At 47.0% G+C, this 72,089-nt stretch overlaps 2 protein-coding genes across 5 annotated transcripts; both read left to right on the plus strand.

Annotated features, from left to right (window-relative positions):
* The first annotated feature begins 17,127 nt into the window (after positions 1–17,127).
* Positions 17,128–53,653, plus strand: LOC123144488 (uncharacterized). Of its 4 annotated transcripts, XM_044563649.1 has the most exons (15): positions 17,131–17,547; positions 31,361–31,470; positions 32,275–32,337; positions 32,424–32,604; positions 32,703–32,807; positions 32,881–33,011; positions 33,140–33,701; positions 34,638–34,703; positions 39,001–39,077; positions 39,680–39,961; positions 41,246–41,558; positions 41,641–41,790; positions 52,254–52,553; positions 52,697–52,787; positions 53,257–53,653. In XM_044563649.1, exons 1-14 carry the CDS (start codon positions 17,263–17,265, stop codon positions 52,766–52,768), a joined length of 2,697 nt encoding a protein of 898 aa, XP_044419584.1. In that variant the 5' UTR covers positions 17,131–17,262; the 3' UTR covers positions 52,769–52,787; positions 53,257–53,653. The 4 variants fall into 4 exon arrangements, with proteins under 4 accessions (XP_044419586.1, XP_044419584.1, XP_044419583.1 ...); XM_044563648.1 differs by having other exon boundaries at positions 17,132–17,547; positions 52,254–52,787; XM_044563651.1 differs by lacking the exons at positions 52,254–52,553; positions 52,697–52,787 and having other exon boundaries at positions 17,128–17,547.
* LOC123144487 (uncharacterized) lies at positions 17,579–23,081 on the plus strand. The gene has a single exon (XM_044563647.1). It carries the CDS (start codon positions 18,165–18,167, stop codon positions 21,498–21,500), a length of 3,336 nt encoding a protein of 1,111 aa, XP_044419582.1. The 5' UTR covers positions 17,579–18,164; the 3' UTR covers positions 21,501–23,081.
* Positions 53,654–72,089: the final 18,436 nt, after the last annotated feature.

Below are 72,089 nucleotides of genomic sequence, written 5' to 3' on the forward strand. Positions count from 1 at the left end.
GTGAACCACGCATCACCACTTGGGCACAAATGAAGGATGTCATGAGAGCACGATTTGTGCCAAACTACCACAACCGCGACCTCTTCAAGAAACTCCAACTACTCAAGCAAGGAACCAAGAGCGTTGAAGAGTACTACAAGGAAATGGAGATTGCCATGATACGAGCCAATGTCAAAGAAGATGATGAGCAAACTATGGCACGTTTCTTGAATGGACTCAATCACCCTATCAAGAAGATTGCCGACTTCCAACCATACTCGAACCTCATCGAGCTAGTGCACCAAGCCACCAAAGCGGAACGGCAAGTACAAAACGACTTCAAGTATGCCAAGTTCTCATCCAAGTCCTACGGCTTCTCCAACACCCAAGCATCAACGACTCCAGCACCTTCTACCTCAACCAAGCCATCTACAAGCAACAGCGACAAGTCAAGTTACAAGAAAGCTTCGACAAGCTCAAGTCGTCCTCCTACTACAAGCAACTTCAAGCCGCGTGCTTCATCATCCTCTACCCCAACCGATGAGACCATAAAGACGAGTTCCTTCAAATGCTTCACATGCGGCGGTCGAGGCCACAAGTCCTTCGAGTGCACAAACAAGCGCACCATGATCCTCAACGACGACGGAACCTATGACTCAATGAGTGAAGGAGAAATAGAAGCCCTTGAGCAAGTGGCCATGCACCGGCAAGTGAACAATGAAGATGAAGACGATCAAATCTTTTGTGATGAAGATTCAAGTCCCGCTCTTGTTGTCTCCAAGGTCTTGACTCTCCAACATCAACAAGACGAAGATCAAAGATGCCATATTTTCCACACCAAGGCCAGAATCAATGGAAGGTCCGTCAAGGTCATCATCGATGGAGGGAGTTGCCATAACTTAGCAAGTGAAGAACTATGCTCCAAACTCCAATTGGTCAAGATGAAGCACCCGCACCCCTACAAGGTTCAATGGCTAAGCGACACCGGCACCATCCAAGTCGAGCATAGGGTACAAGTCTCTTTCAAGATCGGAGCTTACGAAGACACTTTGGAGTGTGATGTCCTCCCGATGACCGTTTGCCACCTCCTTCTTGGACGGCCATGGCAATTTGACCGCGGTGTCATCCACAATGGGCGTACAAACCACTATAGCTTCAAGATGAAAGGGAAGGAGTTTGTGCTACGACCTATGTCTCCAAGCCAAGTGCTCGCCGACAAGCAAAACACCCATTGTGGAGAGAATAGTGAGCGAGCGAACCACCAAAAAGAGCGTGAGCGCCACAAGCCCAAATTGAGTGCCTCCATGATGAGCGACAAGAAAAACTTAGTTCTTTTTGCCACCAAACATGAGATGAGAGAAGTGTGTGAGAACCCATCGAGTGTCCTACACTATGTCCTATTGTGCAAGGACGAGGCACCAAAAACTAACACCTCTCACAATCTACCTTTGGTGTTATCTTCTCTATTGCAGGAATTCCAAGATGTTTTCCCCGATGAGCTACCTCCGGGTCTACCTCCACTACGAGGCATTGAGCACCGAATCGACCTCATCCCCGGAGCGCCACTTCCAAGCAAGGCTCCCTACCGCGTCAACCCCGAAGAAACCAAAGAAATACAAAGGCAAGTAAAGCATCTCATAGACCGTGGACATGTGCGCGAAAGTTTGAGTCCTTGTGCCGTACCGGTCATCCTTGTGCCCAAAAGAGATGGTAGCTTTCGCATGTGTTCCGATTGTAGACCCATCAATGCTATCACCGTTAGATATAGGTACCCCATTCCACGCCTTGATGATATGCTTGATGAACTTAGCGGTGCCACTATCTTTTCCAAAATTGATCTTAAAAGTGGTTACTATCAAATCCACATACAAGAGGGTGATGAATGGAAAACCGCTTTCAAAACAAAGTTTGGTCTATATGAGTGGTTAGTCATGCCTATGGGTTTATCGGAAGCACCGGGTACTTTCATGCATCTTATGCATTATGTGTTTCGCCCTTACATTGGTGAATTTGTTGTTGTCTACTTTGATGATATCCTTGTTTTTAGCAAATCTCTCAAAGAGCATGTCACCCACCTTCGCATCGTGCTACAAACTCTTCGAAAAGAGCAACTTTATGCTAATATGGAAAAATGCCTCTTTGGTGTTGATAAGCTTGTTTTCTTGGGTTTCGTAGTATCTTCTAAGGGTGTTCATGTTGATGACTCTAAGATCAATGCTATTAAAACTTGGCCTCAACCAACCAACTTGCAACAAGTGCGTAGTTTTCTTGGTTTAGCCGGTTTCTACCATAGATTTGTGAAGGATTTTAGCACCATCGCTTCACCTTTGCATGCTTTGAGTAAGAAAAATGCACCGTTTGTTTGGGGATCATCCCAAGACACCGCTTTCAATGAGCTTAAGAATTTGCTTACTCATGCTCCCGTGCTTGCATTACCCAACCTTGAAAACCTTCTGAAAAACATTGCGATGCTAGTGGTAATGGCATAGGAGGTGTGTTAACGCAAGAGAAGCGCCCCATTGCATATTTTAGTGAGAAACTTACCGGAGCGCAACTCAATTACCCCATCTATGACAAAGAGCTATATGATTTAGTGCGAGTTTTGCGTGAATGGGAACATTACCTCCGCCCTCATGAATTCATCATCCACACCGATCATGAAACACTTAAATATCTTAAGGGTCAAACTAAGTTGAACAAGCGTCATGCTAAGTGGAGTGAGTTTATTGAGTCTTTTCCTTATGTCATCAAGTATATTAAAGGTAAGGAAAATGTTGTGGCAGATGCACTTTCCCGTATATGCATGCTTGTTACTCAACTTGAATTAAATGTCATTGGCTTTGAGCACATAAAAGACTTGTATGAGCATGATCCTACTTTTGCTATTCCTTATGCAAAATGTTTGACACATACATCTTGGGAACGCTATTACATCAAAGATGGATATCTTATGAGAGCTAACAAACTTTGCATCCCCGAGTCTTCTCTTCGTTTGTTACTTTTGCAAGAATCTCATGGAGGAGGACTAATGGGACATTTTGGGTGTGACAAGACCCTTGCTACGCTCTCCAAGAACTACTTTTGGCCTAAGATGTTTCGCGACGTCAACCGCTTCACCAACCAATGCTCTACATGTCGCAAAGCTAAGTCTAAAGCTCAATCTCATGGTCTTTACATGCCACTTCCAATTCCATATCAACCATGGGAAGATATTAGCATGGATTTTGTGCTTGGTTTGCCTAGAACTAGAAATGGCAAGGATTCCATTTTTGTTGTTGTGGACCGATTCTCCAAAATGGCACATTTCATTCCTTGCAACAAGATAGACGATGCTTCACATGTTGCCAATCTCTTTTGTAGGGAAATCTTGCAACTTCATGGAGTGCCCAAGACGATTGTCTCGGACCGCGACGTCAAGTTCTTGAGTTACTTTTGGAAGACCTTATGCGCCAAGCTCGGAATCAAGCTACTATTCTCCACGGCATATCATCCACAAACCAATGGCCAAACGGAGGTTAAGAACCGAACACACTCCACTCTACTATGCGTGTTGATAAAGAAGAACATCAAGGCATGGGAGGAGTGCCTACCTATCGCCGAGTACGCCTACAACCGAGAAAGACACAAGACTACCGGCAAGTCCCCCTTCGAGGTCGTCTACGGCTTCAACCCGTTGTCCCCATTGGACATTCTACCCCTACCACTCCAAGAGCGCACAAACATGGACGCAAGTGCCCGAGTCAACCACCTCAAGAAGATGCAAGAAGATACAAGGCACACCATCGAGCGCCAAGTTCAACGACTCGTGACCAAGCTCAACATTAACAAGCAACCCATGATATTCAACATTGGAGATCTTGTGTGGCTACACCTTCGCAAGGACCGCTTCCCCAACGAACGCAAGTCCAAACTTCTACCACGAGCCGATGGACCATTCAAGTTGCTTGCACGCTACAACAACAACGCATACAAGATCGACATTCCACGTGACAAGTACTCCGTGAGTGACATCTTCAACGTCAAAGATCTCTCACCGTACCATGGTGATGAGGATTTCGATCCGAGGTCGGATCTTTCCCAAGGGAGGGGAGATGATGTGGAGCATCCCAAGGTCATCCCCATGGACCTACCTTCGTCTCACCAAGTGCCTAGTGGACCCATGACTCGATCACGTGCAAGAGCTCTCGAAACCGAGGTGACATCTCTCCTCTCACAATTCCACTTCGATGAACATGAGACATGGCTACTACCTCAAACGGAGACACTGTGCATACTCAGGTACCAAGGAGTTAGCCATGGAGACGCCAAGGAGCAAGGAGAATCCAAAGAGGAAGATGGACGTGAAGACGGAGAAGAAGAAGGGCAAAGTCTGCAGAAGCCCGGACAATCCGGACCGCCGTCCCGACGATCCGGACCCAGCCCGGACGATCCGGACCCCGGCCCGGACGATCCAGCTACAACGCCCGAGGACACCCGAAGCTTCAACCTGAAGCCGGATCATTCGGACCCAGGACCGGATCATCCGGCCACACCCGGACGTCCGGACCAGGACCCGGACATCCGGACCTGCCGCAGCTGCTCCGACACAGCCGGACCATCCGGACGCCGACCCGGATCATCCGGACTCCCGAAGCCCGGATCATCCGGACCAACTCCCGGATCATCCAGCCACCGCCTGCGTGCGTGACTTGGGCCGAGGCCCGTGTACCCATTTCGTCCCCTCACTTACCCCTTTGCCCCTTGGGCTATAAATAGACCTCCTCCTCCCCATTTTTAGGGTTAGCAAAGGATTAACTCATGTTTGTGTGAGAGCTTTGCTCATCCACTTGGTTACCTTCTCCTCGGAGACGCGCCTCCTTCAGAGAAGATCCTTCCAAGCGGATTCAAGACCCCCTCTTGGGTGGCCCCATCAAGACCTCCTCACGGAGAAGAATCGGTTACCTTTGTATCGTCCTTTGTTAGATTTGGATCTTGTATCTCACCTTTGTGTTCATCGATCTAGCACATGTGTAATCGAATCTTGTTGGCTTGAGTGATTCTCTTGTGTTTTCCCTCATTTTCCCCTCGTGTTCTTTGTGTCCTTAGTTGGGATCCGCTCCTTTCGTGAAAGATCAGCCGTATAGGGTTCCACCCTACATCAACACCGCTACGATATTATCGAGGTGGAATATGGTGGAGGGGGGCACTGCACACGGCTAGGAGATCAAGAGATCAATTATTGTGTCTATGGGGTGACCCCCTCCTCCGTATATAAAGGGAGGGAGGAGGAGAGGGCCGGCCAAGGGGAGGAGGCGCGCCCAAGGGGGGCAATCCTACTCCAAGTAGGATTCCCCCCTCTTTCCTAGTCCAAGTAGGAGAGGGGAAGGAAGGGGAGGAGAAGAAGAAGGAAAGGGGGGCCGGCCCCCTAGTCCAATTCGGTTTGGGCTAGGGGGGCCGCGCGCCCCTAGCTGGCTGCCTCTCCTCTTCCACCACTTGGGCCCATGAGGCCCAATAACCCCCCGGGAGGTTCCGGTAACCTCCCGGTTTCTCCGGTATTTATCCGATAACCCCCGGAACTCATCCGGTGTCCGAATATAACATTCCAATATATCAATCTTTATGTCTCAACCATTTCGAGACTCCTCGTTATGTCCGTGATCATATCCGGGATTCCGAACTACCTTCGGTACATCAAAAACACAAAACTCATAATACCGATCGGCATCTAACTTTAAGCGTGCGGACCCTACGGGTTCGAGAACTATGTAAACATGACCAAGACTCATCTCCGGTCAATAACCAATAGCGGAACCTGGATGCTCATATTGGCTCCTACATATTCTACGAAGATCTTTATCGGTCAAACCGCATAACAACATACGTTGTTCCCTTTGTCATCGGTATGTTACTTGCCCGAGATTTGATCGTCGGTATCTCAATACCTAGTTCAATCTCGTTACTGGCAAGTCTCTTTACTCGTTCCGTAATACATCATCTCACAACTAACTCATTAGTCACAGTGCTTGCAAGGCTTATAGTGATGTGCATTACCGAGAGGGCCCAGAGATACCTCTCCGACAATCGGAGTGACAAATCCTAATCTCGAAATACGCCAACCCAACAAGTACCTTCAGAGACACCTGTAGAGCACCTTTATAATCACCCAGTTACGTTGTGACGTTTGGTAGCACACAAAGTGTTCCTCTAATAAACGGGAGTTGCATAATCTCATAGTCATAGGAACATGTATAAGTCATGAAGAAAGCAATAGCAACATACTAAACGATAAGTGCTAAGCTAACGGAATGGGTCAAGTCAATCACATCATTCTCCTAATGATGTGACCCCGTTAATCAAATGACAAATCATGTCTATGGTCAGGAAACATAACCATCTTTGATTAACGAGCTAGTCAGGTAGAGGCATACTAGTGACACTCTGTTTGTCTATGTATTCACACATGTATCATGTTTCTGGCTAATACAATTCTAGCATGAATAATAAACATTTGTCATGATATAAGGAAATAAATAATAACTTTATTATTGCCTCTAGGGCATATTTCCTTTAGACTCACCATCAGAGTAGACGGCCGTCTCACCGCCATCCACAGATCCTGCAGAAAATTCCCCTCCATGGATGCATCCCATGAAGGCACGCTTCATGGTGCGCTGAGCCCGGACGGGTCTCGCACGCTAAGCCGTCTCGATGATGTCAGTACAGATGTCCGGCTCAGGGCCCGGCTCGCTGATCCGGCCGATGAAGACGTGGATTCCACCGAAGGGGACCCGGTACCCGTACTCAATTGAGCCAGCATCGGGGCCCCAGCCTGCGTCGTCGATGTAGAGCTTGCCGCGACAGCTCTTGGTCATCCAGCCCACAGTGTATCCCTTGAGCCCTTCGAAGCTGCCCTTCAAGAACTCAAATCCACCGTGCGCTAGCCCCACGGTGGGCGCCAACTGTTGTGGAATTGTCACGGCAGATGTCCTAATGAAAGGACTTAGTAGTGGAGCCATCGCAACTAGTAAGCTTAAAGGGTTTAAACGGGACAAAGGACACGGGGGTTTATACTAGTTCGGCCCCTTGCGGTGAAGGTAAAGGCCTAATCCAGTTTGAGGTGGTATTGCTTATGTTTCGATTACTACGGAGCGAATCTGCTTGACCTAGCTTTCGATCTATGTTACTTGTCCCTGAATCGTCGCCGGGTCGTCCCTTTATATACAGAGGTCGACGCCCAGCGGCTCACAGAATCCCGGCCGCCTCATAAACAGTGTCCGGCTCGGTCTCTAACTATCCCTGCCTTACAAGACAAGTTATGTATATATGGCAGTTTATCTCTACGGGCCTTAAATTGCCTTTGGGCTTTGGGCCCTTATCTAAACCACCATCTTCCAGAGCTGTCTTGGGCTTCATGAATCGCCATGGGTATAACCCGGCCCCTCCTGGGCGGGTCATACCCAATAGTTATATCCCCAACACTAGGAGTATTATCTTTCGATAAATATAGTTTTTGATAGGCATTACATAAGAACTGACAACATAAATATATATCCCTTTAAAACATAAGGTGTAGTCCTGGTCTGGTGGTTAGCCAACATACACGCGAGTTTTGATCAGGAGCTCACTGGTACGACCCAAACTTCCCTATTTCTTCTAGCTTTCAAAATTTTAATTTGTATGGTCCGTCTTGATCGTAAATAAATAAAGTATAAGTGGTTCTAATTAAATGTCCAGCATGATTGTGCTAGTGGCTGTCTATCCGAGTCACTAAGAAGTAGATCCTCGGTTCGCCTCTTCAGATTTTTTTTCATTATATTTAAGGGACTTTATACATAAATAAATAAAATGCGATGGAGTAATCTGCAAAAAAGTCCTCTTCAAAACACTGACAGATGGTCCTATGTCACGCTGGCGAGCCACATGTGCATGCTATGTAGTCCGATACGAGAGAAAGCACCGTATTTGCACGCCTTGTCAAGTTATGTGACCACAAACTCGTATTTTTAAAATTTTAGCACCAAACTGAACATCAAGCACAAGTTCGATGACCCCGATGATATTACTTCCTTAAAAAAACATTTTTATGTCAATACGATATTACTCGAACTACTTATAATATACTTAAGACAGGAACTACTATACGGCTTCGTCCCAAAGTGGTGTATGTCTTTTTAGAGGCATGTGCTGCCGTGGGGAAGACCTAACGATAGAAGGTGAAAAGACATACATTACTTCATAACTAACGTCGAGCATATTCCGAGAAAGCAATTTACGAAGAAGAGACGAGGAAAACACTTGACTGTGGAGTAGGCAGATTCTCACAGAGCAAATGCTATTTGTATATAGTTTTGAAACAAATTTGGCTAACCTATTCAATCGTATCATAACTTAAAAGAACTAATCCAGGGCTTTCTTTTTCCCTAAATTCTGAATCGCGCAGCTGCGCCGGATGGCTGTCTCGAGCGCACGCGCTACCGACAAAAGTCATCCGCCTCCTACTCCTTATCCACTCATCCTCCACCCACACTCCATCCCACCTCCTGCCGCTCCACGCCTCGTCCTCCGTGAGACGCGACGGTCGCCCCGCTCCTCCTCCGGGCCATGCCCCTCCGTCGCGCTCCTCCTCCCGGCTATGAGGCTGCCGCCTGGTTCTCCTCCCTTCTACGCGCGTCACGCCAAGCAAACCCCTGGTCGCCGCTTCCTCTTACCTACTCCCGGCGACGAGCGGAACACCCGGCATGCACCCGACCACCCCCTCCTCCTGCCTCCTCCTGGGGATGCACGCCACGCCCGGCAGCGCTTGCTCCCATCGTCTCCTGCGCCATGGTCACCAGTCCGTTCTACCTCCCTTCGTAGCTCTGCTAGGCGGGCGCCTGATGTTGGCGCTCAAGGAGTCCATGGAGACCACGGATGGGTGCCAGCGCCCGCGGGCGTGGTCCTTCAAGGTGAGGGTCCTGGATGGAGCGCAATGGAAGGAGCGACATTTGTGACGCTAAGCTGCTGGTTGGGGCGAACGAGCCCCTGTGCGTGTCCACTAGGGTGCACCCGGAGCTTTGGGCCTGCTGCATTCTTTGAGTAGATGAGCAGGGCTGGATTGCTTCTGAAGAGGTAAATTTATGCAGTAGTTCGGCCGACTAGTAGTATCTCAATACGGCTGTAAGAGTTGCTCAAAAAAGTCACAGGTGACGAGGGAGGAGAGGTTAGGGAGTGGAGGCAGGCCAAGCAGTTGCTTTTCGCCGGCGCTAGAGTTGCTTAAAAAATCAGATGACACTTACAGGATGTATGTTTCCTATGTGTGCAGATCGGATCCAATTGATAATCATTTATAATTATCCAGCATCTCTTTTGTTTTGTTGATCTCACTCTGCATGTTGCATACACACAAGGTTCTTATTCAATCAGCTTTGTATGTTGAATGGCACGGATCACATATTTGTGTTCCTTAACAAAAGAATCAGTCAGGTGAATCAATTGAAACATGCAACTACGCTGGTGATCAGGTCCAGTTTGATTTTATAACAAACTATCTAGGTTTTTCAGAGAAGATTATTTTCTAGATATTATTGTTTAGAAGGAAAGTTGCTTTAACTTTTAGGGAATTGATAGGGGCTTCTTCCAGTTATTTTCAGTCTACCATCTTTATTTTGTGTCATTCCCGAACTGATTCTTACTGTTAGGGAACTGTTTGACTAGTTGCTCCTGTTTTTATCACAAGTTGCCTACAATGACAATTAGAGTAGCTTCATTTTTTTAGTGATGCGGGAAATGATGATTTATGGGCCTAACTTATTACCAATGCAGATTGATTGGGTAATTTTATTCCCAACAGAGCTTCTGAACTCTGTTGGCTGTAGCTAGAGTGCAGATGGAGCAAAGGAGTCGAGGTCCCGGTGAGCAGTGGAAGAATACTTTTTAGCTGGTTAGCAGGTAGTCACCATTAGTCATTTTCTTTAAAGTAGAGATGTGGCTGGTGAAAGATACATGGTTGCCCTACATAGTTTGCATCCATTTTTTTATGTACAATAAATAAAAGATAACATAGTTGCCCACAATTAACCATACAGTTGCCTAAAACCGCATATCACATTGCCCAATCTCATGAACAGAAACATTACCAAGACCATGATTTGGCCAATATCTAAAGGTTTTAGATACCTTTCAATTAAGTTTGTGTCATAGTGGTGTGTCAATAATTTCTTATCTTCGGGTGGGATCCCTTGGTATGATCGTAAACACTTGGCAAATGATCACAGAGGGTGACGGGGTGGAGTTGGTCATGCGGACATAACTAAAACCATGAAGTTTTTTATGAGATTAAGTTTATCTGTGAACCCCTAAAAAGCAAACATGTGTATGTTCTTTATCCCTTTTTCAGGTGTCATAGTTGCGCACAATCAACTATACAATTGCCTAGAACCATGTATCCAGTTGCCCAATCCTCATGAACAAAAACATTACTAAGACCATAATTTGGCTTATATGTAAAAGTTTTAGATACCTTTCAATTAAGATTGTGTCATAGAGATGCATCAAGAATTTCATCTCCTCGGGGTTGGATCCCTTGGTATGATCATAAATAGTAGGCGAATTGTCATAGAGGGGGAGCGATGTGGAGCTGGTCATGGGGACGTAACTAAAACCACAAAGTGTTTTTAGGGGATTAAGTTTATTTGCGATCCCCTCCAAAAATGAACATGTATATTATTTATCCCTTTTTTAGGTGTCATGGTAGCCTACAATCAACCATAATGTTTCCTAAAACCATGTATCTAGTTGCCCACAATCATAGAGTTGTCTAAAACCATATATCCAGTTGCCCACAATCAACCATATAGTTGTCTAAAACCATGTATCCAATTACCCAATCCTCATGAACAAAAAAATTATCAAGACCATAATTTGACTAATATGTAAAGGTTTTAGATACCTTTCAATTAAGATTGTGTAATAGAGACGTATCAAGAATTTCATCTTCTCAGGGTTGGATCCCTTGGTATGATCGTAAATACTAGGTGAATGATCATAGAGGGGGAGCGGTGTGCAGCTGGTCATGGTGTCATAACTAAAACCACTAAGTGTTTTAGGGGATTAAGTTTATTTGTGCCCCACTCCAAAAATGAACATGTATGTATGTTCTCTATCCTTTTTTAGGTGTCCTAGATATTATTGTTTAGAAGGAAAGTTGCTTTAACTTTTAGGGAATTGATAGGGGCTTCTTCCAGTTATTTTCAGTCTACCATCTTTATTTTGTGTCATTCCCGAACTGATTCTTACTGTTAGGGAACTGTTTGACTAGTTGCTCCTGTTTTTATCACAAGTTGCCTACAATGACAATTAGAGTAGCTTCATTTTTTTAGTGATGCGGGAAATGATGATTTATGGGCCTAACTTATTACCACTGCAGATTGATTGGGTAATTTTATTCCCAACAGAGCTTCTGAACTCTGTTGGCTGTAGCTAGAGTGCAGATGGAGCAAAGGAGTCGAGGTCCCGGTGAGCAGTGGAAGAATACTTTTTAGCTGGTTAGCAGGTAGTCACCATTAGTCATTTTCTTTAAAGTAGAGATGTGGCTGGTGAAAGATACATGGTTGCCCTACATAGTTTGCATCCATTTTTTTATGTACAATAAATAAAAGATAACATAGTTGCCCACAATTAACCATACAGTTGCCTAAAACCGCATATCACATTGCCCAATCTCATGAACAGAAACATTACCAAGACCATGATTTGGCCAATATCTAAAGGTTTTAGATACCTTTCAATTAAGTTTGTGTCATAGTGGTGTGTCAATAATTTCTTATCTTCGGGTGGGATCCCTTGGTATGATCGTAAACACTTGGCAAATGATCACAGAGGGTGACGGGGTGGAGTTGGTCATGCGGACATAACTAAAACCATGAAGTTTTTTATGAGATTAAGTTTATCTGTGAACCCCTAAAAAGCAAACATGTGTATGTTCTTTATCCCTTTTTCAGGTGTCATAGTTGCGCACAATCAACTATACAATTGCCTAGAACCATGTATCCAGTTGCCCAATCCTCATGAACAAAAACATTACTAAGACCATAATTTGGCTTATATGTAAAAGTTTTAGATACCTTTCAATTAAGATTGTGTCATAGAGATGCATCAAGAATTTCATCTCCTCGGGGTTGGATCCCTTGGTATGATCATAAATAGTAGGCGAATTGTCATAGAGGGGGAGCGATGTGGAGCTGGTCATGGGGACGTAACTAAAACCACAAAGTGTTTTTAGGGGATTAAGTTTATTTGCGATCCCCTCCAAAAATGAACATGTATATTATTTATCCCTTTTTTAGGTGTCATGGTAGCCTACAATCAACCATAATGTTTCCTAAAACCATGTATCTAGTTGCCCACAATCATAGAGTTGTCTAAAACCATATATCCAGTTGCCCACAATCAACCATATAGTTGTCTAAAACCATGTATCCAATTACCCAATCCTCATGAACAAAAAAATTATCAAGACCATAATTTGACTAATATGTAAAGGTTTTAGATACCTTTCAATTAAGATTGTGTAATAGAGACGTATCAAGAATTTCATCTTCTCAGGGTTGGATCCCTTGGTATGATCGTAAATACTAGGTGAATGATCATAGAGGGGGAGCGGTGTGCAGCTGGTCATGGTGTCATAACTAAAACCACTAAGTGTTTTAGGGGATTAAGTTTATTTGTGCCCCACTCCAAAAATGAACATGTATGTATGTTCTCTATCCTTTTTTAGGTGTCATAGTTGACTACAATCAACCATTATGTTGCCTAAAACCATGTATCCGATTGCCCACAGTCAACCGCACAATTTCCTGAAATCATGTATCTAGTTGCCCACAATCAACCATACAGTTGTCTAAAACCATGCATCCAGTTGCCCAATTCTCATGAACAGAAATATTACCAAGACCATAATTTGACTAATATGTAAAGGTTTTAGATACCTTTCAAATTTGTGCCATAGAGGTGGGATCCATGGTATGATCATAAATACTTGGTGAATAATCATAGAGACGGAGCAGGGTGGCGTTGGCCATGGGGGATGTAACTAAAACTGTGAAATAAACCATGAAGTGTTTTTAGGGGATTGAATTTACCCGTGAACCCTAATGAACATGTGTATGTTCTTTATCTCTTGTTCAGGTGTCATAGTTGCCCACAATCAACCATATAGTTGCCTAAAACCAAGTATCCAGTTGCCCAAAATCAATAAATAGTTTTTCTAAAACCTTGTATCCAGTTGCCCAATCCTCATGAATAGAAATATTTACCAAGACCATTATTTGGTAAATATCTAAAGGTTTTTAGATAACTTTGATTAAGTTTGTGTCATAGAGGTGGAGTCAAGATTTTCCTCTCCTCGGGGTGGAATCCCTTGGTGCGATCGTAGAGGGGAGCGGGTGGAACTGGTCAGGTTTCCTTGCTGAAATTATGAGGCACATGACTATGTGTGTGCGTGCGCGCGCGCGTGTGTGTTTTCTCCTCTTCTACTACCTAGGTGCCCAAGGAAAACCGTGGAGTTGTTCAGGCTTGGAGTACACACGAGTTGCCTGATGAACTTAGTCTTTTCTAAATGTGGTTGCTTTATCTAGATACCAATTCATGATGGGACTACACACAAGTTGTCTGATGAATGCATTGGAGTTGCGTAAAAACACCCCAAAAGTTGCTGGCTTTTTTAAGTACAACTCCAGTGCATATAAGTCACATAGTTATTTTTCTTTTCTACCCCCAACGGGCTCTATTAGGTGAACTTAGTCTTTTCTATATGTGGTTGTGTTTGTCAATACTCGAAGTTGTTGTTGCCACCTCCTTGTTACAATAGAAATGGTTGGTGCAGTGGGGCGACGTCTCACGTCTCCTCCTTTATGAGGCATCTAGTTTTGGACGTCGTGTTTCCTCGGGAGCGGCGGAGAGGGCTTTGTCAGACATCGGTGGGAGGTTGGTCGTTGGGTTAACATCGCCATTTGTAGTGCGGGCTCTTTGTCCATCTCGGGGGCCTCGCCTAGGAGGTGCGGATTCTGCTCCTCTTGTTGTCTGAGAAGATGGGATCCGGTTTGATGTCATAGGGAGCAATGGAGGCTGAGGGCCCCTGAGAACGCCCCGTCGTCGTTTAGTTTGGAGGATTTTCAGACGTACGAACTTGTTGAAACAAATTAGATGACCATCATTGGATGGTTCAAAGTGTCTAGAGAGGCCGATTCCGACATTTTTTAGGGCGATTTGGTGATCCACATTGGAGTTGTCTTTATGGTAGGCAATTTAGAGGTGAAGCTAGTCAATTGGTTAGGGATGGCAATGGGTAGGGTATGGGCGGTACAACCCTTTTCTGCCCAAACCCATACCCACAAAAACTTCCTATACCCACCCATTTCAAGACCCATGTGCACAAATTGACACACATACCCATACCCATCGGGTATCCCATACCCAAGGGTATCCGATGGGTACAGTATATAGCATTTACATGTTGAGAAATTATAGAAATGAGTCTAAAATTCAAGTGATGATTGGCGATCAGTTTAGCATCGACGTTGCCTCCTGCGATGGGCCTATTAGAGGTGGAAAGGGAGTACAATAAGTGGTTGGTAGAAGGCCGACACAAAGAGAGGCGGCCATGGGAACTAGGGTATATTGCTCCGAGTGTTGGGCAGGAGTCCGTTGCTGATTAGTCAAGATTCCATTATTTCGATGAGTCACATAGGTTGGAGGAGGAGTGGTGATCTATAAGTTGCGGTCCTATGACTATGGCCGGTTTATGTAATAAGGGATTGAGGGTTTGGCCATAGAAGTTATTTTTTTCTGGGTTACCCATGGGCACAATTTCTTACCCATGCTCTACCCATATATTTTGCGGGTATGGATACCCATACCCATGGGTATCAAATCTTGCCAAGTCTTACCCATGCCCACTATTTTAGGGTAGGGTACCCGCGGGTACCCGTACCCATGGGCAAAACTGCCATCCCTACAATTGGTAGTCATGGTGACCAACTTAGAAGGTTCCTCCATTGATAGGTAGTCGTACTAGGGAAAAATGAGTTGCTTTTCTATAGCACTAAAGTTGCCTCTGTAGCACACAAAGTTGCTCGAAAAAAAAAGTTCATCGCAACCTACTCACATGGGATCTAGTTTTGAAAAACTCGTCGTGAGAAATCCAACGGTGAAAACGGATTTGAATTTTGACATTCTAATCAAAAGTTACAACTTTTTAAAAAATTTGATCCCCTAATAAATGCAGGTGGATAGGTAGTGTGAGCGTGATCGCGCATGGGTGGGTGGGTTTCCTTTTTGGGTTGTCCTGGTCTCGTGCGGGGTTGCTCTTTCCTTTTCTGAAAGAGCGCTAACTCCTGCGATCGGGCGCCCGTGCGCCAGCCAGTCACGTCTTTTTTTTTTCGGGCCTATGAAAGTGTACATCCTGCACATGTCTCTAGCCTGATATCGACCAAAAAAGAAGACGACGAACACTGGCAATGAGTAAAAGATCCGAATGAGCAGAAGCACTGACCCTAAACATAGGAGAGAGAAGACAGATAACATATAGAAAAGGGTCGCTGCTAGGCGTAAGTCGGATGATCGACAGGATTCGTAAACCGCTTTCATGACCGTTCGATGGAACTTAGAGCATCCGTCCGATCTGTGACAACTGGAGCATGTGCACCTTCCCTCGCAACCCATCTTCTTTCTCTTCTTTGTCTTGCATCCTCCGTGGTCCACGCACAGCAATCCACACATCGCCTCTCTCTGCAGCGAACAACGATGATACATAACCCACCGTGTCACCTACTCCGGCGACCTCGCGGCACCGTCGTCGCGGGCGAGCGCTTCAATACAACACCAAGTGCTGCATCGCAGCTTCGATAGTCGCCGGTGACCGCATCGCAGCACCGGGAGCCGCCGCCACTGCTCCATGGCAGCACCGAGTGCGGCAGAGCTCAAAATATCGACGACATCTGGAGCCGCCGTCAGCCGCTGCATCGCAGCTCCAAGAGCCGTTGGCGAGGCTCCACTGGAGCACCAGGAGCTGCCGACGAGAGCTCCATTGGGGCACCGAGCTGCTGCACTGCAGCTTCGATCTCGCTGACGAGCGCTGCAACGCGCAATGGGAGCCGCCGCCGGCGAGAGCTTCATTGGAGCACCGAGCGCTGCACTGCAGCTTCGAGAGCGCCGGCCGGCGAGATCCATTGGAGCAGCAAGCGCTGCAGCTTCGAGGGCGCCGGCCGGCGAGATCCATTGGAGCAGCAAGCGCTGCAGCTTCGACACACGCCGGCGGCAACACAACATCGGGAGGCGGCGGCGAGAACTCCATTACAGCACCGCAGCCGGCCACCTCCACGGGGTGGCAGCACCGCTTGTGCTGCACTGAGAGCGCCGGCAAGCGCTGCAACGCAGCACCAGGAGCCGCCGGCGAGCACTCCATTGCAGCACCCCCACCGACGAGCTCCACGGAGTCGCACCGCCGCTTCTGTTGCACTGCATCTCCGCCGCCGTCGCAAGATCTACGGGGGCGCGGCTCCCTCGAGCGATGAGCGGCGCCCGCCTCCGGCCTCCCCCTGTTGTGTTGCAGCAACGGCGACGAGCAGCGCCAGCCTCCGGCCTCCTCCTTCATGCTGCGGCGCCGGCCTCAGGCACTTTCTCTCGCTTGACGACAGAGGAAAAAGGAAAAACTGGAAAAGTGGGGGAGAACGTGCGGAGACGAAGGAAGAGATAAGGCTGGGGCTAGTTGCGAGCGGTGTGTGGGGCCGGACACGTGTCGTGCGCTCCAAGCGGTTTGCGCGGCGTGAAAATCATCCGGCTTAAATAGAGTGTTTTCCATAGAAAAGCGACGTATAAGAACGGTTGCACGAAGTACAAGTATATTGCGTCGTAATCTATTTTTCATCTAATATAGGCGGAACAATTTCCGGATCACAACGCGCATCGACGTTTCGTAGGTGCATGCCCTCGCATGCGTGCCCCTGGGAATTCTCGCTTTCTCCAAAGAAAATTGTGGGAAATTGTTTTTCAAGCAATTATGCCCGATCGGACGGTCGATGTTAGTTGCCGTGTGCTCACGTTTGTGAGAACTGGAACCGGAAGATCCAACAGAGATATACCTGCTGCTGTTCCATAGTATAGTATCTACCTCGTGTCGTGCTGTTCCAGTCAGTCCGGAGACTCGGATCAAATTCTATTACCCGCCGCAGATATACCGCGGCATAGAGTACTAATCTTGCACGCTCCCTTCCTCCGCTCGACGGACCGCCCTCCTCCCCTCTCTCTTCCTCACCCACGCGTTCGCCAATGGCGACGACCCTGGTGAGACGTGTGGAGTCGTGGGTGCGGGACCAGGGGGCGCGGCTGCCACCCTGGGTGCCACCTATCGCCGTGCCGCGGTGGCCCTGGCCCCCGCCGTGGGCGCCCGCGTGGCCGGGCGACCGCCGGCGCCAGAGGGAGCGCATGTTCCGCGAGGAGTTTGAGCGCCGCCGCATCCAGCTTCGCGAGCTCTGCCGCGCCGTTCGCGTCGACACCATCGCCGAGCTGCAGGAGCTGCTCTGCGCCATGGTCCTCGCCGAGTGCGTCTACAAGGTTCCCTAACCTCCCCCCTTCCCTAGTCGCCTTGCGTTTGTGTGATATGGTTCCGGTGGTTAGATAGATCCGGAACGCTGGTACGTACGAATGATGTGGTGCAAGTGGGAAGATGAAACTGTCACACCTGATACATCTGATACAAGTGTATCGGTGGACATGTAATAGGTGAGGAGAGAAATTAGGCCAGAAGCAAGTGGGCTGGAGCCGTGGATGTAATGGGCCGCGTATGGCCTGGAGTGGGGTACTTAACCCATCGTGTATCAGTGGACTGGTTATGCAATGAGAAAACACTAACGACTCTGTTCCCATCTCCTTCGTCTTCCTCCCTCCTGCTCTCCTCACCTAACCCCTTTTCCCTCCGTGCGATCGATCCCCTTTCCCTAGGGTTCATCGGTCGTCACAATTGGTATCTAGAGCCACAAATTTTTCTTCCTTCCTGCCAGATCCGCGCCGCCGCACCACAATCTCTTGGCAAATCGGTAACATCCACTGCATCAGGTGCAGATTCGCTTCGGTGAATCAGCCCAAAATCCTGTGCAGGGTTCGATTTGTTCGGAGCGGGAGCAACGGCGCCATCCAAGCCTTCTGCGCAGACACGGCAACTCATAGCCGCCATGGACACGCAGACGTCCAACCTCACGGCTCTCATGGAGAAGCTCCTCTCGCGATTCGACGAGGAGAAGGCAGAGGCAGACAAACGCGCTGAGGTGCAAACCCAGTTCAATCAGCAGGTATCCCAGGAGCTGCAAAGTCTGTCGAAACAGATCGGGATCACTCAAGCCGAGATCGATGACGTGCGGCAGGTGGCATCTCCCTCGGCCTCGGCCGCGCTGTCCGCCAGGTCCGGCATCGACAACCCCTCCACCACCGTGCTGCACACGCCGCCGCCCAAGGAAGGACCGCATCAACCCGCACCGCCACCATCACCGGGGCTCCGTGCACCCCCATCTCCAGGTGCGGTGCCCATGCCGCACGCGTTCACCGGAGGACCGCAGCCTGCGCGACTGGTCAACGAGGGGCCGCCCCTGCTTCCCAGGCTAGAACCACTGGCCGTTCCACCAGCGCACGCCCACCTGCAACAGCCACGGGAGGATCACGGCATCAGACCACCTAAACACCAGTTTCCTCGCTTCGACGGTGAGGGTCCACGCCTCTGGCTTGATCGTTGTTTAGCTTATTTCGAGCTCTATCGCGTGCCGGAGCACAATTGGGTGGCCACCGCAGCGCTCTATGTCGAGGGTCATGCCGCGCTCTGGCTCCGAGCGTTTCGGCAGCAGCATCCAGTTCTTCATTGGGATATGTTCAGACGTGCTCTGGAGGAGGAGTTTGGACCAGAGGAGTTCGAATCCATGATGCACAATCTCTTGCAGTTGAGGCAGACTGGCAGTGTGGTGGATTACAGGCAACAGTTCGAAGTTTACATGTACAACTTGCTGGCACTAGATGCAACCCTCAGCCCAAAATTTTTTGTTACTCAGTTCTTATTAGGCCTGAAGGATGAGCTCCGAGCAGCAGTACGCATTCAAGCACCCAATAGCATAACGAGGGCCACAGTTTTTGCAAGGATTCAGGAAGAAGAGCTTGAAAATCAGCGTTCCAAGTCACGACCGGCGCATACGGGCAGATCATCACCACTGCTCTATACGGCACCACCGCCAGGAAGACCACCACCAGCACCATCCACAGGGCCTGCGGTGCCTCTGACTCGACCGATGGCAGCAGCCAAACCAGCTACAGATGACTTTGGCAGAGAACGACAGTTACGCGATTACAGACGCCAACATGGTCTTTGTTTTCGCTGTGGGGAGAAGTACTCCAGGGAACACCAATGCAAGCGCTCAGCCCAGTTATTGACAATTGAGGTAGGGGAGTATGGGGAAGTTCTCTCCGATGACGCGGTACGCGCCCTGGAACTACTGGATGAGCCGGCAGCCACAGAATCAGCCTGTTGCTTACTGTCAGCCAACGCGGTGGAAGGCACCGAATCCGCGGAAACGATCAGACTTCGCGCAACCGTTGGCGATCAGACAATGTTGTTGCTGGTTGATTCCGGGAGTACACACAGTTTCGTCAATGCCTCCTTCGCCAAACGCATCACTGCAGCAACCAAGCCCATACCTACAGTAGCTGTCAGAGTGGCTAATGGACAACAGCTACAGTGCACTGAAATGGTTCCTCAGTTACAATGGACGGCACAGGGACACAAGTTCAGTTCCGACATGCGTGTCCTGCAACTTGGGGTCTATGACGCAGTCCTTGGGGTGGATTGGCTTGCCCAACATAGCCCGATGCAGTGTGATTGGAACCTCAAGACAATTCAGTTTGATTGCGAAGGAACACCGGTGCATCTCACTGGTGTCCGATCAGACGAAACACCAGCTCTCACAGCCCTCGATGCAGCTCAATTATGGCAAATGCATGAGGCGAACGAGATCTGGGGTGCTGCCTTGGTGGCCATGCAGGCCCTGTCCACCCACAATACAGAGGATCCTATTGTCCCTGTAATCCAACAAGTGTTGACAGAATTCAGAGATGTCTTTGAGGAGCCTACCACACTTCCCCCACACAGGCAATATGATCACGCCATCAATTTGGAACCCGGAGCAGTCCCCGTCAACTGCCGACCCTACCGCTACTCGCCGCTGCAGAAAGACGAGATAGAACGGCAAGTTTCAGAGATGCTCCGCCAAGGCCTGATCACCCACAGCATGAGCCCGTTTGCAGCTCCGGTGCTGCTGGTAAAGAAGAAAGACGGCACTTGGAGGTTCTGCGTGGATTACCGTCGCCTCAACACTATTACTATAAAGAACAAATTTCCCCTGCCAATCATCGACGAGCTCTTGGACGAACTCGCAGGCGCTGCATTCTTTTCCAAGATTGATTTACGAGCTGGGTATCATCAAATACGAATGAGAGAAGGTGATGAAGAGAAGACTGCTTTCAAAACACATCACGGGCACTTCCAATTCAGAGTCATGCCTTTCGGAGTCACGAACGGACCACCAACATTCCAGTGCTTGATAAACTCCATCTTCTATGGTCCGAATCGTAAGTTTGTCATTTCCTTCCTTGATGACATTCTTGTGTTCAGCTGCTCTCTCCAGGAACATGTAGAGCACCTTCGCACTGTCTTCTCCATTCTCCGTCAACATCAACTATATGCCAAAGAGTCCAAGTGTTCCTTTGCTCAGCCTCGCATCGAATACCTGGGTCATGTGATCTCCAAGGAAGGTGTGGCCACCGATCCCAGCAAGACGAGTGCGATGCGCGAGTGGCCTACTCCAACAAATGCCACTGAGCTGCGCGGATTCCTTGGGCTCGCGGGCTATTACCGCAAATTTGTTCCCCGTTATGGAATCATCGCCAAGCCACTGACACAACTTCTCACCAAGAAAGGATTCATGTGGTCAACTCAAGCACAAGCGGCATTCGACTTGCTCAAGGATGCCATGGTCAACACCCCCGTTCTTGCTCTGCCGGACTTCTCACGCCCCTTCTGCATCGAGACCGACGCGTGCGACACCGGCGTGGGAGCCGTGCTGGTCCAGGATGCCCACCCCGTGGCCTATCTCAGCAAGGCTTTGGGGGTGCGCAATCAGCGCCTCTCCATCTATGAGAAGGAGTTTCTCGCGGTCATCATGGCCGTCGAGAAGTGGCGACATTACCTCCAACGCGCTCCATTTGTCATCATCACCGACCACAAGAGTCTATGTAGCCTCGGCGACCAACAGTTGGACACAGAGCTGCAGCGTAAAGCCATGTCAAAGCTAGTCGGACTCCAGTTCTCCTTCAAGTACCGGCGGGGAGTCGAAAATGGCGCAGCGGATGCGCTCTCGCGCGTCGGCCATCTCCTCGCTCTCGACGCTCTGTCAACGTGCCAACCGCAATGGTTACAGGAAGTGGCCAATTCCTACGAGACAGATGCAGATGCCCAAGATCTTCTCCAATGATTGGCCCTCTGCAGTCCGGATGAGCAGGGGTATGAGCTCCGTCAAGGCGTCATCCGCTTCCACAACAAGCTCTGGATTGGCGCCAATTCGGCCATGCAAACCAAGCTCATCACCGCCTTCCACGCCAGCGCGGTGGGGGGCCACTCGGGCGCGACAGCCACATATCAGCGTGTCAAGAAACATTTCGCCTGGCGTGGCCTCAAGCAAGCCGTGGAGGAGTTCGTGCGGCAGTGCGAGGTGTGCCAACATGCCAAGCACGAACACATCAAGACGCCAGGCTTACTACAGCCACTGCCTGTGCCCACGGAGCCGTGGCACGACCTAACCATGGACTTCATCGAGGGATTGCCGGCGTCCGAGGGCTACGAAGTCATCATGGTCGTCGTCGACCGCTTCACCAAGTACGCACATTTCGTGCCTCTCCGCCATCCCTTCACGGCTGCAACGGTGGCACGTGCCTTTTGGGACAATATCATCAAGCTCCACGGCGTTCCTCACTCCATCGTCTCCGACCGGGACTGCATATTCACCAGCAACATGTGGCGTGCCATTCTTGATGCTGCTGGCACCAAACTGAGCTACTCCACGGCGTACCACCCACAAACTGACGGCCAAAGCGAGCGTGTGAACCAGTGTCTGGAGATGTACCTGCGCTGCGCTGTCCATGATACACCATCCAAGTGGCGCAAGTGGCTCTCGACAGCGGAATTCTGGTACAATACCACCTATCATTCCTCGCTGAATACCTCACCCTTTCAGGCACTGTATGGGAAGGAGCCCAATTTTGGAGGACTGCCGACGCTCGCAGCACAATTGCCAGCAGAAACGAGCTCAGAGCTGGACTGGGCCACGCATACAGACGCTCTCCGGGCACAGCTCGCGCGCGCCCAGAATCGTGTCAAACAGAAGGCAGATAAGCACAGGACGGAGCGCTCGTTCGCGGAAGGTGATCAAGTGCTCCTCAAGCTTCAGCCGTACGCGCAGTCTACGGTGGCTAATCGCCCCTGCCCCAAGCTCGCCTACAAGTTCTTCGGACCGTTCACTGTCCTGCAACGCATTGGCGCCATGGCATACAAGCTCCAACTGCCGGACAACAGCCGGATACACCCAGTTTTCCACGTGTCACAGCTGAAGCCTTTCACACCGGACTACTCGCCGGTCTTCTCCGAGCTGCCTCGCGCGCCAGACCTCACCGCGGCTCCCCTCCAACCCGTGGCCATCCTGGATCGACGGATGGTCAAGAAAGGCAACAACTCGGTGGTTCAGGTGCGCGTTCAGTGGTCATCTCTTTCTCCAGCGTCAGCAACCTGGGAGGACTACAACGTGCTGCGCCTTCGCTATCCTACGGCACCTTGCTGGAAGAACGACGCTGCCGCTCAAGGCGGGGCAACTGTCACACCTGATACATCTGATACAAGTGTAGCGGTGGACATGTAATAGGTGAGGAGAGAAATTAGGCCAGAAGCAAGTGGGCTGGAGCCGTGGATGTAATGGGCCGCGTATGGCCTGGAGTGGGGTACTTAACCCATCGTGTATCAGTGGACTGGTTATGCAATGAGAAAACACTAACGACTCTGTTCCCATCTCCTTCGTCTTCCTCCCTCCTGCTCTCCTCACCTAACCCCTTTTCCCTCCGTGCGATCGATCCCCTTTCCCTAGGGTTCATCGGTCGTCACAGAAACCAATTATTTTTCAACAACGTTAGAAGTTTGAACGTTTTGGTCCAGTTTTCGCAAAAAGAGAGAACCTTTTGGCCCAGTAATTGGCTATGGAACTAGTAGCCTCTTGTGCTCGGGAAAGGTGAATCAGAGTTGGCAAGTGTCTATAACTCTATGTGTATCAACCAAAGTATAAACTTCCCAACTCGGGAAAATCATGTGCGGTTGATGTAACTCACATCTTGTGCTATCCCGCACGAAAAGACATATTTCCAGTAGTTGCTTGATATGGTTAAGTCTGCATCAACTCTTTCTTGGCTTAGTATAACCTATCCGTGTACAATTTCTGAATTTTATTATAATTTCATTTGTACCTGTACATAAGTCGATTATCTGTCTGTTCCTCAGAAATTTTATCCTGTTCCTGTATATACGGTATAAACACGGAGAAAGAAAAGAGAATGCCTAGACTAAGAGGAACTTCTGTGATGTTCCACAGTTTTGTCTGAGTCAGTCTGACATCTTTGCTCCAAGGGGTCATTGTTGTCCTAGTTTAGTCGAGTGTGTTTGTGTGTGTGTGTGCGCGCGCGTGTTTTTGCATTGGTCACAAGTGCTGATATGACAATGAGTATTATATATTAATATATGTAAAACAATGCACAAAAGGATCCACAAAATCCCAGTAAGGAGGCCACACGCCTTATGAAAATTATTGCAACCAAGTCGACATTAGCATTTTCCTCTTCTTTTCTTTGAGGCCCTATGATAATTTATTGAATGCGCCCTTTGGAAATATCAATGTCAGTGACCAGAAGCTTCCTCCATCTGTATTTATTTTTGGGAACTCTGTCAAAAAATACATACGTTCATGTTATGTGGGGAACCACATATGGTTGGAGGGCCCCAGCCCTGGCCGCACCACCCCTGATCCAGCCAAAGTGCTGCAGCCCCAAGCTTATTGGTGTGTGCGTGTGGTCCAAATTTTTTGGCGCACAAGTGCTTAAAGAGATCCCAAGATGGACGGCCCTTTGCTTTAGCATACTTGTGATACCACAAGTGAGCATCTCCAGCAGATGGAACGATGCCAACCAAGCCTGATTTGCATCTGGAGTGCACTGGTGTAAGAGGATTAGAGAGTAGGGAGGAGAGAATTGGTGGAACCGCTTGTTGTTTTGCTGAGCCTCGAGGGCTAGTATATATAGATTACAAGACTTGGAGGGCAAGAAGCCTCTTCTAGAGATAAGGCAGGAAACATATAGGAGAGATTACAATCAATCTTAACAAATCCTGACCTACCGTAACCTATACTCTAACATCCCACTCTCAGTCACAACAGTAGCACAACGGTAGCAGAGCATACGGTGAGACTGGATAAGAAGCCGAAGGTCAGTCAGAATGATCGATGCGTCGCGGATGTTGTGGCTGGAGTGAAAACCGTTGCTCAAGCAAGGCGGTGTAGCCGTTGTCAAGGTAGCTGTTCGAGGGACGTCGTGGTCGATGTCGAGGTCCGGGTTGACGGTGTCGAGGTAGACGCATGTGGAGCCGCGGGCGCAAGGTAGCGCCGTGTAGTTAGGGACGCAGGGAAGCACCAAGAGGAAAATCGGGGACGCGATTGAGGCAGTCGTCAAGGAGTGTCGATGCCGAAGATGATGTTGTCGAAGCCGTCATAGACGAGGCACCACACCATGTTTGCCAAGCCCGGTGACACGTTGAGGACGAAGGCACACATCAGTGTTGCCAGTCCCGGGCATGCGTAGTTGGGGACCAGCACGAACTGTACGCCATGTCAAAGGTGCCGCGCCGGGCAGCGGCAGTGGCTGCTGCGTCGGAGCGCCGGGCGCGGCGGAGGCCGCCAGGAGCGGCGGCTGCCACTGCAGCCAGGGCGGGGCGGTGGTGGCGGTGGATGGCAGCTGCAGCGGCCCGGCGGAGGCTGCCACGGCAGCCATGGCGGCGCGATGGACGGCGCAGCCGGGTGCGACCCGGCGAGCGCGGCGGAGGCCGCTTGGTGCGGTGGCTGCCACGACAGCCACGACGGTGCAGCCGGGTCCGTCCCGTAGGACCCGGCCAAGAACAGGCGGATCTCCTGGACCGCCTGGGTTAGGTCCTGTAGCGCCCCGGACACCTCCTTCGGGGTGAGGACGGCGGAGGCGGGCGCGACGGAGGATCCCGACGCGGGCAAGAGCGGGGCGACGGTCGTGGTGGTCGCCGGAGGCGACGAGGTGACCGGCAGCGGAAGAGACGGGTTGGGCGGCGGTGAAGACATGATCGAACCGAAGCTAGCTGATACCAAATTGTTATGGCGCTGCTAGGAGGGCGCGAGAGGGCCGGCCTGGGGCCTTTTTGCCCACGGCGGCCGGGCAAGAGGGAAGGGATTTCCTTCTTAATTCTTGCTTGATTAGATTGATACATCTCCTCCCCTTATATAGAGAGGTTTACTTGACCCCTAAGCAAGCGACCCTTATCTCTATTAACCCTAAGACTAACGGGCTATACCGCCAGCCCAGGCCCATTAGGCCCATTACGTACTCTAACAGGAGGCCTCTAGAACGGGTGTGGCGCAAAACGACATGAGGTGCCTGATGGGGGCCACATAAGTTGCTTGTAAAACGCGGCGGCAGTGCTCGAAGTAGGCGAGGAAGAACCCAACAGCGTGACGAGTACTATGCGCGGACGGTGGTGATCCTACACCAAGGGATTCGATGCAACGGAGGGAAGGACCACAAAGCAGTGGCGACACTGCGGCCTGAAGGGGCTACGCAACGGTAGCCTGTTGCTCGATCGGTGGAGGGACGCGTGTACTCGGTGACGATCTTCACGATAACCACGGAGGCGCACGGAGACGACTGATCAGGTCGTCGCGTGGCGCAGGTGGTGGCGTCCCGATTGAGGAAGGCCATGACGATGGGCGATGGCGGCGTAGATCGACGTGCAGACGAAGCAGCAGAGAGGTGGCTGGTGTAGTTGCCGCCGAGGTTGGAGTAGAGGGTCGTCATGGCGGCAGGCGACACGATCGATCTTAGATCGGAAAACCAAAAAGAAATGCCGATCAATTTGTACGCGCGAGAGAAAAAACCCCTTATCAATGAATCGGGAAAAAGATTTCTCTAGGTCAGCCAATCAACACGATCGGCGGACGAACCCTAGGTACGAGTTGCGCAGCGCCTGGAGGAGATCATGGAGATCGACCTCCCCGGTGGCGCGCAGCGCAGAAGCTAGGTCTAGGAACTTGTGGCAGATACCATGTAAGAGGATTAGAGAGGAAAGAATTGGTGGAATCACTTGTTGTGTTCCGGACCCTTGAGGGCTAGTATATATAGTGTACAAGACTTGGAGGGCAAGAAACCTCCCCTAGAGATAAAGTAGGAATCGTACAAGAGAGATTACAATCAATCTTAACAAATCCTAACCTACCATAACCTGTACTCTAACAACTGGCCTTCAAAAACTTGCTCACATCGTACCAGCCATGCAGAAAGGTCTTCCTTGCCATCAAATAGTGGAAACTCCAGCTTGGAAGAAGCACCTGGGTCAAGGATGTCAACTGAATGTTGGTTTGGGATGGATGATGATGTGTGGAAGTGGGCAGAACTATATGGTGGAGGCAGGTAGTTGGGTGGCTGTTGTTTTGCTTGGTTCGGAGGGATAGAGATAATTGGTGTGCTTTGCTGGATTGGGTAGGAAGTTGCAGGGTAGGCCAAGGGGTACCGGTGGGTGGAAAGTAGTATGGCGAGTAGGGCTGGTAGGGTGGTTGCATTGGCAACATGGTAGGGGAAGAGGATGCAAGGGTGGGGAAGGAGGTACTTACTAGCGATGGTTGATTGGCAGCGGCGGTGGCTGAAGGTGAGGCGCTGCTGGAGACAGCTGCTGCTACACTGGAGGATGCGATGGGTCGGTGAGGGAGGTAGGTTGAGGACCCATGATGCCGACGCCGGCAGCCAGTGGAACACTGGTCAGTGGACGGGTCTCGTAAGCCGCCATCCTTGTTGACATATCATGGAGTTGTTCCTGGAGGGTTGCAAGTTGCTCTTGATGCAGCGCCCATATTTTGGTGTCAGGAAGCGTGAACTGATACTCGGTGTCAGTTTCGGCACCAGACATGGAATCTGATACCAAATTGGAACAACCCCTGGGTCTGATGGCGGTCCTGTGGCCTGGAGGTGCGTGGGGTCCAACTGTTCTTCGGCGAGCAATGCCGTTGCCGGTGCAGTAGCAGAAGGTAGTGGGGATTAGAGATAGAGAACAGGGATTAGGGAAACTAGACTATTGATTATTCTCTTGCTTTTGACCGACTGATTTCTCTTGCCTGATAAGTCGCGTCGAGCGCGCGACGCGTGTCCTGTCGTCTCTCCCAACCTTATCCCCTCGCCCTGCGAAAAAAAACCCTTATCCCCTCGCGATGCCCATCCAGATTTCTTCCTGAGTCTTCATCTTCCCTCGCCCCTCTCCATCTCACATCTCGCTGCTGCCCCGCCCACCATCTTCTCCCTGCCCACCATCTTCTCCCTGCCCACCATCTTCTCTCATCTCTCGCGGCAAGTGGCTTCCGGCGAACCTCGCGTTGCCTGCTGCCAGGTCGGCGGCAGAGCTGCGTTGCAGCAGGGCGAAGCACGAGGACGCCGCTGCCGCGCCGGCGGCGGAGCTGCGTTGCAGCAGGGATAAGCACGAGGAAGCTGCTGCCGCGCCGACGGTGGAGCTGCGTTGCAGCAGGGCGAAGCACGAGGACGCCGCTGCCGCGCCGGCGGCGGAGCTGCGTTGCAGCAGGGCGAAGCACGAGGACGCCGCTGCCGCGCCGGCGGCGGAGCTGCGTTGCAGCAGGGATAAGCTACGCAGGGCGAAGCACGAGGACGCCGCTACCGCGCCGGCGGCAGAGCTGCGTTGCAGCAGGCCTAAGCACGAGGAAGCTGCTGCCGCGCCGGCGGCGGAGCTGCGTTTGCAGCAGGGCGAAGCACGAGGACGCCGCTGCCGCGCCGGCGGCGGAGCTGCGTTGCAGCAGGGATAAGCTCGAGGAAGCTGCTGCCGCGCCGGCGGCGGAGCTGCGTTGCAGCAGGGCGAAGCACGAGGACGCTGCTGCCTCACCGGCGGCGGAGCTGCATTGCAGCAGGAGAAACGCTGCTGCCACGCTGGTGACGGAGCTGCGTTGCAGCAGAAGAAGCACGGGGCGCTGCTGCCACATACGGCGGTGGAGCTGCGTTCCGGCAGGAGAACCACTGGAACGTTGCTGCCACGCCCACCGGTGGTGCTGTAACGGCCATGGAGGACACCGCTGCCATGTCCGACAGCGGAGCTGCATTGCAGCAGGTCACCAGTTGCAGATGCACTGCCACAATCCAGCAGCGAGGCATTCAGTGCGTCTCGCCGGAGCTCGTCGCCCTACCCAGCACTCCCCGTGTGCGTGGAAGAGGAGAAGAGAGCGTGGGGGAATTTTTTTGTTGTGATGCGGGAGCAGGACGAAGCTGCGGCAGCGTTTGCGTGAGAAAGATGCGAGTATAAATCCAATGGATGCGGGGGCCTAGATCGGACGGCTCGCGAGCCGACTGATTTCCCCCTGAAATCAGCCGGCTTACGCCTAGCAGCGGCCTTTCCATTGATTATATTGCCTCCCTCTAGCTTACAAGAGCAGGTCCTTTACATAGGACACAGACTAGTACTACTTTGACATACCCTGGACTCTAATTGGAATCTGACTCAAACTAGACTACCTTACCATAACCTGGAGACTACCAAAACAGGGGCATCCTTCCGGACATCAAACTGCTCTTGTCTAGCCACAACCTAACCTGCCCCTGCTGCCTTGCGCCTAAGGAATTCCCCACATAACACCCCCACCACCCGCATGCAATGGGCAAAGCATTATTATGATGGCAAGCACCGCGAGCTGGCATTTGACGTCGGAGATTGGCATGGCTTCGCCTTCACCATTGTGCAGCCGCATCGTTACCAGGCTACAAGCATGGCAAGTTGTCTCCTTGCTTCTATGGCGTGGCAAGCATGCAGTGGGCAAGTTGTCCCCACAGAAGTCATTGGATCCGTTGCATATAGACTCGCGCTGCCTGCTGGTACTCGGCTCCATGATACGTTCAGTGTCAGTCTCCTCAAAAAGTTTGATGGTGACCTGCCGGCCACTCCTGCTGTACTGCCCGCCATTGAGAATGTCGTTCGGTGCATGCACCAGCCAAGGTTCTTCAGTCCAGCCTTCGCCGTGGAGTGAAGCATATCTTTGTGCAGTGGGTTGGGGCTTCTGAAGATGATGCAACATGGGAGCCTTTGGATGAGTTCATTGCTCGTTTTCCCTCGTTTCAGCTCAAGGACGAGCTGTTTGTGGAGGGAAGGAGAGATGTTATGTGGGAAACCACATATGGTCGGAGGGTCCCAGCCCTGGCCACACCACCTCCCTGATCCAGCCCAAAGTGGCCAGGATTCCCTTGCTGCTACAAGTTATTTCTTTAGGTTCAGAGTCGTATTAGGTGCAGAGTCCAGATTAGAATTCGTTTCAGAGTCAGATTGTTTTTCCTTTGAGTCGGCTTGTCAGCCAAGCTATCCCTCGTATATATTGGGCTTCTAATAAAGCATCAGAATTCAGAGTAGTACTTTCTATTAGGCCTAGGGTAATTAGAGTTTGTTCCAGTTCCATTGAATCAAACATGCTAGCAGCTCAAAGTTAACGATCCTTGGAAGATTATGTGTATTACACTATTATGTAGCCTAGCTTTTAGCAAATTCCAAGTGAATTTTTTTCCAGTCACATGCCCCATATGAGACCAAGAAAGCTCCAAGCCTGTATCAACTTTGACTAAAGAGCTGCCAAATAACAAGTGCTGTTAATCATCTAAATGACCTGAGCGACAAAGGGCTCATAGTTAAGATTCCACGAAGTGCTTCCTCATTATAAGTTTCACGTTGAGTTATCATGCAACATAATTCATGGAAATGAATACCACATGCTTAAGTGTGCAGTTCATCCATATCCATATGCAAGAGGACATTCTCCCTTTCCAAAAAGGAAATGCCAATTCTCCTCAGAATCTGATAAAAAATTATACACTTGGTCCGTTGGAATTCAGGCGATTACTAAATTTATGTGAAGTTATCTTTACTCTAAATACTTTATTCCAGACACCTTACCATCTAATTCTTGAAACTGATCCAAGCCAATCTAGACAAAGGAAGCAAGAATGCACTTTCCATTTCCAGCAAGTTTAAATATCTGTATACTTTGATGTGTTTTGGAGTTGCCCATTGGAGTATAGAACCCTTCCAAAGGTCTGACTAAACAATAATACTACCTCCGTTCCGAATTACTTGTCGCACATATGGATGTATCTAGATGTATTTTAGTTCTAGATACATCCATTTCAGCGACGAGTAATTTGGGACGGAGGGAGTAGACGAGTCATCGCCAAAGTTTGGACCTGCAATACCTCTAAAAAGATCTAATTGCCTAAGTACATCTATGATCTGTCCACCAATACATACCTTTACTATAGCAGCATGAGGAACATACATTTATAATATTTCTTCATAGAAAATCTACCGCAGGAATATCTTGTTTGTTGTAGAACTTGTGAGGTTAAGCATAAGTACCTGATTTGGCCTTCTTAAATTGGTTATTGCTTGACGAGCTGCTAAGAACTGAAGACTCCACTTCCGGAGGAAAGCTCTTCTAGTTAGTCTCACCCATAAAGTACACAACTTGCTATTCTCTATGGCCTTAATGCCTTATGTAATTCTGTAGAGCATGTGCTCTGGATATTCTCAGTGTCTCTGCAGAAATAGTTAGGTGAGGTGAAAAAAGACCTGCATTGGATGACAGAGCATTAGTCCTGGGCCACCTGGCACATTTGCCCATCATGATTATGTTAATCCCCTTGCCTCTTTTTTTTAAAAAGAAATGGAAGCTTTATTACCCCCGGCCTCTGCATCCTTAGATGCATATAGCCTACCTTATTACATTGTTTATTACAAAGAAAAGAAACTTGATCTCACCAAAAGAGGGCAAAGTCAAAAACATGAACCAACTATGACGATTCATGCCAAAGTCAAAAAATCTTCTCCCATTTGACATCTTCAATTCTTCTACTTGTAAAAGCTGACGAAGGGGTCGATGTTGCCCAGCTCAGCAGTAGCATCAATAACTGTTCCTTTTTTTGGATAAAGTTCAGTTCATTTTCTTATGTTACTCTGTCACCTTTTTGTGCATGGCAGAGGCCTGTTTCTGAGATGATGAGATATATCAATAAGTTCAAATCTGATTTTGGTGGAAACATTATTTCACTTGAGCGTGTTCAGCCATCCTTGGACCATGTACCACATCGGTAAGCTGTAAGCTAAACTTCACACTTTTTTTTGCCAACATTATGGGTGTTCCTTCTCGATAAACCTTTCTAATCAAGCATTAAGCTAAAATACGATGCAACTATGCTTGAGTAAGTCTCTAGTTGTTCAAGTAATCATGTGCTGTTCTTGCTTTGCGTATCCTCTTTTTACGCCATTCACATTTCATGGAGAATGAACCTTCCCTGGAATGATGTGGATTGTGGTACAGTCTTGACAATGCTATAGTAAGGTTCTCAGAATTCCAATTTTAGTGCCAATCCCCCCTTTGCTCTGAATATGGAGTGGACCAGCCATGTGAAATAGGATTAATTCCAACATTGTCAGGCTGGAATTCGTTCTTGATTAACACAGTTTTGGTGCCGATCTTTACGACTTCTCTGCGTTGTTAAAGAGTATTTGCATGGCACCCTATATATTGCTATGGTGACATGGCCTAAGATAAATTCACTTAATGAGAGAACCATATGAGGTAGAATATCACTCATCTTTAATCAGCAAATTATCCAGATACATTGCATATGACCCCCGATATATCTGAAACCAGAAACAAACGCTTTCAAGATTTTTTTTTCTGTCCGGCGCCACTGAGCAGAATCTTTAGGGAAGTTGATGTAGGGTGGAACCCTAATTGGTGATCTTTTCACACTTGGAGGGGGAAAGAGAGCAAATCAAAGAGGAACACATGAAGAATTCTCAAATAGACAAGATCCAATCACACATATGCTAAATCTTCTCATGCTATTGCTGCTTTTTTTTATCTATTTGTTGGTGAAATCATGTAGATATCTTTTAGCGGAGGCTGGTGACACTCTATTTGCTACATTTATCGGCACAAACCAATACAAGTAAGCTTATTTTTTGGGAACTTAAAAGTATGAAAAGTTTGCTGCGTTTACAATTGCATCAAGTTCTCCCATATTTTTGTTTCTAGAGATATTATTGCTGATGTGAATATACTCCAAGGAACCATATTTCACGAGGATACAGCTCAGGATTTAGCTGATGCTATTGACTCTGAGCAGAACAGCGACCAATTTGGTGAAGAAAACATTGGGGTATCCTGTCGAGAAAAACCAAAACAGTTCGGGAAATCAAAACCTGCTGCACACCGAGTATGCGTTAGCTGCAATTTTTGTTCGAAAAAAAATTCTTGTCTTTTCTAGGAACTGATTCAGCGCTATTATGACTTTTAACTCAATAATTCATGTAGGGTTTTTTAGCTCGTGCTAAGGGAATCCCAGCACTGGAGCTATACAAACTTGCACAGAAAAAGAACAGAAAACTTGTTCTTTGTGGTCATTCGCTTGGCGGAGCGGTAGGCAATGCCTAACTTGCATTATCTTACCCCCTTTTTTTTAATTACTCATGTGTCACAAACTGTATTACAGGTAGCTGCTTTGGCTACTCTTGCTATATTAAGAGTACTATCCTTGCCGTCTCCAACTAAAGAGGCTAACAGGCTTCAGGTGAAGTGTATCACGTTTTCTCAGCCACCTGTTGGGAATGCTGCATTAAGAGAGTAAGTTTGGTTAGAATGGGCATAATGTGCTACTTGACAGGGTGGTGTAATATCGTAAATATACTTTACTTTATTTTATTTTAATTATTGTGAACCAATTCTTAATTGCTCCTCTTTTCATGCATTAGTTATGTTCATCGAAGAGGATGGCAATACTACTTCAAATCGTACTGTATTCCAGAGGATGTGGTGCCCCGTATTCTGTCACCTGCGTACTTTCATCACTACAATGCCCAAACACCCGAAGCATCTTTTGCAAATAGAGTGGATGTAAGATCAGAAGAAAATAAGAAAACAAGCACCGAAGGTGCCGTGGATAACAATAGGGAACAACTTGTTCTTGGTGTTGGCCCTGTTCAAAAGTCACTCTGGACACTTTCAAAGCTTGTTCCCGTTGAAGGAGTGCGGAAGAGTTTAAGTGTACTTCAAAAACAAGCAAATATTTTTGAAAAGGCATCCACACAGTTGGATAGTTATTTGCAATCAAAGGTTGATGAATCGGAAGAAGAGCCGTGGTCTCTTGAAATTCAGGAAAGTTCAGAAGGGATTGCTCTTACCCCTTTATCTGACAATCATGGAGGGACCACTGAAGAAAACAATAGGACTGAAAAAATTAATTCATCTAAAGTTGGATGTTCCAAGCGGTGGAGTAGAGTGCCTTCTTTGCCTTCATATATACCATTTGGTGAGGTCAGTATTATCCTTCTGATTTATTACTCCCGTGTCTGGCTCTTATTTGTAGCTACTATTGGCAGCATATCCAGTGTCCCTTTATGTCACATGGTATGGTTACCGCGACACTCTTTTATGCATATCACACCTGTACATGACAAATCTTTTGTTACACAGTAATCTTTACCAGCATGATTTTCTCAAACTGTTCTTAACCTATCAGGCCATTGCTAAACAGCTACAACTTGTTTAGAAGAATATTCCTACTTCTTGTGTATGTTAGCTCTGTCTCTAGTTCTAAACTTTGCCACAATACATATTCTCTGATTATTATTTGCTTTTCTTCCACATTTGAAATATTTGCATTTGTTATTTGTTATTATTTACCTCGCAAAACATGTGTAGTCTTAGACTTGCCCAATGCTTAAAATTGAATGAATGATGATGCCTGTTTTGATCGGAACATTCTTGTTTATTGACTAACCTGGTATATCAATTCATTGTAAGCTTGCATGCATGTGGTTCCATGAGCATTGAATAATTATGGAAGGATCTAGTACTGACATAACCTTATTTTCCTATTTACTGTGAAGTAGTACATAAAAAGTGAACAATAATATTCTTCTTTGCTTTGTTGAGAGGGATCCGCCCCTTTATGTAGTAGACAAGACTTGAGTGACAATCCAGTAAGTCTATACCAACTCTTATATGAGCTCTAATCTGACTAGACTATTTCCTAATAAAGTTGCTTAATCTACTACGACTCTAATTAAGGGATAACACTCCATGTTTGATGGGCTGGCCAACATAACATCTCGTCGTATTTCGTAGCTCTTTGAGCTTCGCAAGTCGGATGGGGACAACGTGCCTTGCGGTTGCTCGTTCCTCCCTTGTCAGGTTATCATGAGCTTCCACTTCTATTAATGACAATGATTATTGTTTTATGTTTTCCAGCTTTACCTGTTGGGAGATTCATCAGTTACTACACTTTCAGATTCAGAATACTCGAAGATGACGTCGGTATGAACTTTTAGTTTCAGTCTCGTCACCTTCTGAAATAAAATGTACAGCTAATAAATATATGTTTTTTTTATCACAAGAAACATGTATAGTTTTTTAAGATAATGGAAGCTTTTATTACCCCTGGCCTCTGTATCATAGATGCATGCAATCACACTTATTAGAGAGTTTATTACATCATCAAGAAAAAATGATCTCGACTATTACCTCCATCCGCTTTTATTGGGCTGGAGAGCCACGATACCAAGTTCAGATTTACTAGGCCGTTGCCTCAATGTTCTTTTGCTTCGTTTAATTTTCTGATAGAATTAACTGGGAGACGTACGCTTCGCTTCGAATAACGAAAAGGCTGGCGCCTTCATTGGCCACACATGGGCTTTGCATGCGCACACGAAGCCTCATGAGCGGGCGAACGCAGCCGTTGGCGAAACTCCTGATTCTGCCGGCCGGGATTAATTAGCGCCAATTAGTGATGGGGTAATTAATAACGCCTAAATCCTTTCAATTTTGCTGGCTGGCTCTTTAAACCTAGACGCAGGGACTAAAAAGAAGAGACCAAAACATCCAGACCAATCACCACCAAAAGATTTAGACCACCAAGCAAGTCTACATCCAAATCAAGACATAAATTCCCTGGTAATCCATTCGAGCTACTTGGCGCCAAGCTCCATCAGCTCCTTGCACTACTCCTTTTGTAAGAATGCCCATGACCGCAACCAACTGGTACACGAGAATAGGACCTTCATACATAGTGAACTTTTGCTTGGAAGATCTATCACATAAGCATTATCGTTTATCTTTCTCTGAATAGAGTAGGGCCCATATACACTTCAACATCACCGACATGGAATGATTTCCGCCTCCTTTTGCACTCAGTGAGTGGTTTATATTTCTGATTTTGTGCTTCCAAAACACTGCAAAATTCTTCATAATTTAGTGTAGTTATCTGCAAAGGACAATGTTGATTTTGTGTTTCCCCTTGATGGTAGCATCACCAAGTCCACCACATGTGTTTGAACTTTAGTGTAAACAATAGGAAAAGGACTCCTTCCTGTGGACCTATGCTTAGAGTTGTTGTAGGAGAACTCCGCGAAAGATAAAGCCAAATCCCATTGGCCCTTTCTCCACAAATGCAACAATCAGATTACCCAAAATTTTCTTCATCACTCTGTTTGCCCATTTGTTTGTGGATTGACAGTGCTAGAAAATTTTAATTCAGTGTTGAATTGCTTCCAGAAAGTGAGGTAAATTGCAGTAAGAAACTTGCTATCATGGTCTGAGACAATGGACCTTGGAACTCCATGAAGTCTGACCACTTCACGAAAGAAAAGATTTGCCACATGATGAGCATCCGTTGTCTTGCGGCATGTAATGAAATGAGCCATTTTAGAGAATCTGTCAACGACCACAAACAGAACATCACTCCCTTGTCTGGTACTTGCCAAACCCAAGGCGAAGTCCATAGAAATATCCTCCCATGGAGCAACAGGAACATGCAAAGGCATGTATAACTTTGTGTTTAGGACTTGGCCTTTGCAGGTTTGACATATGGGGCACCATTGAACAAATTTTCCAGCATCTCTCTTTAGTTCTGTCAAATAATAACGAGCCTCTAGGTTAGCAATAGTCTTGTCACGTCCAACATGGCCACTAAGATCACTTGAATGGAGCTAACTTCTTGGGATGTACAAACGATCATTTTTGAAGAGATAGCCAACTTGCACCAGGTAGTCATCACCTAATGGCTGGCCACTGTTGTGCTGTACCCGAACATGGCCAAAGTTTTCATCGTCCTCATACAACTCCTTTATTTGGTCCATACCTGGAAGTTCAACCCTAATTCGTCCAAGGGGTATGGTATATGTAGTCTAGGGGGTAAATGGGGATACATGGGCTGAAACCCTAGTCTCTGCACTCGGGCAGGTACCGGATGTCTGGCCCTCAAAAGAAGTCAAGAGACATGCACGACAACTCAAAGCATCGTTTCTCGCTTGGTTGCTCCAGATTTATGCACAATGAGATAGTTAAACCTCTCCAAATATGCTGCCCATCTTGCAAGCATGTGATCGGCATGCTTTTGATTTCTAAAATGCTTTAAGGATTGATGGTCAGTGTAAACAATGAACTTTTTAGGCAGTAAATTGACTCCCCAAGGTTTTAAAGCTCTGAAACAACATACAGTTCTTGCTGACAAGTGCTCCATTTCAGCCATGATTGGCTTAACTTTTCACTGAAGAAAGCAATGGGCTTCCTTTCTTGAGATAAAACAGCTCAAATGCCTACTTCACTTGCATCACACTCCAACTGAAAAGTCTAGTTGAAATCAGGTAGCACCAAAACAGGAGCTTGTGAGAGTTTTTGCTTGATCTCTAGCTTCAGCTGCTTCTGTCCATTGAAACTTTCCTTTCTTCAAGCACTCGGTAATTGGTGCCTTGATATTGCTGAAATTCTTCACAAATCGCCTATAAAAGGTTGTAGGGCCATGAAAACTTATTACCTCAGAAATGGTCTTCAGAGTTGGGCCATTCTCAAATTGCCTCAACCTTAGAATTGTGAAGGAGTATTAGTATTAGACCTAGGAATCCTATTAGGCTATGTTTCCTTTCCTTGTACCCCAAGTCTTATGTAATATATATACGCCCCATGGGCTATGCAACAGAGATAAGTTGCATCCATAACATGGTATCATGACCTCGACTCAGGTCGGGCCTAGCCTAAAGGTCAAACGCCCCGATCCGGCGACTCCGCCCTCGATCCAGATCAGACCGGGCCTCCAGGTCAATGGCCCATCCATCCCGATCTGCTTCATTGCCGCCATTGTCCAACGTCCGCCAGCGTGGCCTGCGTGTTCCGCCAAAACATGAGCCATCCCCTGGCCAGCGTCTCCACCACCCCTGGTCAGCGCTCCCGTCACCTCCTGGATGGCGCGGCCCCAGCCACCTTCTGTTGCGTCGCACGGCTTACCCCGGTTGCTGCTGCTAGCACACGGTTCTGCCTGCTTGCCTTCTGCAGTCACGCACCTCTCTCTTCTGCTGCTGGTTGCCTGCCGTGTGCTTGTTCCTGCTCATCGTGGCCAAGTGCTGGCGCTGGCTGCTTAGCACTTGGGCTGCTCCTGGTTGATTCCTGCTGCTACAAGGTCAAAGACTATTACGTGTGGCTGCTGGATTTTGGTTTGGTTGTCTTGTTTCATCACCACACTCCATTGAAAAAAAAGAGTGAAAGAAAAAAGAGAGCAAAAAAAAGACAAAAAAAAAATGTTCTCGTTGAGTACGCATGTCCCTTGATGCCCGCTGCCTCTTGATGGTGTTTCTTACATTGACCCAATCTCACACATTCATCGTCTCTCGGTGCTTACTGCTCGTCCGCATGTGATGTTGTTCCCTTCGGCGTCTTTTGCAGGCTGTGCTGGTCACTCTCCAGCGATTTCTCTCATGATTTTCGTCGGTGGTGATGATTGCTCTACACCTACTTCTATAGGTCACACTTCAGCGACTCCTCTTGCGACCTCTGCACATGGTGATCATTGCTCTACGTCGTCTCTCGTGCTTTTCATGGACTACGCATCGTACACACGCCTTCCCTTGGCGCTTGGTGCTTGTCTGCATGTTACCTCGTCTCCTCCGTCTGCCTCTGCAGATGATACTTGTCATGCTACACCGCCTTATCTATCGGCTTCCACTCTTGCATCCATGATGGCTTGCACTTTCTCAGTGTGTGCTCCCTAGCTTCTAAATCTCTATATTTTTCGCTGCGTCCATCAAGTCCGTTGCTCTTCCGTTTTTCTCATGCCATGCAAGTCCACCATACCTTTGTCCGTCAGCCTATTTTTGGTCCTTGTCCTTTATATTGGATTTTTGTGGCCGCTTTTTGCATTGTTGATCTACAACCATTCTCTTGCCGCCGAGCTTCTTTTGCCGCCGGTTTTCTTGGGCTATGATTTTGTGCACAATGCTTCATTCTCTTGAGGTGCCATCTTCTTTTGACAACCCTTCTTCTTTTTGATACTTATCTTGTATCTTCTACTGATGTGGTGTCTTCCTCTGATGCACCATCTTCTTTGTTATCTCCTTTAGCTTGACTCAACAGGTTTTGATGACTTTTCATGCTACCACGACATTCTCAAGACGCCGATTTTGGATTATCATTTTTTTCCAGTGTTACACTTTTTCAAATGCAATGCTATTGCATACGCTTTGCATTTGAGGGTCTAACATGTATAGTTTGTCTTATCGTCTGACATATTGTCATATTGGATCTACTCATTTCTGTTGCTCTGTTATGGCAAAGGCATTTGCAGGTGCAGTCTGTTATAATGGAGTTAAGAGAGCGTCTTCAGTCACACTCGATGAAATCCTACAGAGCCCGCTTCCAAAAGTAAGATTTTTGATTGTGTTCAACAAGTACAAATTATCACCCAAAACTTTCATCACTCATTAGCCAACTCGAAGCCATACATGGTTTTTAGAAGAAAAAGGAAAAAGGAGGACAATTCTTTTTTGTGAAGGGATTAATATTTTGGAAGACAACAAAGGAAATGTGCATCATTTCATATCTTCTTTCTGCTGGAAGCCTTTGTTTCTCATAAAGGGCTGTATAAAGTATTCTTTATTCCACACAGTTTGTAGGCAAAATAATGATAAGTAGGTCTGCCAAGACTAGTGGCAAAATAATGATAATTAGGATTGATGGTCAGTGTAAACAATGAACGTTCCTTGTATCAACTAAGTCTGAAACTATGTTTAGCTTAGCACATGCGGTCAAAAACTCATTCATTGCATTAATTTAGTCGGATAAGATTTCAAAGCTGATATTATTATCTTCGCAACAATGGGTTCACCTTTTCAAATTTAGCTTTCCTTGGTTAGGATTTCTGGTGTAGCATGGGAAGCATTTGTTTATCTGCATTTTTAGTCAGAGTTATTGCTCTCAAAAGACCACTCAGCACTAAAAGTTGTCATCTGTATGACTTTATGCAGAATGTATCATGTGTGCATGTGTGCAAATGCCCCCCTATTTACGGGCATCGAGCAACTACAACAATTTTCGCATCTACAACAGCTACTTGGTCTGACAGCTACTGATTCTGTTGAACTTGGTCACATTGTGGAGCCTCCTGCCATTAGAACTGCGACTTCTATTCTTCCTCTTGGATGGACTGGCCTTCCTGGTGGCAAAAGTGCTGAACCGCTGAAAGTAGATATAATTGGACACGGTCTGCATATGTGCACGCTTTTCCAGGCTCAGATAAATGGAAGCTGGTATGTTTTGGCCTGGGCCAGATCTGTACAAGTTTATGAGCTCAGCAGAATCGATTTTACTTGATCAAGCATTGTAGACTTGCAGTTGGTTTTTTCCTATATGCTTTTTTCACATGTTCTTCTAGAACTGTGTTGCCTTGCATCTTATGATACACCATTTTTTAAGCTAAAAAGAATGTTAACGTCATAATACTCTGAATGCAAGTTATTGGAAACTAGCAATCAACTAACTCGGTATCGAATGGGGGCAAAACCAGCATGATTTGTATAAGAAAGAATGACAGGTAAGGAATCAGTCAAACATTAAAGTGATAATCACCAAATTATACCAGTTTGGTCCCTGAAGTTTAAAATGGGCATGCTAGTCCTTTGAGGCTTAACAACCGATGAAGGACATCCATCTGATGGCATGTCTCACAGCGTGTTCATGCCATGTCGGGCTCTCCTTAAGGTTGTTGATTCATTGCTTGATCTGCATCTTTTTTTGATGTTTTCTTGAGCTGTTTCGTGCTTGATCCTTAGTTGATACATGGAACATTCAAATTCCCTGATAAAAAATTAATGATGCGTTTCAAGAATGTCGCAACGTAGAGCCTAGAGAAAGGGGCAAATTGGCCTTTTCCTGTGTGACTATTGACAGGGGAGGGATCTGAGAGAGAAACGGTGCTGACAGAGCATTGACATGTCACCCCAGTGGTGTCTTTGACTTACAGACCAAAATGTCCGTTTTTAAACTTCAAGAGCAAAAATGAGGGACCAATCCAGTCATTAACCAAACATTAAATGCATCCTTATTGTTTTATATACCTTTTTAAGAAGTTGGAACATCACATGTAACATTTAGCACCCAAAAGTAACTGTAACTTTGTTAGTAGTTCACATAGCCAATATGTTGCTTCATCTCTTAGCTGAAAAACAACTATGGAGTATCAAATATCTTCAACATTTTAATTGGGTATGGTTTGCAGCATAAGAATGCCTCTTGGTAAAACTATACATGCTATCTGCAAATACATCTTCTATATGGATATATTCTAGAATAATATTCTTTGTTGTTGTGGATTCTGAACCCTATTCCTAATCATTAACTGCAAATCATATAATTATGGTTGCATAACAATGATGTTTTGTTGAAGAAACATTTTCTATGTCTGCATGCTGTACTTGATCAATAAGTTCCCCTGTGAAAAAAGTTTTGTTCTTTCAGATTGTGCTTTTAGGGCGTGCCAATTTCTTAGTAGTTTGCATGTATTCCCTTGTTTAATCAAAAGTATCCATATGCAGGTATTCAACGGCCATTGAAACCCTACCATCAACGACATCATATTCATTGGATCAGGAGGTGCAACCTACATTGCAAAAAATGCGGATTTTAGTTGGACGTCCACTAAAGCAGCCTCCAAATTACACTAGTGAGGACTTTATGGTTCCTGTGGTCACAGGTGCTATGAATCCAGATTATGGAGTTGAGCCCTTTGAAGATAAAGGTTGTTGCAAGGGTTTGAATGAAGTTATTATATATGGTACAAGTGATTTTGTAACAATATGTAAAGAGGTCTATGTTAGGACCCGGAGAGTGCGATTGCTTGGACTAGAGGTACTTCCATATCTTTGGGAGTGTGATTATTTTCTTATGTTCCATGGAAATACTAAACTTGGACGTATATTTATGCATGTAGGGTGCGGGTAAAACTTCCTTAATAAAAGCAATGTTAGGGCAACTTAAAGAAAGAAACAATGCAGTCCTTGAGTGCATACATGTAGACTTGCATGGCAAGGCAGTATCAAATGGATTGTGCTACTTAGATTCGGCAACAGTGAAGTTGCAGGTAATGTTGTTATTTTTTGCTCTTTGCTCACCAGTTTTAGAATGCAATTCTATACCTTTTCTTTTTTGCGGGGAGAATGCAATTCTATACAGTATTGTGAAAGCCATATATTTGATAATAACTACCTCTGGTTTTGTTTACTTGACATTCTTGATCTTTCACGGTGTCCAAAGTTAAATTGACTGTTGGTCCTGTTGTTTTGGAGATAAGTAGTTTGACTACTATAAGTTATGTTTAAACATATAGATTTAGTACTTGGATAATCATATGTGCAAACCTATCTCCCTTCTTAATCTTCTCTCCTACTTAAAAAGAAAATAATGTTCCCTGTTGCGCTCTTCCGTCGCCACCCCTATCCCCATGAGCGATTTTTATCGCACACCCATGCTTTATTTTGTCACAGTCAACTAACCCACCTGGTTTTATGGCAAATAAAACCCTTAAAACCTCCCGGTAAGGCAGGGGACTGCAAATCCTTTATCCCCAGTTCAAATCTGGAAAGATCATTTGGTGTAGTTGAAATAACAGAATTGGAACTTGTTTGGTCCTCCGGTATCACAGCAGACAACAACGTGTTCTCCACCCGTAAAATCTCGGATATTAGTTATTGATCTTAACTATTAGCTAGTTTGAAATTTGAAAGCCTGCCTGTATCGGATATGTTACCCTCGCCGCGCTTCAATCTATCACGTCCGCCACACCACTAGTCCGCTATGATCCTCGCCATCTACTGATTGCATCAATCTATCTTGATTATACGTGTTGGGTAAGCAATCACACCGCATGCCACATCATCCCGTGCCGTCGATTGCCTCGAAACTTCGTCCGGATCATGTATGTTCTTCCAAGACCCGTCCTTGTCACTTCCTTTGATTGATGCTGCCGCCGCCGTCTTCCAGCACACTATGGCTGTCGTGTAGGCTCTAGAAGTAGTCTTGCTTTTTGCAGACAGGTGATGCTTTTCTCTCGCCAGTCAAGTCAGTTTTGTTCTTCTTTTAATCTTATGGCAGGTCATTGAAGGGTCTCATTTTCCGCCACAAACTATCTGGCCATTCATTCTTCTTCTAATATCATGGAAGATTTGGGGTGCCCGGTGTTAGATAAACAGCAACTGGTATTCACTGAGGGCCATAGGCCAATACATATACATGTGTGGTAAAGTGCAGGGAACCCCTTATACAATGGGGATATACAGAAAGATGACTATACACATCTAACACCCCCCCTCAAACTCATGGTGGGTCAACAACACTGAGTTTGGAGAGAAAGAAGCCATGCTGTGCTCGAGTTTGTGCCTTCGTGACAAAATCCGCCAACTGTAACTCAGAAGGCACATAGTGAAGAGCGAGAGTCTGATCCTGCACAGCAGCACGCACAAAGTGGGCATCCACACCGATATGCTTGGTGAGCTCATGCTTCACCGGGTCACATGCAATACTGATAGCACCGGTACTGTCTGATAGTAAGGGAGTCGAGGTAGTAGCAGACACACCAAAATCCTCAAGTAACCATCGTAACCAGATCACCTCATCCGTCAACATAGCCATGGCTCGCAACTCAGCCTCTGTACTCGAGCGAGAAACTGCAGTCTGTTTCTTTGTCTTCCAGGCAATGAGAGAGCCACCAAGAAAGACACAGTAAGCAGACAACGAGCGTCGATCAGAGGGATGACTAGCCCAGGTAGCATCAGAGTAGGCCTAGAGCTCAAGAGAGCTGGAGCGGGGAAAGAAAAGGCGATGAGAGATCGTGCCATGAAGATATCGTAGAACACGGAGGAGATGACTATAGTGGACAGAGGTGGGGGATGAAACAAACTGACTCAGGATGTGGACAGGATAGGAGATGTCAGGACGCGTAACAGCAAGATAGACAAGGCTGCCAACGAGGTGACGATAGCGAGTGGGATTAGGAAGAGGGTCACCATCAGAAGCACAAAGCTGAACGTTGAGCTCCATAGGAGTTACAACTATGCGCTCATCACCGAGAGCAGCGCGAGCAAGAAGATCCTGAATATATTTTTCCTGGGAGATGTAGAAGCCATCAAAGGTCGAGGAGATCTCAATCCCAAGAAAATAGCGAGGTGGACCAAGATCAGTCATGAGGAACTGGTCGCGGAGGCGAGCCTTAACAAAGGCAATGTAGTCAGAGTCAGTCACCAGTGATGATCATATCATCAACATAGAGAAGGAGAAGAGCCTGACCACGAGGAGACGTGTGAACAAACAACGCGGGATCATGATCACTGGGCAAGAAACCAGCGGCTGTCACTACAGAGGAGAAGCACTCGAACCAAGCACGAGGGGCCTGTTTGAGACCATAGAGGGAGCGGCGAAGTCTACCGACCATACCATCAGGAGCATAGTACCCCGGTGGTGGCTGCATATACACCTCCTCACGCAACTCGCCATTGAGAAATGTGTTCTGGACATCAAGTTGAGAGATAGACCAATGACGAATAGAAGCCACAACAAGGAGTGCGGACAGTGGTCATGTGGGCCACATGAGCGAATGTCTCATCATAATCGCGTCCCTGCTCCTGCTGAAAACCACGGGCCACAAGACGAGCTTTGTAGCGCTCAAGAGAACCATCGGAGTGAGTCTTAATCTTGTAGACCCACTTGTAGGTGATGGGACGAAGACCGGAAGGGAGGGAAACCAGATCCCATGTGCCAGAGCGCTCAAGAGCAGCAAGCTCTTCGGCCATCGCAAGCTGCCATTCAGGCTGAGTCATGGTAGTCCGATAGGAAGTGGGCTTAGCAATAACGGAGAGACCGTACCGATCAGGAGAATAGCGATCAGGCGAGGGGCGAGGTCGATCACGGAGGTTATGAACCGGGGGAGGCGTGAAGGGAGGTGCACCAGAGGTGGAAGGCGCGTCAGGGGAAGCATCCTCAGTACGAGGGCGGCGAGTATAGTGGAGAGGAAACGGTGAGAGAGGGCGACGGACTGGAGATGATGGTGGAGAGGTGGAGAAGGAGGATGAGGAAGATGCTGTCGGTTGTGAATGAGAATGAATGAGAGGTGCTGGAGGAAGAGGTGACACAAGAGGCACATAGCAGGGTGTATCAGGAAGGAGAAGAAAGGAAATATCGTCCACAGAGAAGCTCGAGGAAGAAGGACGTGGGTAGTAAGAGCGAGACTCGTCAAAAGTCACATCACGCGAGATGCGCAAGCGACGACCAACATGATCCCAACAACGATAGCCCTTGTGCTCATCACTGTAGCCAAGGAAAACACACTCAACCGACTGAGCAGTCAGTTTGGTGCGTTCTCGGGGGGCAAGAAGGACATAGCACACACATCCAAACATACGAAGAGCTGAGTAGTCAGGAGAACGACCAGTGAGACACTTCATAGGAATACCACCCTGCAGGGCAGTCGATGGCTGAATGTTGATGAGATAGGTGGATGCAGAAACAACCTCAGCCCAAAAATGGGGTGGAAGGGAAGCAACAATCATCAGCGCACGAGACGTCTCAAGCAGATGACGATGCTTACGTTCTGCAACGCCATTCTAAGAATGAGCATCAGGACATGAGAACTGGGCAAGAGTACCCTGTTCCGCGAGAAAACCACGCAACAGCTGGGAGATAAACTCGCCAGCGGAGTCAGCATGAAAGGTACGAATAGGCGTGGAAAACTGGGTGTGAACCATGGCAGCAAATCGTTTATATATAGAGAGAACCTCGCTATGAGATTTCATGAAGTAAAGCCAAGTGTAGCGAGAGAAATCATCAATAAACAAAACATAGTAGCGATGACCACCTTTCGAATCAAAGGGAGCAGGACCCCAGACATCAGAATGAACTAAGTCAAATGGACGCTGAGATACCGACTCATTGGTAGGATAAGGTAACTGGGTCTGTTTGCCAAGTCTACAACCATTACAATGTAAAGGAACATCTCCAGATACAGACCCCAAGAGACCCTGACGCACTAATGATGGTAGGCGAGAGCCACAGATGTGACCAAGACAATGATGCCACTGCTGGAAAGATGCAGACGAGGAGGCAGTAAGAGCATGAGAGCTGGCAGAAGTGGTGGCAGCGGAAGGAACACAAAGCCAGTCAACCTCCCAAAGGCCCTCTGACTCACGGCGCCAGGGGCCAGCACCAACCAAAGCCTTGGTGCGACGATCCTGAATGGAGCAAGAGTCGGTATCAAGAATGACACGACAACCAGAATCAGTAAGTTGGGCAGCGGAAAAAAGATTCATGGCAAGGCGAGGAACATGTGAAGCACTAGGAACAGAAAAGGACGGAGTGGAAAGAATGCCACGACTAGCAACAGGAAGAGATGTGCCATCGGCAGTAAGAACATTAACAGGAGTATCAAGAGGTCGAAGAGAAGACAATGCTGACGAATCAGAAGACATGTGAAAGGAAGCTCCAGAATCCAAAACCCACGAAGATGTACCTGACGGTGTTGGTGTCGAGGTGATGGAGGGGTTGTTGCATTCACAGCAGCAGCGGAACCGGTCGACGAAGAGCCTGAGGAAGCCAAGAGACGCTTGAGCCTCACAATGTCCTGGTCAGTGAGTCGAGGAAGATCCAGGAGTCTCACTGGAAGAGGAGCGCCTCTGGTCTCGCTTCTTCTCACGGCAATCAGACTCTGGGTGACCTGGCCGAGAGCAGTAGCCATAGAAGGTGTCACGGCGCGACCGGCCCCTCTCAGCATAAGGAGGGCGACCCCCCCTGAAGGTGTAGGTAGGAGCGGTGGAGCTGTGAGCCGAGCAGACGACACAGGAGCCCGAGCAGCCAACACAAACGGAACCACCAGCAACCCCGCAGACCGAAGGCGGGTCTCCTCAGCACGAAGCTCGGCAAGCACCTCCGAGATACTAACACGACCACGAGCAAGCAAGTGAGCACGTCGGGGCTCAAACTCAGAGCGGAGACGAGATAAGAACTCATGAACCCTCTGAAACTCCAAGTCAGACCGCGTAGTCTGACAGCAACGGCAAGCTTCACAAACAACTGTTCGGAGAGAGTAAAGTTGATGCCAGGTGGCAGAGCACTGTGAATAGAACTCATCAACAGAAGAGTCACCCTACTGAAGAGCATGCTCCTGACGCACCACAGATAGGTATAGAGCATCGCCAGAGGGTTGATAGCGCTGACAAAGATAAGACCACATTGCTGCAAGAGTGCCAAGGCCCATGAACTCCAAAGCAAATTGAGGGAGGACACTCGTAGTGAGAACAACAGTAGCTCGAGCATCATCATTGCACCACTGAGTGTAAGCAGACAGATCATCCCGGTAGACGGAAAGAGCATCAGAATAGGTGGATACCTGTTGATCATAAGCATCAACTGCAGCATCATCAAGAGCCTTTGCTGCATCCCGATCAGCCTGAGAAGCATCAGCAGCAAGCACCGGCGGAACCGGCGGGGTAGGAGCCACCGAAGCAACAGGGCAGGGCGGACAGGGTACCTCGCCAGAGAGGACGCCCCACAGCAGAAGGCTGCGCATGTGGATACGCATGGAACCCGCAAATTCAGCATAGTTGGTGCCATCGAAGATCACCGAGCACCGAGGGACAGCGACATAGCCCGAAGAAGACATGAGAAAGTCTCCTGTCTGCTAATCTTTTTTTTTTTGGTCAACGGACCCTCAACTCAATCTGGATCGAGGGGATCGCTCGAACCAGGAAGTGAGTGAGGCCACAGAGAGCAACCGTGGCCAGGGAGCCAGGAGGCAGAGGCAACCTGCCGGAGTCAGAGGATGACCGGGCGGCGGAATAGAGAGGGGACGAGGTGGTGGAGGCGCTGGGGGGGGGGGCCTCAGCACGGCCGGCCTCGGGCTGACGGGAGAAGCAGAGGAGGCCTGACAAGGTGACGAGGTGGCTGACGAGGCCTAGCACGGCCGGGCCTCGAGCTGCAGCCGAGCCTGCTCGAGAGGAGACGGAACAGCAGGACGACGGTCCTGACGAGGACGAGGCGAAGCAGACGATGGCCGGAGACTAGGGACAGAGCCTAGCAGCGGCGGCGACGAGGATGGAGCACGCACGGAGTTGCATCGTGCGGGGGAGAGGCTAACCTAGCATCTGGTACCATGTTAGATAAACAGCAACTAGTATTCACCGAGGGCCATAGGCCAATACATATACATGTGTGGTAAAGTGCAGGGAACCCCTTATACAATGGGGATATACAGAAAGAGGACTATACACATCCAACACCCGGAACGCTAAAGCTTTTCATCATGTGGACACTCATTCCTCCACCTCACTCAGACTTATGATTAATGATCTTTACCTTTGGTCTCATAGAATTTGTAAGGCTAATGACAGGGAGGACGCTTCCTTGTGGCGTTCCTTTCTCTTCTCACATGCTTGCGTGTGTATGTAGTTCCGAACTTTGTAATCAGCTTCAGCTGTTTTACTACTTGAGCAGTATATTCAGGTGGGGACCCCCCCTCCCCGCGCTGATTTCTCAAAAAAAAGACCGGCTTCGTTTTGGTATGCCCCCCCTCCCCGCTGATTCCTCAAAAAAAAGATCGGCTTCGTTTTGCTATTGGTATTGGCCGAAATCAATTTTTACCATGCTGCTAGGCAACGGGTCGGAGTGTAAAAACGGCCTAGTAACCAACACACCTCACTTGGGGTTCTTTCAATTGAAAGAAAACCTTCTATTTGACCCGTCGTGCATAAAAACCTATTTTTTACTTATTGAACCGGGCGACCGGATGTTCAGACAATGAACCCTAAGTGTGACATCCCTTCGCAAAGGATAAACTTACATTGGGGTTGTTGTTGATGTATTCATGTAGTCGGACTTGTAGTGTTTGTGCAAAGTTGACGGAGACTTTGTAGTATCCATCATGGAGTTGGGGACAAACTTTTCCAAGGTTGATGAAGACTTGTGGTAACCATCAAGGAGTTGGGGATTTTTTTTCTTGATATGCATTTTCAATTCATACATCATTATAAACACAAGGGACAACAAGATCACAAGGGATGTTGGCTTTGGATGCATTGGGTTACCTTGTCCCATTGGCTGGTAACAAGGGTTTTGACTCCTTGAAGTAGTGCTTATGATGTGAATGGGGCAGCACTAACTTGTTTCCATGAAAAGATTGGTCTTCAATATCATTGGCGGAGTCACCCTAAAGAACACTTATAGTTCTTATCAGGGACCCACTTTACGAGTTAATGAGTCGCCGAGTCGTTCTGAGGTTGAGACTATAGACTAAGCATGACTAATCGACACTAGTTGACACTGAAGTTGCGACTCATAGACTGGTTGATACTAAAGTGTAGTCGGCCCTGGAGTTGAGACTCTAGACTAGTCTTGACTACTCCTTAGACTCATAATCCATGGACCCACATCATCTTGATGGCGATCTTTGGTAGGACCACTTAGAAACCCATTTAGGCTTCTCTTTGGTAGGACCACCTCATCTTGACTTGTTGTCACCTTCTCCTTCCGCTTGAAGCTTTGTGGATCATGATTGTAAAGCCCTAGGAGCGGCACTTTCCAGATCTAGAACCTTCACTAGCATCCGCATAGTATCGACCCAGGACGCCCACGAAACACAACGTGCATGTTACAACATACACACCATGTGGGTTGAACGGTAGGTATCACAACACATTTGCATAACAGACCCACAACAACATATATGCACAACAACTCCTAAGATTCAAATTTAACAAACGAACACAATACAAAGGTCTCATGACCAAGATACATCTCACGATGGAAGCAGCGGAATATACTTTAGGCAGGTAAAGCATAGCAAATGCCTTAAGAAGGCTTAAAGAAAAGCAAATGGCCTCCATATCCCTGCCTAGGCCACTGTCTGGGGGATAACCATAGCTAACGTCGTCCTACACCAAGAGATTTACCTGCTCCCAAATGCTACTATCTAATTTGCAACATCTGGGTCAAAAGAGTAAATAAAGCAAGGTGAGTACTCAACTGTGCTCGCAAGACTTACATCAGATGTATCTACACATGCAACACTCATGGGAAAAGGGGTATATGGTTTCAAGCGGCAACAGACATTAGCATCCTATGGAGACACGCTATAACTTTCGTTTATCAAAGATGAGGTAAGAGAGCGTATACAAGGGAAAGGAGCGTTAGATCAACTACTCTGCTCACCTATCTAACCGCAAACATAACACTGCCTTGCAATATTACAAGCAGGCATAGTCATGTTGAGAATGGAAGTAAAGGCAAGATAAGGGTGATAATTATCAGGCCATGCAATGGATAGGTAAAGAAGGCTCACTACATCATCGTTATTTATACTAATGCAAAAACAAGGGAGAAACCAATAGAATGTGTTGGGAATGGACAAGGAGGTTTTGCTTCCTTGGAAGCCATGCTTGGTACATTCTCAGACCTTGCATCGTTCCTCACAACATCTTCGGATCCTAACCGAGAAGAAGCAGAAACTCTAGGAAAGCGCAAAGGATACATTTTACTAGCACGCGGAAGATCGAGCATGCTCATGATATGCAATGCATGACATGGCAAGTGTTGATGCTTGAAAGATCCAATTCAATTATTAAACAAGTGAAGTGAAGTATGATTTGTAACTAAGATGCAATTGAACTAAACTCCACATTTAACTTAGGTGTTAACTTGTATCAGCTAAACAATTTTAAATGTGGTTAGCATGGCATATGATTGTGTTTCTGTTAAACTAAGGCTAGACTAGTCAAATTAAATGGAGTAGAACCACAAATATAGCACTTCCTAACAAACTCCATATTAAAAGAAAGGCTTTAATTATGGTTGAACCCTAAACGTAATTTTGGAAATGATTAACATGCCTCATAATTCTATATTAAAAATCTACACTTTTTTCTGGTCAAGTTGGATATATTCTACCTAATTTTGTAAGCTAGGGATAATTAGTTTGGAATTTATGAATATAAAAAATTCATTAATGTTATTTAAATGAATACATGAATTTAAAATGCTCAAACATGGATGCAGATGGCATATCTGAATTCTAGACAGTTATTTATCAAAATAGACATATTATTTGCCTTATTCTGATTTAAAGAGAATTAAATATGAATTATAGAGAAGTTTATATAAGTTTCTGGAATTTATAATTCAAATCTATTTGAATTATAATTCCCAGAACAATTTACAGACCCAGAGACTAGCCGCAGAGACTGCCAGGTGGGGCCAAGGGTGTTATACTGTGCGGTGACGCGGTAGGGGGGCCACATGATTTTGTCACGCAAGTGTGGGCTAGCCCATGAGGCTGACTGGTGGAATAGGGGCCCACGTGCCAGGGCTACGGGTTTGATGATTTTTATCACCGAAGGGGTGCCGGCTAGAGTCACTAACGGGTGGGACCCATCCATGCCACGTAGGCAAGTCAGATGTGGCCCTAGGGCCCATGTGTCAGTGACTGCAAATAAATCAAAAGGGGGGGGGGGGGGCAAACACCTCGGCTAGGATTCGAACCAGCGAGTCTCGCTTGACGCGGTTAGGTTCTTCTGTAAGGAGGGACTCGAATCCATTTTATCTAATCGGCTTGGGCGGGACTTCACCGAAGCGAGGCGAGCTAGCCCGCGGCTAACTCAAGTGACCATAGGAGCAACGGTAAGGGCCTAGGTGATCTACGTGCTAGGTGGCATCGAATGGTGCAAACTACGCTACCAATCGTCGATGGATCGACGCCGCGGGAGGCTGCTTGAGTGCTCGTGTGTGCATGGTGATAGAGCTCGAGTTCGAGCTTCGATTTGATGCCAGCAGGAAGCTATGTGTGCGTGCGGTATTCTCATCTTATGCTTCCAACTAGCAAAGTTAGAGTCATCAATGATAATTTCCCTCGCTAGATGCCATACTCTCCTTAGGCGGTAAAGCCAAAGCAATGAGTCAGCTTACCAAGGATTCATTAATGGAGAACTTTGATATGACTTGTAGGGCTGTTTAGTATAGTCTAGAGGGGGGAGGGGGGGGGGGGGGGGGTGAATAAGACTAGAAGCAATGTGTGTATTGCCTAGCCCTTTCCATAAGTTCGGACTTTTGGTTGCGTTGGCTAGTGCATGAAGCTTAACACATCGCTAATTGTTTTGAAGTCAGAACTATTTTGCTTTACGTGTAATACTTGGTTCTGAAACAGTGAAACATGCAACTGGTTGGGATTATTATCATAAAAAGAAATTTTGGTTGTACTGTGCAAGGGAAAAGTACATTATTCCATCCTGTGTAAAACAATTGTTCCATCTTGTACTAATTTCCACCATTTGACAGTCAAATAGTCGTTCCATCTCGTAGAAATTTCTGTCTTGGTGGCCTCTGGTTTATGTTTTTGTAAGAGCAATCACCAAATCAACTTTCATGTAATTAACTCTAGCTCTTATCCAATGAGTTCTATCATGATTGATATATGGAGCGTTGTAGTAGGTATGATAGTGGTTTCATGTCTTCTACGCCATGATTACCCCAGAGTGTACATAATTAAACCATTACGAACTTTTGTTCTAACAGGACCTACCTTTAGAAGTTAGGCGCTTCAAAGAAGAACTGCAGTTAGGAATGCATGATCTCAGCAGGAAGACTGACCTAATTATTGTTGTGCATAACCTAGCACATCATATTCCGCAGTATTACCAGTCCAACTCTTCTGAACCTCAGCCAGCTCTTTCACTTCTTTTGGATGAAGCCAAGGTTCTTTGTGTTCCCTGGATTCTTGCAATAACCAACAAATTTGCTGTCAGCGCGCATGAACAGAACACATTAATCAGTTCAGCTATGGAAGCATATAAAGCTTCTCCTGACAACACCAAGGTTGTCAACTCTTCTCCATTTCTAATGCCAAGTGCTAAAAATAGTCTGCATCCCATCAGTTCTACCAGTGGCGATTTGGAGGAGGATTCTTTCGGCAGAGCCGCTTTTCACCCAGTAAACTTTGCGTTGTCACCATTTCATAGGAAGGACATTGTTATGCATGTGGAGGGTGTTGCTGCCCTTCAACAGCATCTACATCAAGTGATTGTGAGTAATGAAGAACCAGCTTTTGAGGTACGTCTCTTTTGTTGCATGTTTATGTTTAGGCGAAATGGGGAAACAAACATAATTCCACATCATAAGGCAGAAATTATCAGGCTTGATAGTGAGGTGAGTGCAATACTATACTCCCTCCAATCCGTATTACTTGTCTTAGATTTGTCTAGATACATCCTATCTAAATAAATCTAAGACAAGTATGGATCGGAGGGAGTACCAAATGCATCTGATGATTCTTATCTGTCTCGAGGGTTGAGCTTTTTAAATTTATCTGGCAGCAAATAAGTTCTTCCTTTAAAATCCAATAGCACATTGGCCTGATTTAACCACATGAAAAATTTCCACTATGCCATAGGATGAAAATCCAATACGAGGATAGCTCTCGACGATGTGTTTGTATGCAACAAGAATCATCACCTCATTTTGGAGTGCATTATGTATATTTCTTACTGGCTGTAACTCTGAACACCGCATGCTTGAACAGGAGCTTGCTCGTGAGAAATTGTCCCTGGAGCTTGCAAGAGAGAAGGCGGTGTCTCGTCAAGCTAAGCAGAACACACGAAAAAGAGATGGATCTGTCACAGCTGCTGCAGTAGGTGCATCACTTGGTGCAGGCCTGGGGATTGTAATGGCTGTAATAATGGGAGCTGCATCAGCCCTGCGGAAGCCGTGATGCATTTAATTCGGTTGTTTTATTAACGTATAGTTGTATTTCATGCACTTGTTATTGAAGAATGCCTAGTAGACGGCACTAGTGTAAGAGCATCTACAACCAGGATTGCCTAATTTTGATCCCCAAACATCCGCGGACGTACCCGGTCACTCGTTTGGGCCTCCATTTATGTATACATGCAACCATGTCTGTTACATCCTTTTCCAAATTATCTGCTTAAATGCATGTGATCGGTGGAGATGGAGAGGGAAAGATAAAAGAAAAAAAAAAGAGAAAGTGGTTCAGGGTGGGTCGCATCCTACGTGAAGGGCTGCCCAGGTATGCCCGAACATCCCCATATTTGGTGTGGATATGAGAATTTGTGGACAACCTGGTCATATGAAAGGGAGGGAGTCGTGCGAGAGACCCCAGCTAGGTCATGGCCCATCTGGAGTTCTGGATTGAGCGAGACGACTTGACCCAACCAATCCAGTCCCGCTTTTCCTTTTCCCCAATCACGAACTACCGCAGAAACAATACGTCGGGCGACGTGGCATGCGCGAGCGTCCGCACCTTGCGCGACTGTTAATGTGTTGTATGGGGATTTGTGGACAACCTGGTCATATAGGGATAAAATGGGGGTTTGGTTGGGTGGCTTTTTTTCCTCTCTCTTGTCCGGACAGTGATAGGATGGCGATTGGGCTCTTTGATAGGACATTTGAGAAGTCCGGTTGTAGATGCTCTAAACAAGGGAGATAATCACTCCATTCCAAAATAATTGAAGTTTTAGATTTGTCCTATCGGCATCTCCAACACTAGCCCTCAAAATGGACACTATTTGTCCATACACTGGATATGACCATCTAACCCCGTCCTTTAAATGTTTGCTTTGTTAATTTTTCGTTCCGCAACACTCAAAATGATACTCCTTTTGTTTCAAAATAAATGTCGTGGTTCTAGCATATCAAATCTTTGATGAGTGAAAATATCCAAATATGATAATAGCTCTAATATAAATATGGGAAAACTTTGTTTTTGTCACTCTAGCTTTTGCCCATTTTGCTTATGCCTCTCTAGAATTAGACATATCACTTTTGCCACTCTTAGCTTCTGACAATACATTACAAATGCCATTTCGTGGCAAAAGCAATAATTTTTCATTTCACTTTTGCCACTTCACATTTTGACAATGTATCATAATTGCCACTCTAAAATTATTGTTTTTGCCATGGAATGGCAATTATGATGTATTGTCAAAAACTAAGAGTGGCAAAAGTGAAATGTCAAATTCTAGAGTGGCAAAAGTAAAGTGGTCAAAAGCTAGAGTGGCAAAAACAAAGTTTTCCCAAATCTATAAAATATTATAGCCCAACTAAGTTTTAAAATAAAATAGTTGAAACATGAATTCAACTCGTATATATGTTCTAGTTGTCCCCTTTAATCGACCACAAATGCTTAATCAAATCTTCATTGAACTGCCCATGTTCTTAAATTCCAGACATTCGACATCATCTTCATCTTCAACCTTCATGATCATGTTGTGCATGATCACACAACATGCCATCACTTGTTGGTTCTTCGGATCCCATAATTTAGTAGGTCCACGAACAACTGCAAAACAGGTTTGGAGCACTTCAAATGTTCTCTCCACATCCTTTCTAGTTTCTTTTGGGCAAAGTGAGCTCTTTTTTTGATCAACTGGATTAGAAATGGTCTTTACGAAGGTCACTCATGGAGGATAGATATATATTGCACTCATGTGAATTGACAGTATAGTTGCACGAAGGAGCTTGTCCTTTAGTCAACCTAACAACCAATGGAGATTGCTGCAACACATTGATGTCATTGTGAGACCCGAGCATGCTAAAGAAAGCATGTCAAATCCAGAGGTTCTATGATGCAATTGTTTCAAGCATGATGGTGGGCTTCTTAACATGGCCCTGATACCCTGTAGAGCTTTTGGGCTATTTTTCTATCTCTAGTGCATGCAATCAAGAGATCCAAGCATCCATGGCCATCCTCATGCTTAGAGTGCCATGAGCCTTCAATGTCCGCGATAGTTGGCTCTCTCAAGTATTGAGGTCCAAACATCTCGACCACCCCAACAGCAAACCTAATCATGGCGTCTCATATCCTCTCAGACATTCGAAGGTACTCGTTGATACGTCTCCGACGTATCTATAATTTTTGATTGTTTCATGCTATTATATTATCAATTTTAGATGCTTTACATGCAATTTTATATCATTTTTGGAACTAAACTATTAACCTAGTGCCTAGTGCCAGTTGTTGTTTTCTGCATTGTTTTTGGTTTTTTAGCAAATCAATACCAAACATGTTGGGGATATAATTATTAGTATGACCCGCCAGGAGGCGCCGGGTTATACTTAAAACGATTCATGAAGCCCAAGACCACTCCTGGAGATGACGGGTTAGTTAAGGGCCCGAGGCCCAAAGGGGTGACTTAAGGCCCGTAGAGATAAACCGCCATATATGTGTAACTTGTATTATAAGGCAGGAATAGAGAGAGAGACCGAGCCGGACACTGTTTATGAGCCGGCCGGGACTCTATGAGCCGCTGGGCGTCAACCTCTGTATATAAAGGGACGACCCAGCGGCGGTTCAGGACAAGTAACCACAAATCGAGAGCTAGGTCAAGCGGATTCGCTCCCTAGTTATCGAGACATAAGCAATCCCACTCAAAACTGGATCGTAGGCTTTTACCTTCACCGTAAGGGGCCGAACAAGTATAAACCTCGTGTCCTTTGTCCCGATTAACCCCTTCTTGCTTCCTAGTTGCGATGGCTCCACGACTAAGTCCTTTCACTAGGACATCTGCCGTGACAACTCCACGACAGTTGGCGCCCACCGCGGGGCTCGCGCATGGTGGATTTGAGTTCTTGAAGGGCGGCTTTGAAGGGCTCAAGGGATACGCTGTGGGCCGGATGACCAAGAGTCGTCGCGGCAAGCTCTACATCGACGACGCAGGCTGGGGCCCCGACGCCGGCTCAATTGAGTACGGGTACCGGGTCCCCTTCGGCGGAATTCACGTCTTCATTGGCCGAATCGGCGAGCCAGGCCCTGAGCCGGACATCTACACCGACATCGTCGAGACGGCTCAGCGTGCGAGACCCGCCCAGGCTCCGCCCGCCATGAAGCGTGCCTTCGTGGGATGCATCCATGGAGGAGAACTTCCTGAAGGATCCGTGTTTGGCGATGAGACGACCATCTATTCTGACGGTGAGTCGTCCATGGGTGAGACGGATTCGTGTATCAACTACAAGACGACGGGCTTAGGGGCTGTTCCGATGGCAGCAGTATTCCAGACCCCTTTGAGCCGCCGAGTAGAGTAGGGATCTTTATGGCTGGCACTCAACCCGGTCAAAACTCTACAGTGCGGCAGCAATAACCTCCGGGTCAGCGGTAGCCGGGACAGGAGGCCCTGTGCGCCCGCCGGCTCAGGTGCTGATAGATCTCACGGATAGGATGACAACCTTGTTAACCGCCACGGTTAATCCGACCGATCAGGCGGAACATGATGCAGAAGTGGTGCGGTTACGTGACGAGATAGCACAAGCCAAGGAAAACTTAGCCGCTGAGGACACCAGATTGGCCGCGGAGCGGGCGACTTTGGATGCTCGAGCTCAGCAGCTTCAATCGGAAGCGTTCCAGCTTACGATGGATTTAAATGCATCAAATGGAGTCATGAGGAGAAGACATCAGAAGTCTCAATCCCGTCTGCCTACGTGTAGCGACCAGACCTCAAACAGTCTGTGCTTCTGTGCACCAGTGTCATCCCTGGATCAGTAATGCTGACACGCACAGTACAAATGGAGGATTTATAACAGAGTAGCAATCACACACTTATTACATCGAGTATCTCAAGAGAGAAATAAGTATGACAAATATGGCTTAAGCCCATCTAATACGATAACAGCGGAAGATTTGGAAGATAAGTGAGTCCATCAACTTCAACGGCATCACTGAGTATAAGACCACGACCTAAGGCACCTTACACGTCGTCTAAAAGTCTGCAACATGAAACGTTGCAGCCCGAAAACGGGTCAGCACATGGAATATGCTGGCAATGTAACACATAGAGAGTAATGAACATAATAATGCTATACTACATGCATATATGGCTGGTAGAAGGCTCTATGGTTACAGTTTTGCGAAAAGCCAATTTTTCCCTACTGCAAAGGAATAAATTTTATTTAACTATCATGGTGGTTGTTAAACATTGAGAATGGTTGACAGCATTCTCAATCCCAATTAAGTATCATCATTAACCCAACAAAATTAATTAAAGTAACATGATGAGATTCACATGATAATCCAGATACTAGATACTCAAGATGTCCATAACCGGGGACACGGCTAACCATGATTAGTTTATACACTCTGCAGAGGTTTGCGCACTTTTCCCCACAAGACTCGATCTCCTCCGTTGGGATTCTCGCACTTCAGGGTGTTTGAGAAACGGATGACCGAGACACAGTCTTTCAGAAGTGTTAACTCTCTACTTCGGGTAGACAGTACCACCTACAACCCCTACATCTGCTAGTCTACCTCTTCAAGAGCTCACACAACTTAATCAACTATGCTAGAGCCCATAATAGCTTGTGGCTGCACACGGAAGTTTCTAGCATGAATAATCTCATGATCCCTTCGAACCTGGGTGGCGGTCCAAAAGAAAAACATGCAATCCTGGAATACCCAGGTACCTCAATGCACCCAGATGTGAGTTTTAGTTGCCACCTTAAGGTTAACCATTAATTAACAATCTCACATCTGTCATGGTAACACTCAAACCCAATCCACGTCTACTAGCATAGCATAGTAATATGAGCAACGTAGAAGTAACTCCCAAGGGTTTGATAATAAACAGGTGATAGGTACTACCTCAACTACTTCCCAATACCCACAATTTAATTAGATCCTAATCATGCCATGTCTGAGGGTTGATCTAATGCAATAAAACTGGGTAGTAAAAGAGGTATGATCAAAGTGTTACTTTCCTTGCTGATGATCCGTGAAACCTAGAGATTCGAAGTAGCAAGCGGCGCACTCCGGGTACTCTATCGCAAACAAACAAGCATACAATAAGCACTCATCTAATGCACAGGTAAAACTCAAATAAAGATCTAACCAGAAAGTTCAACTTAAGAACTCCGGTTTCCAAAAAGAATCAAATCAAACGAAGCAACGAAAGTCAAACGGCGAAAGAAACAGGCTTCGTTTACTAATCTGGATCTAAGTAAAATTTTACAGTAGCAAAAACTTGTTTGAGTTGGTTAAACGGAAAGAGAATTTCGAGACGAAACTCTAGGCGCTTGAATCGCCTGATTCCGATAAACGAGCGAAAAGATATACCAGAACGAAAATCAGATCAGAAATCGCGATCTGGAATAATCGCGGAAAACCGACGAAAAAGAAAACTGACGAACAGTTAAACGAACGGACGTTCGTTAACTGCGACTAACCGGCGAACATGTTCGTTAAAACGAACGAATCGGTGAACGTTCACTAACTAACTAAACCGACAAAAAATAAACCGATCTATAAAAAAATAAACCTAGGGTTTCGGAAAAAAATAAACCGAACTGTTTTTTTTTAAAACCGGACGGCGGACGGCGGCGGCGGCTAACCTCCGGCGAGGCTCGGGACGGGCTCCGGCGGGGTCTCGGGGTGCGGCGAGGGGCGGCGGGGTGCGGGCGTCGTCGGGAGGCGGCGGGCGGCGAGGGGCGGCGTCCTGCGGCGTCGGCGACGGCTTCCCGTGGCGGCGGCGGCTCTGCTCCGGCGTCGGGCTTCGGGGTGGGGAACGGGGTGAGGGAGAGGGGCGGCGGGGCGGCGTATTTATAGAGGGGGAGGGGGTGGGGTGCCGTGGGGAAGGGGCAAGGGGCGGCGGGGTCGAGCGGGACACGGGCGGCGGCGCTGCCGTGCTCGTCTCGGTCTCCAGGAGGGAGACGGGGCGCGGGGAAGATGGGCCGTCGGCTGGGCTTCGGCCCAGTCGGCGCGCGCGGGATTTTTCTTTTTTTTAAATAATAATTTCGCCGAACCTAAAAAACATCGTAGAAAAATAAATAAAAATCCAAAAATGCCAAAACAAATTTTCACCGTCTAATTAAAATAATTAGAACGAGATGAACATTTTCTTGGCCCAAAATGCAGTTTTGAAAACGTGCAATTTTTCTAATGCAAATAAAATTGCAAATAAAATCGGAATAAAAATCAAATATTTGATTTTAATATTTTTCCTCCAATATTTCAATTATTTTGGAGAAGTCATATTTTCTCCTCTCGTATATTTTAATATGAAATATTTTTCGGAGAGAAAAATAAATAAAAACCAAAAAATCCTCGTTTCATTATTTGATAAAATCAAATATGAAAACCGCGAAAAATCCCCAACTCTCTCCGAGGGTCCTTGAGTTGCGTCGAATTTTCGAGGATTTTGCCAAAATGCAATAAAATATGCTATTCAATGATGATCTAATGTAGAACATTCCAAATTGAAAATTGGGATGTTACAAACCTACCCCCTTAAGATGAATCTCGCCCTCGAGATTCGGGTTGGCTAGGAAATAGGTGAGAGTGGTCCTTCCGTAGATCCTCCTCTCGCTCCCAGGTGGCATCGTCCTCGGTATGGTGACTCCACTGAACTTTGCAAAACTTGATAACCTTGCTGCGGGTGACTCGGCTGGCATACTCAAGAATCTTAACTGGTTTCTCTTCATAGGTCAAGTCACTATCCAACTGAATCGCCTCAAGTGGCATTGTATCACTCAGCGGTATCTCAGCCATCTCTGTGTGGCACTTCTTCAACTGGGAAACGTGAAATACATCATGAACTCCTGACAATCCTTCAGGCAATTCCAGCTTGTAAGCAACTTCTCCCATACGCTCCAAAACTTTGTATGGTCCTACAAAACGTGGCGCTAACTTTCCTTTAACTCCAAAGCGCTTCACTCCTCTAAGTGGTGATACACGAAGATAAACTCTGTCTCCGACTTCGTGAACTGTCTCCTTGCGTTTAGAATCCGCATAACTCTTCTGCCTGGATTGGGCTACCTTGAGCCTATCGCGAATCAACTTCACTTTCCGTTCAGACTCTTTAATCAAATCTGGTCCAAACAACTGGCGGTCTCCAACTTCGTCCCATAACAATGGTGTTCTACACCTCCTTCCGTATAAAGCTTCGAAAGGGGCCATCTTCAAACTGGTTTGATAACTGTTGTTGTAAGAAAACTCTGCATACGGCAAATTGTCGTCCCAACTAGATCCATAATCTAGCGCACAAGCTCTCAGCATATCTTCCAAAATCTGATTGACTCTCTCGGTCTGTCCGTCTGTCTGTGGATGAAAGGCTGTACTGAACTCTAGCCTGGTACCCAAAGTTTCATGTAACTGATTCCAAAACTTTGAAGTAAACTGGGTTCCTCTATCTGATACAATGGTCCTCGGAACTCCATGCAGACATACGATCCTGGTCATGTATATCTTTGCCAACTTAGCACTGGTGTAAGTGGTCTTCACTGGGATGAAATGAGCTACTTTCGTCAAACGATCGACTACAACCCATATTGAGTCATAGCCTGAACGAGTCCTGGGCAATCCCGTGATAAAATCCATGCCTAGTTTATCCCATTTCCATTCGGGTATCGGCAATGGCTGTAGCAATCCTGCTGGCTTCTGATGCTCTGCTTTCACTCTCTGACATACATCACAAACTGCTACATACTCTGCAATATCCTTCTTCATTCCGGTCCACCAGAAAGTATCCTTCAAATCCAAATACATCTTGGTATTTCCTGGGTGAATCGAATACGGTGAATCATGGGCCTCTTGCAAGATCAACTTCCTGATCTCCGGATCATTGGGCACATAAACGCGGTCCTCAAACCATAAGGTATCGTGCTCATCCTCGCGAAATCCCTTGGCTTTTCCTTTGCTCATCCTTTTCTTTATCTCGTCAATTTCCTTGTCTATCTTCTGAGCTTCCCTGATCTTTTCCATCAAGGTAGACTGAATCTCCAACGTTGCTAAATAGCCTCTTGGAACTATCTCCAAACTAGCTCGCGAAGATTCTCGGCTAATAATTTCGGTAACTCTCCGGTCATGAGTGTGTTGACATGGCACTTGCGGCTCATTGCATCTGCTACTACGTTAGCCTTTCCGGGGTGATAATGCAATCTCATATCATAATCCTTTATGAGTTCCAACCATCTCCTTTGCCTGAGATTCAACTCCTTTTGCGTGAAAATGTACTTCAAACTCTTGTGATCCGTGTACACCTCACAGTGATTTCCGATGAGAAAATGTCTCCATGTCTTCAACGCATGTACTACGGCTGCTAACTCCAAATCATGGGTGGCATAATTCTTCTCATGGGGTTTAAGTTGTCGTGAAGCATATGAAACAACTCTTCCCTCCTGCATTAGCACTGCTCCAAGTCCTCGACGTGAAGCGTCGCAATATACTTCATAATCCTTACGTTGATCTGGCAGAATCAGCACTGGTGATGTAACCAAACGTTTCTTCAACTCTTGGAAACTAGCTTCACATTCCTCAGTCCAATTGAATTTGGTGTCCTTCTTTAACAGCTCTGTCATGGGCTTTGCAATCTTCGAGAAATTCTCAATGAACCTCCGGTAGTATCCTGCAAGTCCAAGAAAACTCCGGATTTCTCCAACTGACGTGGGTGATTCCCAGCTTGTTACTGTGTCAACTTTGGTGGGGTCTACTGCTATTCCTTCTCCGGATATAACGTGTCCGAGGAATCCAACTTCCTTCAGCCAAAACTCACATTTGCTGAACTTGGCGTATAGCTGATGTTCTCTGAGCTTCTGAAGTACCAAACGCAAATGCTCCTTATGCTCCTCTTCGTTCTTTGAGTAGACCAAAATGTCATCAATGAACACTACGACGAACTTATCCAAAAACTCCATAAACACTTTGTTCATCAGGTTCATGAAATAGGCAGGTGCGTTAGTCAGGCCAAATGACATAACGGTATACTCGTACAGCCCATACCTGGTGGTAAAAGCCGTCTTAGGTATATCCTGCTCTCGAATCTTCAACTGATGGTATCCTAATCGTAGATCGATCTTGGAAAATACCTTAGCTCCTTGTAATCGGTCAAACAAATCATTGATCATCGGCAGTGGGTACTTATTTTTGATGGTCACTTCATTCAATCCACGGTAATCAACAACCATCCTCAACGATCCATCTTTCTTCTCCACTAGAAGTACGAGTGATCCCCAAGGTGACGAACTTGGGCGAATATAGCCTTTATCCAGTAACTCCTTAATCTGCTTCTTAATTTCCTCCAAATCCTTAGCGGGCATCCTGTACGGTCTCTTAGATATCGGCCCTGTGCCTGGCAAAAGTTCAATCAAAAACTCTATGTCTCTATCTGGTGGCATGCCTGGCAACTCTTCTGGAAATACATCCGGGTAATCCTTCACCACTGGTACTTCCTCCTGTACAACTCCTGATAAGGAATTCACCTGAGTCCTCTTCGGCATATGCCGGGATACATACTTAATCCTTCTTCCTTCTGGGGTGGTAAGCAAAATCGAATTACTGGCGCAATCAATGTTCCCTCCATACTTCGATAACCAATCCATGCCTAATATCACATCCAATCCTTGCGATTCCAATACTATTAGGTCTGAGGGAAACACGTAGTTACCAATCCTTAATGGTAACCGATCACACCATAAACTAGCCATATACTCTGCTCCTGGCGAGGTTACTAACATGGGCGACCTAAGGGCTTGGGTTGGCAGTTTATACGTATCCACAAATCCATTCATACATATCAAGGGGATTCAACCTCAAGAAACGGGCTAAGTGATCAACAGGTGGTGGTGGGTTGTTGTTGTTGTTGTTGTTGTTGTTGTTGCCTTGGTTCTGTACTAACACTTGCATCAGGACATTCTGCTGCTGAATCAACTGAGTGATCTCTGGTGGAAAAACAAATCCGGTGTCGCATCTCGGAGGCATCTGATAGGTTTAGAAAAGATGAGAATTTAGAATAGAATGAGGTCTAGAGGGAAAACACTACCCATATGCTCATGAGACAAACACAATCAATATCACTCAATCAATCAAGGCAAACAATCGATCTAACTATCGTTACAAAGTGCTCGGGCTATACTATATACATGGGGGAATACTACTACTGATTATGGGGGTCTACTAGAAATTTTGATCGGTCGAAGACTCCATGATATCTGCTCCAGCTTCATCAACAAAATCATCTTCACTGGAGTCCGAGTCGGTGTCGTCGATGATGATGTAGTTATCCGGGCAAGTAGAATCGTCTTCTCCTCCTGGTGCTGGGTCTCCCATGAATACTCCGATCTTCTTAATCAGGTCGTCATTCTTCTCCAACAACGTGGCGATCTCATCCTCATATCCATCGCGCGTAGACTTGAGTTCTTCCTCCAACTCCGTGATCTTGGTCAATGCCTTCTTCAGATCTATCATGCCTGTGCACATTTGTTTCTCCTGGCGACGAATGTGCTGGTTTTGCTCCTAGATGAAAGCTGCAATTGATCCATCCTTCTTGGTGCTGATCATCTCCCATTGCTCATCTCGGCGCCCACAAATCTGATAAATAGTATCCTTAAGCTCCTTGTGGTAAACTTCTCCAATGCGTCCCATAGTGATGTGGGCTGCCATGCTCTTTCCTAAACTCCAGGTTGGTGCATCAAAGGAAAACTCTATAGGCTCAGTGACTGGCGTAAACGTCCTTCCTGGAACTTGAACTTGAATCTTCCAGCGCTCCTCTTCTGGTAGTGTGGCTTTGTAAGTCCCGGTGAAGCTTGGTATTCCGATGTTCAGGTACTTAGTGACTTCCTTCAAGTGTCGTCCCAAAAGGTGTATCTTCATCCGGTTGCATGAACTTGTTCCTTGCATCCGCCATTCCTAAAAGAGTAGAAAGTGGAGAGGAGTCAGAAATGAGAAGAGAGTAGTGTTCTAGGGTTTAAGCTTAGTGGTCGTGTCCTACAGTCAGCGCGTGCTCTGATACCACCTTTGTAGCGACCAGACCTCAAACAGTCTGTACTTCTGTGCACCAGTGTCATCCCTGGATCAGTAATGCTGACACGCACAGTACAAATGGAGGATTTATAACAGAGTATTAATCACACACTTATTACATCGAGTATCTCAAGAGAGAAATAAGTATGACAAATATGGCTTAAGGCCATCTAATACGATAACAGCGGAAGGTCTCATCGTAGTCAACTCCTTGAACTTGTCAAAAACCTTTCGCAACAAGTCGAGCTTTGTAGACAGTAATATTACCGTCAGCGTCAGTCTTCTTCTTGAAGATCCATTTATTCTCTATGGTTTGCCGATCATCGGGCAAGTCAACCAAAGTCCACACTTTGTTCTCATACATGGATCCCATCTCATATTTCATGGCCTCAAGCCATTTTGCGGAATCTGGGCTCATCATCGCTTCCTCATAGTTCATAGGTTCATCATGGTCAAGTAACATGACCTCCAGAACAGGATTACCGTACCACTCTGGTGCAGATCTTACTTTGGTTGACCTACGAGGTTCGATAGTAACTTGATCAGAAGTTTCATGATCATCATCATTAACTTCCTCACTTACTGGTGTAGTAATCACTGGAATTGATTTCTGTGATGAACTACTTTCCAATAAGGGAGCAGGTACAATTACCTCATCAAGTTCTACTTTCCTCCCACTCACTTCTTTCGAGAGAAACTCCTTCTCTAGAAAGGATCCATTCTTAGCAACGAATATCTTGCCTTCGGATCTGTGATAGAAGGTGTACCCAATAGTCTCCTTTGGGTATCCTATGAAGACACATTTCTCCGATTTGGGTTCGAGCTTATCAGTTTGAAGCTTTTTCACATAAGCATCGCAGCCCCAAACTTTAAGAAACGACAACTTGGGTTTCTTGCCAAACCACAGTTCATAAGGTGTCGTCTCAATGGATTTAGATGGTGCCCTGAATGCAGCCGTCTCTAAAGCATAACCCCAAAACGATAGCGGTAAATCAGTAAGAGACATCATAGATCGCACCATATCTAATAAAGTATGATTACGACGTTCGGACACACCATTACGCTGTGGTTTTCTGGGTGGAGTGAGTTGCGAAACTATTCCGCATTGTTTCAAATGAAGACCAAACTCGTAACTCAAATATTCTCCTCCACGATCAGATCGTAGAAACTTTATTTTCTTGTTACGATGATTTTCCACTTCACTCTGAAATTGTTTGAACTTTTCAAATGTTTCAGACTTTTGTTTCATCAAGTAGGTATACCCATATCTTCTCAAATCATCTGTGAATGTCAGAAAATAACGATACCCGCCGCGAGCAATAACACTCATCGGACCGCATACATTAGTATGTATTATTTCCAACAAGTTTGTTGCTCGCTCCATTGTTCCGGAGAACGGAGTCTTAGTCATCTTGCCCATGAGGCATGGTTTGCAAGCATCAAGTGATTCTAAAAGCCCATCAGAATGGAGTTTCTTCATGCGCTTTACACCAATATGACCTAAACGGCAGTGCCACAAATAAGTTGCGCTATCATTATTAAACTTATATCTTTTGGCTTCAATACTATGAATATGTGTATCACTACTATCAAGATTTAGTAAAAATAGACCACTCATCAAGGGTGCATGACCATAAAAGATATTACTCATATAAATAGAACAACCATTATTCTCTGATTTAAATGAATAACCGTCTCGCATCAAACAAGATCCAGATATAATGTTCATGCTTAACGCTAGCACCAAATAACAATTATTCAGGTCTAAAACTAATCCCGAAGGTAGATGTAGAGGTAGCATGCCGACGGCGATCACATCGACTTTGGAACCATTTCCCACGCGCATCGTCACCTCGTCCTTAGCCAATCTTCGCTTAATCCGTAGCCCCTATTTCGAGTTGCAAATATTAGCAACAGAACCAGTATCAAATACCCAGGCACTACTGCGAGCATTAGTAAGGTACACATCAATAACATGTATATCAAATATACCTTTCACTTTGCCATCCTTCTTCTCCGCCAAATACTTGGGGCGGTTCCACTTCCAGTGACCAGTCCCTTTGCAGTAGAAGCACTCAGTCTCAGGCTTAGGTCCAGACTTGGGCTTCTTCACTTGAGCAGCAACTTGCTTGCCGTTCTTCTTGAGGTTCCCCTTCTTCCCTTTGCCCTTCTTCTTGAACTGGTGGTCTTGTTGACCATCAACACTTGATGCTCCTTCTTGATTTCTACCTCCGTAACCTTTAGCATTGCGAAGAGGTTGGGAATCATCTTATCCATCCCTTGCATATTATAGTTCATCACGAAGCTTTTGTAGCTTGGTGGCAGTGATTGAAGAACTCTGTCAATGACACTATCAACTGGAAGATTAACTCCCAGCCAAGTCAAGTGATTGTGGTACCCAGACATTCTGAGTATATGCTCACTGACAGAACTATTCTCCTCCATTTTGCAACTATAGAACTTATTGGAGACTTCATATCTCTCAACCCGGGCATTTGCTTGAAATATTAACTTCAACTCCTGGAACATCTCATATGCTCCATGACGTTCAAAACATCGTTGAAGTCCCGGTTCTCAGCCGTAAAGCATGGCACAGTGAACTATCGAGTAGTCATCAGCTTTGCTCTGCCAGTCGTTCACAACATCCGGCGTTGCTCCTGCAGTGGGTATTGCACCTAGCGGTGCTTCCAGGACGTAATTCTTCTGTGCGGCAATGAGGATAATCCTCAAGTTGTGGACCCAGTCTGTGTAATTTCTACCATCATCTTTCAACTTAGCTTTCTCTAGGAACACATTAAAATTCAACGGAACAACAACACGGGCCATTTATCTACAACAACATAGACATGCAAAATACTATCATGTACTAAGTTCATGATAAATTAAAGTTCAATTAATCATATTACTTAAGAACTCCCACTTAGATAGACATCCCTCTAATCATCTAAGAGATCACGTGATCCATATCAACTAAACCATGACCGATCATCACGTGAGATGGAGTAGTTTTCAATGGTTAACATCACTATGCTGATCATATCTACTATATGATTCACGCTTGACCTTCCGGTCTCAGTGTTCCGAGGCCATATCTGCATATGCTAGGCTCGTCAAGTTTAACCCGAGTATTCTGCGTGTGCAAAACTGGCTTGCACCCGTTGTATGTGAACGCAGAGCTTATCACACCCGATCTTCACGTGGTGTCTCGTGTGACGCCCCCGATTTGACCGTACACTAATCATGCACGCAAATGTGTACGATCAAGATCAGGGACTCACGGGAAGATATCACAACACAACTCTACAACATAAATAAGTCATACAAGCATCATAATACAAGCCAGGGGCCTCGAGGGCTCGAATACAAGTGCTCGATCATAGACGAGTCAGCGGAAGCAACAATATCTGAGTACAGACATAAGTTAAACAAGATTGTCTTAAGAAGGCTAGCACAAACTGGGATACAGATCGAACGAGGCGCAGGCCTCCTGCCTGGGATCCTCCTAACTAACTCCTGGTCGTCGTCAGCGGGCTGCACGTAGTAGCAGGCACCTCCAGTGTAGTAGGAGTCGTCGTCGACGGTGGCGTCTGGCTCCTGGGCTCCAGCATCTGGTTGCGACAATCAGGTATAGAAAGGGGAAAAGAGGGAGAAAAGCAACCGTGAGTACTCATCCAAAGTACTCGCAAGCAAGGAGCTACACTACATATGCATGGGTATATGTGTAAAGGGTCATATCGGTGGACTGAACTGCAGAATGCCAGAATAAGAGGGGGGATAGCTAATCCTGTCGAAGACTACGCTTCTGGCAGCCTCCATCTTGCAGCATGTAGAAGATAGTAGATTGAAGTCCTCCAAGTAGCATCGTATAGCATAATCCTACCCGGCGATCCCCTCCTCCTCGCCCTGTTAGAGGGCAATCACCGGGTTACATCTGGCACTTGGAAGGGTGTATTTTATTCAGTATCCGGTTCTAGTTGTCATAAGGTCAAGGTACAACTCCGGGTCATCCCTTTACCGAGGGACACGGCTATTCGAATAGATAAACTTCCCTGCAGGGGTGCACCACATAACCCAACACGCTTGATCCCATTTGGCCGGACACACTTTTCTGGGTCATGCCCGGCCTCGGAAGATCAACACGTCGCAGCCCCACCTAGGCTCAACAGAGAGGTCAACACGCCGGTCTAAATCCTATGCGTGCAGGGGTCTGGGCCCATCGCCCATTGCCCACCTGCACGTTGCGAGGGCGGCTGGAAGCAGACCTAGCCTAGCAGGCGTTCCAGTCCAATCCGGCGCGCGCCGCTCCGTCGCTGACGTCAAGAAGAGCTTCGGCTGATACCACGACGTCGAGTGCCCATAATTGTTCCCGCGTAGCTGGTTAGTGCGTATAGACCAAATGGCCAGACTCAGATCAAATACCAAGATCTCGTTAAGCGTGTTAAGTATCCGCGAACGCCGACCAGGGCCAGGCCCACCTCTCTCCTAGGTGGTCTCAACCTGCCCTATCGCTCCGCCACAAAGTAACAGCCGGGGGCCGTCGGGAACCCAGGCCCACCTCTACCGGGATGGAGTCACCTGTCCTTTCAGCCCCCTCATCAGAATAACTTGCGGGTACTCAAGGAGCCGACCTGACTTTAGTCACCACATGTGTCATGTATAGAGTATATAAGTATATACCCGTGATCACCGCCCAAGTGATCACGGCCCGATAGTATAGCACAGCAGACGGACAAGAATGTAGGGCCACTGATGGAAAACTAGCATCCTATAATAAGCATGTAGGATTGCAGGTAAAGGTAACAGCAGTAGAAGCAAGGACAGGCTATGCATCAGGATAGGATTAACGGAAAGCAGTAACATGCTACACTACTCTAATGCAAGCAGTATAGAGAAGAATAGGCGATATCTGGTGATCAAGGGGGGGGGGCTTGCCTAGTTGTTCTGGCAAGGAGGGGTCGTCAACACCGTAGTCGTACTGGGTAGCAGCGGTGTCGGTCTCGAGGTCTACCGGAGAAGAAGAGGGGGGGGGAAGAAATAGTAAATACGGAGCACTCAAGACATCACAAAACATAACATGGCAATAAGCGGTGCTAGGGGTGCCCAATCGCGGTAGTAGGCGATACCGGCGAAGGGGGGAAACATCCGGGAAAGTTTTCCCGAAGTTTGGCATTTTTGGACAGATGAAACGGAGGGGGACAGTTGCAGGTTTGCTATGCTAGGGACGCGTGGCATATGAAAGGACCGCGTATCCGGATTCGTCTTGTCGTTCTGAGCAACTTTCATGTATAAAACTTTTTCATCCGAGTTACAGATTATTTTATATGATTTTTCAAAGTTTTAAATGAATTTCTAAAATTTCAGGAATTATTATTAATTCGAAAATACACCTAAGTAATGCTAGATGCACCCGGTCCAGTGTGCCCAGCAGTGTATTAGAAGCTGACAAGTGGGGTCCGGGGGGGTCCAGTCAGCGGTTTTGTCAGCATGTTGACCAGTCAAAGCTCACTGGTCAACAAGGTCAAGGGGGCCCACATGTAAGTGTCATGTGTGCTAAAAAATAGCTAGACTAAATTACACTAGAGGGGGCTACACGTCATAGGCTAACATATAACCTAACAATTACTAACCTAAATCTAGATTAGCCTAAACTAATTGAACATGGCCGGCCAGACATACAGAACACACACGCACACACACCACGCAGCACACTCAGCCATGGCCTTGCCATGGCCAGCCGCATGCAGCAGCATAGCAACGCAACAGTAGGTTTGAGCAGCAGCAGGGTTGAGCAGCAGCCGTATGCAGCGATAGCAGCAGAACGCAGCACAGCACGCGAGTGGCCGAGCGGCAGTGGGCGCGCGCGCGTGGCCAGGAGGGGCGCGGTCCTAGCCAGAGGCACGCGGCCAAGCGTGGGGGTACGCGCACGACCGCGAGGGCGGGGGCGCACAGTGCGCGGCCAAGGCACGACCACCGGCGACGGGGGCGAGCGCGGGGAACACGGGATGCGGGCGCAGCGAGCGCGGCGCCAGGGGCGAGGCAGGGGCATGGCCCAAACGTGCGGCAGAAGAAAGCAGGCGTGGCCATGGGTAGGAGCAGCACGTACGGGTACGTGTACACGGGAGCTCGGACGAGTTCGGGGACGGCGGCTACGACGACGAAATCGAGAGGGGGAGAGGGGGGTTTTGGAAGAGGAGCTCACAACGGTTCCAATGGAGTCGACGGGGAGGCCGGAGGTGGACCGGAGCCGTGGTAAACGATACCGGTCGCCGGCGATGTACGTGACGAAGATGCGCTCGATGGCGAGCGGACAGGGCGGCTGCGCTCGATTTGATGCTCGGGATGGACGAGGTGGACCGTGGCGGTTCTTCTGGGCACCTTCTTGCGGTGCGAGGAGCGCGGTGGCCGCGGCTTCGACGACAACATGACGACGGCCGAGCTCGGGCGGCTCGTGCGAGAGGGATAAGGGAGGAGTGGATCTGGGGAAGGGGGTGTAGCGAGAGGGGGAGAGAGGATGAGGGGGGTGCAAGGGCAAGTGGGGAGGCGAGAGGGACGAGGCGTCGCCTTTATCCCCTCGCCGACGGGGACGGCGAGACGGTCCGGCAGGGACGAGCGGGCGCGGGTGCGGTCGATCGAGCAGTAGGAGGAGGAGGAGGGAGGAGACCGAGAGCTGGGCTGGGCCGGCTGGTGCGCGGCCTGGTTGGGCCAGGTGGTTGGGTGGGCTAAGGCCCAGGAAGAGGGGGTGCGTCCCTTTTCTGTTTATCTTTTTCATTTACCCCCTTTTATAGTTTTCTGTTTTGTAATTATTTTAGATAGCAAATGACTTTCATGTAATATGAAACTTGACCATAAATCACATTGCAGTTTTAGTCATTGCCACGAAAGTTTGGGGAGGGATTTAAAATAGTTTGAAACTGTTTAATAATTAAAAGCACTTAATAATTATTTTTAGCCAAAGTTATAATCACAAAAGGGGATTTAAGTACTTTACAAAGTGTTGGGTCACCACCATAACTAGTTATGGAACATTTGCCACACTTTGAACATTTTCTTTTTCGTGTTTGAGAAATTTGAATTCTGGCTTTATTTGAATTTGAGTTCGAACTAAGATTTGGATCAAGCGAGGATTAGCAACAGTAATATGATGACAAGGCACCATTAGCAAAGGATTACTGTAGCTTGACACTGGGGGTGTTTCAAATCTCCTCCACTACAAGAAATCTCGTCCCGAGATTTAAGTGGGGAAGTATAGAGTAACTTCGGGTGTACTGACCCTTATAGGGTTAATTGTCTGGTGAACAATGCAGGGAATGTGACAGAAGTATCTCTCGAGTTGAAATTTAATAAAACATCGAGAGCAAAGTATGAAGGTACCATGAGAAATTTTAATGGGCAGACAATCATTCGATACCTAATCAAAGGGTGAAAGGGGTTCACAGCAACAACAACAAAAATTATTGCGCCTGATACTAGAATAGATCACCAGGAAGGTGGCTCATGAATTACGTATGAAGGCAAGTGAAAAAGGATACTTCGGAATCAAGGATGTACAGGAGTCAGGTTTCGATCCTATGGAACTGTGGGTTATTGGCCCACCATGTGGTTCAAAAGTAGGA

Source organism: Triticum aestivum, chromosome 6D (assembly GCF_018294505.1).
Source record: "Triticum aestivum cultivar Chinese Spring chromosome 6D, IWGSC CS RefSeq v2.1, whole genome shotgun sequence".
NCBI classification, from domain to species: Eukaryota; Viridiplantae; Streptophyta; class Magnoliopsida; order Poales; family Poaceae; genus Triticum; species Triticum aestivum.

Bases quoted from the DNA above. Each gene is read 5' to 3' on its own strand.
- LOC123144487 (XM_044563647.1), top strand. From the start codon at position 18,165: ATGGACACGCAGACGTCCAACCTCACGGCTCTCATGGAGAAGCTCCTC.
- LOC123144488 (XM_044563648.1), top strand. From the start codon at position 17,263: ATGGCGACGACCCTGGTGAGACGTGTGGAGTCGTGGGTGCGGGACCAG. The intron at 41,559-41,640 runs GTACTTCCATAT...TTATGCATGTAG, and splicing joins TGCGATTGCTTGGACTAGAG to GGTGCGGGTAAAACTTCCTT. The intron at 52,788-53,256 runs GTACGTCTCTTT...ATGCTTGAACAG, and splicing joins ATGAAGAACCAGCTTTTGAG to GAGCTTGCTCGTGAGAAATT.